Below are 72089 nucleotides of genomic sequence, written 5' to 3'. Positions count from 1 at the left end.
CAAAAAAATATGAAACAAAAAAAAATAAAAGGCTCTTTTCAGAGCCACATTTCACAGTTTCAAAATAGAAGTGACAAATAAATAGTGCAGGGCCTTTTTTTAGAAGTCCGCGAACAGTCCGCAGACATTTATTTTTTGGGGGTGCTTCCCTATCAGAACCATTGCACTTTTCTATGGGAGGAAGTGGTGGCTCTGAAAAGAGCCTTTTTGTGGGTTCTTTTGTGTTTCAAAAACTTCAAATGGTCAACACCTACTGCAAAATGGATTGCTGTAATTTCAAAAAAGGTTGCAATGCATTTTGTATATTTCACAGAAAAATCTGATTACCGGCAAAAGTAAGATGTACTCCATCTCCATGAAAAATGTGTGTGCTAAAACACATAGGGGCTGATTCATAGAATTTGTGCCCCTAAAAACGGGGATTTGTGTGCCATTCTGCCCGCGAATCCCCATTTGTTAAACAGGGATTTGCGGGCATAATGGCGCACAAATCCTCATTTTTCGGTGCACAAATTCCATGAATCAGCCCCACAATGTTTTCATTCTGAAATGAGCACATACCAACATCTCTCAAAAAGGCACAAACAGCCTTTTTAACATTGCACCTTGCTTTCTCCATTTGTGGACCAAATGAAAAAGAACCAACCACATTTGTATCTGCGCAATACGGGAAAAAATGACTGTGGAGTTTGCATACATGTCCATGATTTTCCCAAGTCCTTCTTTCATTGCAAATTGCAAAGATATTCCAGACACATGTCCTAAACTGTTCCCTCCACAATAAATAATAATAATGTCTGGATGACGCTGTGTCACCAAAGAAGCACACCCACTTCATTCCATGCACTCCATGCCAGTGTACTTCCACATGAGAGAATCCAAGATGTGCAGCCACTCCACAGCGATGTGCATGCACCGCCAACCAATTTATCCACAAATCTCCCAAAATCCAAACAATCTGCTTTCTGAAACACCCAGTCATAGCTATCTGCTCTTCTCTCAGGAAAAATACCTACTGACAATCTCTCTCCATACACAGCACACCCAGTAAACCTTATTGACCAATCCCTTGTTCTGCTCTGTCTCATTTTCATGCCTCTGAACCCCAAATTCCCTGTATGTAATATGCACTGTCCCCAGACAACTGTGCTGTTTGCGGACAAATCAAAAAATCTGAGCATGGGGAATGAAAATGTAAAGATGCTTCAGAAACACCTTTTATTTTGTATTTTGGGGGGGTTCTTATTTTCCTCTAAAAATCTTCAAATTAGCTTCTCCAAAGCAACCCTTGTGTTCCAAAACAGCATGGCATTTCCCATAAAAGATAAAGAAATGCCATCTTCTGTAAAATAAACAACATTACCAGAATCAATGTTATCATTATTACAAAAGAACATACCAGCCCTAAGCATGAAAGCAAACATGCCTCGGTTGATTGCACGCCTAGCAATATTTTGCTGAGGAGAAAAAACAGACCTATTGTCCCATAGTACTCTAGGTAACAAAGCAGAAACAATAACCTTGCCATTTGGAAGGACTTTCATGATTGCCTGTACCAAGTTTTGCAGATCTTGCAGTAAAGTAGGACCACTGACATAGCCCAAATGCACAGGACCAGAGTGCAGGACAACTACATGTGGACAATGAAACCTAGCCATGTCCTGATAAACTACTAGAATTGGCTGCAAATTCAAATCAGGCACAGTGCTCCACACTACAGCCACTCCTTTTGTGTCAAAATGGTTAGCCACATTCCTAGATTTAGCATACTGCTCCAGGCCATTCACAAACATATCTCCAACCACCAACACCCTGACTTTCTGCACCTCTGCCATCTTCACTCCACACAGCCTCTCTCAATATGAAGCAGAACCTCACCACCTGATTGGCTAATCCTCAAAATACACTCCCATTTCATGCTCGGAAACCCCGGATGTGGCATGTCCTGTCTGCGAACAGCCGCCCCACGCGGAGCGTGTAAGTAACACTGAGGCATCCTTTCTACCCTTTCCACTGCACTCTCTGCACCATTTCCTCATTGGCTACTGTTAAGCAGTCACACAATCATCCACCAATCACATCCAAGAACACTACATCTAACTCTGTCATCTCAGATCAGCACTTTAGATGTACTATTGATCACTCTCAGTACAATTCGGCTGTGACTGCCAACAACCTACAGCAACAACTACTATAAAACTCCCCAAGATTTCAGATTCATGCACATCCACATGCATGAACACAGACTACAGGTATGAATATTTTCTACACAGTACATGTACACCTCTTCTACGAATACTATACATCCTAGGAGCATAACTCAGCGGCAACGTGCGCAATTGGAAGCAAGACAACATGAAGCAACACAGGTTCGATCCCCGGGTCCGCACTTAAAACCTCTGGGTGTTTATGCACGTTATAAATACGCAACTAAGACAAAATAATTACACAACTAAAAAACAAACAATTCCTGTAACAGTGCCTTGATGCCAGCAGGCTGTGTAAGTGCTTTAAAAATAAAAATAAGAATGGAGTAACTGCACGTACCCTGTATAAACTGTAAAATGAACTTACTTAATTTCTCCCATCTGCTATGATGAAGTGTAAATTGCAAACCTTTCAGCTCTCCAAATTTTTGTTTACACACACACCTATCTAAAAAAATATTGTTTCATATTATAAGATGGGAGAAATAACAGTAGAATTATGAAAATTGCTATAAACACACATATTCACTAACTTCTTTCTTTTACAATTGCATTGAAGACAACTCTCCTGAACAACAGCAGCGTCTGAAGTACGAACAAGGACTTAGAAGAAAACAAACAAAGGGGGGTCTGGGAATCTCTCTACCAGCACGAACACAGCCCAATGACCTGTTCTTGGGTGAATAACCCCTGGGAGAGACTCTACCAAGTCTTTAGCTCACTGTCCTTTTCACAGAGAAGAAATTTCCCCGCATATCAGCCTTTGTCCTGCCCAGGGGCAGTCCAGCGCCGAAATGCTAGGCAATTCTCCTCTGAACAAGAGTACCATCAGTAACCCCATACACGTGTTTCAGCCTTGTTGGGCATCATCAGTGAGGTGAAATGGTTGCCTCTCTAAGAACAGTGAGCAAGGGGTCCACGTCTGGATTGCCCTGTTAAGTTAGGGTGACACCCAAAGTTAATGTATGCAAACAATTGGGGGTCTGGGATTCTCTCTACCAGCACAAACACAGCCCAATGACCTGCTCTTGGGTGAATAACCCCTGGGAGAGACTCTACCAAGTCTTTAGCTCACTGTCCTTTTCACAGAGAAGAAATGTCCCCGCATATCAGCCTTTGTCCTGCCCAGGGGCTGTCCAGCACCGAAATGCTAGGCAATTCTCCTCTGAACAAGAGTACCATCAGTAACCCCATACACGTGTTTCAGCCTTGTTGGGCATCATCAGTGAGGTGAAACTGTTGTCTCTCTAAGAACAGTGAGCAAGGGGTCCACGTCTGGATCGCCCTGTTAACTTAGGGTGAAACCCAAAGTTAATGTATGCAAACAAAGGGGGGTCTGGGAATCTCTCTACCAGCACGAACACAGCCCAATGACCTGTTCTTGGGTGAATAACCCCTGGGAGCGACTCTACCAAGTCTTTAGCTCACTGTCCTTTTCACAGAGAAGAAATTTCCCCGCATATCAGCCTTTGTCCTGCCCAGGGGCAGTCCAGCGCCGAAATGCTAGGCAATTCTCCTCTGAACAAGAGTACCATCAGTAACCCCATACACGTGTTTCAGCCTTGTTGGGCATCATCAGTGAGGTGAAATGGTTGCCTCTCTAAGAACAGTGAGCAAGGGGTCCACGTCTGGATTGCCCTGTTAAGTTAGGGTGACACCCAAAGTTAATGTATGCAAACAATTGGGGGTCTGGGAATCTCTCTACCAGCACAAACACAGCCCAATGACCTGCTCTTGGGTGAATAACCCCTGGGAGAGACTCTACCAAGTCTTTAGCTCACTGTCCTTTTCACAGAGAAGAAATGTCCCCGCATATCAGCCTTTGTCCTGCCCAGGGGCTGTCCAGCACCGAAATGCTAGGCAATTCTCCTCTGAACAAGAGTACCATCAGTAACCCCATACACGTGTTTCAGCCTTGTTGGGCATCATCAGTGAGGTGAAACTGTTGTCTCTCTAAGAACAGTGAGCAAGGGGTCCACGTCTGGATCGCCCTGTTAACTTAGGGTGAAACCCAAAGTTAATGTATGCAAACAAAGGGGGGTCTGGGAATCTCTCTACCAGCACGAACACAGCCCAATGACCTGTTCTTGGGTGAATAACCCCTGGGAGCGACTCTACCAAGTCTTTAGCTCACTGTCCTTTTCACAGAGAAGAAATTTCCCCGCATATCAGCCTTTGTCCTGCCCAGGGGCAGTCCAGCGCCGAAATGCTAGGCAATTCTCCTCTGAACAAGAGTACCATCAGTCCCCCCTCTGTTTTGCATACTAAGTAACTTTGGGTCTCACCCTAAGTTACCAGAGGAATCCAGACGTGGACCCCTTGCTCACTGTTCTTAGAGGGGCGCAGCTTCACCTCACTGATGATGCCCAACAAGGTTGAATCACGTGTATGGGGTTGCTGTGGTACTCTTGTTCAGAGGAGAATTGCCTAGCATTTCGGTGCTGGACTGCCCCTGGGCAGGACAAAGACTGATATGTGGGGAAATTTCTTTTCTGTGAAAAGAACAGTGAGCTAAAGACTTGGTTGAGACTCTCCCAGGGGCCATCCACCCAGGAACAAGTCAATGGGGTGTGTTTGTGCTGGTAGAGAGTTTCCCAGACCCCCCTCTGTTTTGCATACTAAGTAACTTTGGGTCTCACCCTAAGTTACCAGGGGAATCCAGACGTGGACCCCTTGCTCACTGTTCTTAGAGGGGCGCAGCTTCACCTCACTGATGATGCCCAACAAGGTTGAAACACGTGTATGGGGTTGCTGTGGTACTCTTGTTCAGAGGAGAATTGCCTAGCTTTTCGGTGCTGGACTGCCCCTGGGCAGGACAAAGACTGATATGTGGGGAAATTTCTTTTCTGTGAAAAGAACAGTGAGCTAAAGACTTGGTTGAGACTCTCCCAGGGGCCATCCACCCAAGAACAAGTCAATGGGCTGTGTTTGTGCTGGTAGAGAGTTTCCCAGACCCCCCTCTGTTTTGCATACTAAGTAACTTTGGGTCTCACCCTAAGTTACCAGGGGAATCCAGACGTGGAACCCTTGCTCACTGCTCTTAGAGGGGCGCACCTTCACCTCACTGATGATGCCCAACTAGGTTGAAACACGTGTATGGGGTTGCTGTGGTACTCTTGTTCAGAGGAGAATTGCCTAGCATTTCGGTGCTGGACTGCCCCTGGGTAGGACAAAGACTGATATGTGGGGAAATGTCTTTTCTGTGAAAAGAACAGTGAGCTAAAGGCTTGGTTGAGACTCTCCCAGGGGCCATCCACCCAAGAACAAGTCAATGGGCTGTGTTTGTGCTGGCAGAGAGTTTCCCAGACCCCCCTCTGTTTTGCATACTAAGTAACTTTGGGTCTCACCTTAAATTACCAGGGGAATCCAGACGTGGACCCCTTGCTCACTGTTCTTAGAGGGGCGCAGCTTCACCTCACTGATGATGCCCAACAAGGTTGAAACACCTGTATGGGGTTGCTGTGGTACTCTTGTTCAGAGGAGAATTGCCTAGCATTTCGGTGCTGGACTGCCCCTGGGCAGGACAAAGACTGATATGTGGGGAAATTTCTTTTCTGTGAAAAGAACAGTGAGCTAAAGACTTGGTTGAGACTCTCCCAGGGGCCATCCACCCAAGAACAAGTCAATGGGCTGTGGTTGTGCTGGTAGAGAGTTTCCCAGACCCCCCTCTGTTTTGCTTAGAAGAAACCAACTCTTTCCATACAAAAAAGTTAGTACAAAACTAGCATAATGTTCTATCTGTTACTCAAACACAGTAGCATTTTAGTTTTGTGGAAGAAACAAGTATATTAACCCTTTAACATTAGATGTAGTGTTAGTGCTTCCCCTTACCAGTCGCATACTTTATATTCTCATCTGAAGCCCAGTATAGTAACACACAAATACAAGAATAGCCTTCCCAACTTGATGTAGCTGCCCATTGCACAATCACACACCTCCACAATCATACTTAACATCATAGTCAGACACTCATGCACAAAGCACGCATACACAGCACAACAGCCCAACCCACACTTTCTTTTTTTCTCCAAAAGACCCCAAAAAATGCCTACCAAAAAGCAACTCTGTAGAAAGCAACGCAGAAGTAGAGCAACTCAAAATAAAAGTGTCCAAAATAACCATCCATCTCTAGCAGATTTTGTAGAAAATGTTCAAACAAAACAGCTAATACAGTCATTAAGCGAAACATAACAAGCTTCCATTACAGAAACTTTCCCTCCTCTATCAAAATGTAAAACGAAACAGAAAGTGATTAACAAGACTTCAGCTACCACTACTGCTAACGCTGCAACTATAAATCTTGATGTAGTGGCAAGTAAGCATTCCAAAAAATATATTTTACAAAAAGTTTTCCGCCCCAGAGTCCTTCAGAACCTAGAACCTCTCATAGACAGTGCAATCCTTCTCAAAAGGAAGTTATTTATTTTAGTTTTAAACACGATGAAACCACTAACAAAACTAACTACTAAACTACAAAAAAGACTTCTCAATAAACTGAATATCAACAAAAATAGCTTCTTAACCATCTGTGGAGGTGAATGGTGTCACACCACGACCACAGAACCATATTGTAATGAAGAAGCATACAAACAAAAAGCAAACAAACCCAATTGCCATACATAGCAGTGGGTGAGGGTATGAACATCTTAATAACACCATTATGGACCAAGAAACTCTGCTCACAAAAATATACAGAAAACTCAGTATCACCTCCCCATTCTACTGAACCAAAACGTCCAGCCTATAAATGGCTGTGCACATCAATGTGTAACATTGCCAAAAAATCTTTGAAATCTTTACGCCAGTTCCTCAATCAGTATGTAAAAAGCAAAGACAAATTCAAAATGAAACTACTAGAAAATATGGATGCCTGTCCAGTGCGCAAATACACAGGACTACAAGGACATTCATTATCCTGCATTTCAGGACCTATTTGCAAAAGCACCTTCCATCATATCAAAATGATATCAACACATCATTCAACTACAAGAAATCTGGTCCAAAAACTCTACTATGCTAAAAGTCCTGCTTTAGCACTAGCCAATTTAAATAACAATCTTCTACATGGTACAGCCAAAAAACTACGCGAAGAAATACAGCATATTCAGCGATTTTTTTTTTTTATTGAAAGCTACTTACAAAATGCAATAGATGTACAACAAACTAACAACTACTGTACAAATAGCAATCTTCTATGAAACACATACAAAAAAGAAATACTAAAGTTTAAAAGTACCTCTGCTGAAGTACCAAACCATGTGTGTTATCAATATATCATTCAATATGTTTAAACAGTGGAAATGACAAGGAAAGAAATTCCAGCGCGCACTCACCAGCAGAGTAGAGGACTAGGACCCACTTGAGACCGGAAAGCAGGAATTACGAAGCTGGTGTGGATTCCACTGATCCCTCCCTCCCCCCCGTGGTGAAGCCCCAGGACGGAGAGAGAGTCCAGGGAAATCCTCGGGGGGAAGAAAACCCTGCGTGTCAGTCGATCGTCTGCTTCTGATTTCTTGTAGAAGTGGAGTTTCCAGGTAAGTTTAACCTGTACCGTCGGCTACAAGGAAAGTAGACAGAACACAATAAGTAATGGTGACTGGTAGTGTGGGATCAAGCAAGATGAGGAGATATGAGTAAACACCTTGTTGCGGACCGGCAGGTAGAGGTACGTGACACCGGAGTCTCTGTCTCTGGAAAACCTTGGAAGACAGCACTGAGGAAGAGGGTTAGTTATGGCCGAGAAGGAGAAATGGAGAAAGGGAGAGCATAAACAAGGAGTACATGTGATAAGACTTGTCTCACCACTAAACGGTGATTTAAACAGAAGTTCCGTGGTTTGACTGGAGTGTAAGATTGTTTGCTAAAGAGGGAGAAACGAAGTCAGGATAGTATCTAAAGTGGAATGGAGATAAGGAAAAGTCAGCCCCGCCTTCGTATCTCACATGAGGTCGAAGAATGACCGTGATTGAAATTCCGAGGCAATCTGGATGTTTCCCTTGGGAGAGAAGGGGTACGAACTGCGAGCGAAGCGTCACGGTAAGCGCACTGCAGATAGTGTTTCTTCTGGAGAGTAACGGGAGCTGGTACTGAAGGAGACAGGAAAGTTATTTAGAAACACAGAATGTAGCAAGGACAGGTAAGAATAAACCCTAGATCCGAAGTCACGTAGCGTTGGTTGTTAGGAGTAGCAACACGTCTGTTTGTTGTGAATCGAGGTTGATATGCTGTGCTCGACCGAGAGGGTGGAGCCGAGTCGCCGTGTGGCAGCCAGGCAGCTAGACTGCAGCTGATAGTGGCAGCCGCCATCTTGTGTGCGAAAATGACCACCGTATGTCTCCGGACCCAACGGTGCCATAAAGACCAGCGCTTTCTGAGAGGCGTGACAATGTGTGTGTATGTTGCCATAGGACTTCTTATATAAGTAAAACAAAAACTATAGACGTAACGTACAAAATAGAAGACAATGAAGATTCAGATGGTTCCAATTCGCTCTCTACCTTATAGCAGAAAACAAATAAGACATTACTGACCCCTTAATACTTTGCAATTACCGCACTGCAAAACTTGACAACAACCAAACACCTTCACGTGCTATCACAAATAACTTGGAATTATTCCCACGACCAAAACCCCTGCAACAACCAAATTTATATGAGAGCATCATAATTGAAACAGTGTACCCATTTCAAGCAATAATATGCATCCAACCAAAAACAGCAAAATTACCTCCCACTGAATTAGTGAAAGGCATTTGTGGCAAAGTAGTTTATTTACCATTAGATCTCAAAGAAAATGTACACACTCTAGGAGTGTGAACACCAAAACAAATGAGACTATTACAAACTTTCCGCAGAGGCTGCAATAGAACTAGGCAGAGTTTTCAAACAAATGAAAATGCTGCTAATAGATGAGGTGAGCATGGTATCCAACCTAATGTAGGATTTGATTCACCTCAGATTACAAGAGGTCATCAAAACAGACTACAAACAGCTCTTTGGAGGAAAACACATTATTGTTTTCGGAGATCTTCAATTGACACCAGTGAAACCTGAACCTATTTTTAAAACCTTAGGGCACAAACTGTGCCGTAAAACTCTTGGCAGCATAGGAAATGTCAACCTTTGGCAACATTTCCAATACAGAGAATTAACAGAAAACATGTGCCAGTCTGCAGACCTCACATACGCCAACATTTTTAAAAGTATTAGAGTTGGTGTACTATCTCAAGAAGCACAAGCAATATTAAAAAGCAGGCACATTCATGCACATCCATGCACTCTATGGCCATAACTCATGTGCTACTGATGTCATGGAACAATTAGCACACACAAATGTCAACTGTATTTCCTTGATGCCAACTTTTGCAAGCTGTTCAAAATTCAATGAAACAATGTTGAAAAAAGAAATGCAACCAATAATTGAAAGTTTCTTCACAGATAAACTGGACATAAATGATATGACACTACCCATGTGTCAACAAGCCACAACAAGACTAAATACCCTTGAAAACTCTATCTCTAACACAGTTGGTTTGGAGAAAATATAAAAATTATCTTTAAACTGTAGAGTAATTCGTAACCTTGACGTGGAGCAAGGACTAGTTAATGGAGCACTTGGTACAGTTGTTGGCTTTCAAACATATCATGTGACAACAGTCAATTTGTCAATATTCTCTTTGACAAACTATCAGAAGTTAAAAGCATAGGATGCTCAACAGCCCACTTCCTTCTTTTCAAAGACATGTATGTATGCAGAAAACCATTTTCACTAACTCTAGCATACTCAGTTACCATTTATAAATCACAAGGTCATACCCTAGATAAAGCATTAATAGGTATTGGTAGCACAATCTTTAAAGAAGGCATAATCTATGTAGCACTATCACGCTTATGTACACTTGACGGGCTGTTTCTAATCAACTTTGATGCAAGTAAAGTAAATGCAGATATTCCTAGCATTCTAGAATACAATAGGCTGTGTTTACTCCACACCCCCATCTAAAAACCTATCCTGTTCCACAAAAAGCAAAACGTTGTAAATGAAAACTACTTCAAACTAAAACGATACAGGATACCACTACAATTCTTCCAAAGAAAAACAAAGAAACTAATACTTCATCAAGTTCCATAACCAAACTGGTCAAAGTAACTCAAAATCTTCTTCAAAGAAGCAACACACACTCCGACCAAATGACTTTGACACAGAACTGTCAGGTCCATTCAAATTTTCAAATATAACTGCTGTAAATTGCTATGCAAATGTAGCAATAACTATTCTATTCCAATTGCCACCAATTATTGAGAACATTTACTTACACAGTACAGACCAATTGTGTTTGCAAATGTTAGTCCTTCATAGAAATGCAACCAACAATCCTGGCAACACTTACAGTGTTCATGGAATAAGACAAGAATTGGACTACTGTGCTGGAATTGTCAAATTCACTATAAACTCGTAAGAAGATCCACAAGAGTGTCTAATGTACTTACTACAAGTACTAGAAAACAAAAACATACCTATAAATGAATTCTTTCAGATTTCATACATGTGGAAACATACATGCACCCTCTGCATCCATGTGGCACAGGAAGACCTATTGTCCGATAGTACTCTAGGTAAGGCCCCTAATGTACGCTTTGTGTATGTATCCATACCTAACTGTGAATCCATTCCATTTCAGCAACTTGTACATAATGAAAACCATGGCAGATTATGTACTACCTGCAATTCAGATAAACGCTCCACCGTACAAATACAGACACATAGTAAATTGGTAAAAGTAATGCTTTTATGTTACAATGCAGATGGTACCAAAAACAACTGTAAGCTGACTGGTTTCACACATGGTCAAGTATCACTTGGTAAGAAAACCTTCACAACAATAGGTATAATCTACAATGCAGGAGCCACAACCAATGCAGGTCACTACACTGCATATATAAAAAAGAATTGTGGATGGTTCGAATATAATGGTAGTACCATTACTCTAAAGAAGAGATTGCCAGCAAATCTTGTAAACGCTTACTTAATATTCTTAAAACCAAAATTGAATACGTAATCTGTATATGAACCTAAGCAAAACTTCAACTTCACAACTTTGCACAGTTAGAGTACGCCAACAGGTATCTAACTGCCCCAAGATTCTGCAACAAGCGAACAGATAAATAAATACCACTAAAATCAAACAAGGAATATACAGTTAGAATACGCCAACAGGTATCTAACTGCCCCAGAAAATCTGCAACAAGCAAACAGATAAACAAATACTACTAAAATCAAACAAGAAATATACAGTTAGAATACGCCAACAGGTATCTAACTTCCCCAAAAATCTGAAACAAGCCAACAGATAGAAAATTAGCAAGAAACAAGAAATAAACAGTAAAACAATTAAAGAAATATATTGTACCACAACATAGAAGGTTTTGTTTTAATCAAGCATGGATTTTATTTTCCCACAGACCCAATGATTTAGAAAACAAACAAAGAAACTGAGCAAATTGCACAGTACACTGGTTTAAACCATAGGTCTTCTAAAGTACTAAATATGAGGGTAAAACATATACAGAAATGTCTATTATGCAATGCAATAACTCATTATGAAAAACCTGCTCTAACATATGATATTTTCGATTATCACAGAGATTGAAAAAGTTTGTCTGGTTCAGTTACCCATGTCATGAAAAAACTGCATACAACCACAAAAACTCAACTAGTAAGTATACAATAAATAGACTGAGAATCACTGCAGTCCTTGTTACAAACTCTACAATCTTAACTGCATAGCCTAGCCAAAACTTCACATACAAACTCTACAAATGAAACAGTACACAAACTTTTGGGTTCTGGATATTTGATGGGTCTTTGATTCTATGGTTGTGTTATGCTGTGGTGGTTGTGGCCAGGGCCTAGACTCTTGGGTGCATGGCCTAAGGCCTACGGCCTTCGGCCATGCACCCAAGAGTCTAGGCCCTGGCCACATCCACCACAGCATAACACACCTATGCTACCAAACATTTTGACTGTGGTATGTGGGCTGCTTATAGGGGATATTAATTACAAGCAATCTTCTACTAACAACCCAAAACCACCATCATACTAAAGTAAAATAGCCAGTAGTGCATTGACTATATCCGTGGACAGCCGCTACGACCGCGGACATAGCGAACACATCAGGGCACCTGCCACCTAAACAAATACAGTATTTGACCCATCTCTTACTCCCCAACCCTCCCCAAACACTTCTGCACACCTACACACTCCCCAAAATTGCATTTTGCCTCTGTTCGCCGCTATGCTATGACGGATCCAAGATGGCGAGCGCATCGAAACAATGTGATGCACCTCACGCCTCACCCCAACCAATCTGAAAACACATAGCTTGTCCACGGACATGACGCAAGCCGACTAGCCAATCAGTGTCCTATCCACGGAGCGAACAGGGAACTGTGTCCACGGAGCAGACATAGGCCCTCATTACGACCTTGGCGGAGAACCATGGTGCAATTTGCACCATGGTCCATGGCGCTAAGCTGCCAACTCCGCCATGGTGGTTGGCGGACTTACCGCCCCATTCCGACCTTGGCGGGGCGGTAAGTCCCCAATCCCCATTTACCCTTCCCCATTCCCATTTTTGCCCCATAGGGTATAATGGGAGTGGGGAAGGCGTTAATTACGCCACCGTAAATTACGGTGGCGTAATTAACAACAAGGTCCCTTAGCGCCATGGATTTTTCCGCCTGCAAAAAGCAGGCGTAAAAATCACCATGGCGCTACGGGAACTCGTACTCAGGCGGAAAGGGGCGCCATGGTTTACGCCGGCGTAAACCCCTTTCCGCCAGGGTCGTAATGAGGGCCATAGATATTACAAATCTTTTCGTCTTATGTTTTGGTCATTTAAAAAAATATGGGATGGATTTACACCAAATTAACAAAAGCACGCTTTCGGGACTAAGCCGCCACTCCTGCCACAAATTTGGTGGAAATCTGTCAAGCGGTTTGAGCTGTAAGCGTGTGCAAAGTTTTTTTACCATTATGTCTATGGGAAAAAATACATTTTGGCACCCCCCTATAACTTTGCCCCCCTGAACCAAACTTCACAAAAATGTGCAAAACAAATTCAGAGTACAGATATACTTTTTTTGCAAAGTTTGGTGAGGATTATTCAAGGGCGAGTGAAGTTATAAGCCGCCCAAAAAGTGTTCCTCCTATGGGATTAGCAATTTAACCATAACTGCACAGCCACTACTGTGGCTGTGTAATATACATATATATATATATATATATTCAGTAAAAAAACTTTGTTAAAGGGACATTATGGTTAAGTTGCGTTACTAAAAACCTATGAAATTCAGTAAAAAACATTGTTAAAGGGACGTTATGGTTGGAAGTAAAACCGAAAAACCCCTGAAATTCGCCAGTTATACTAAGCTAAGAAACCATAACTCGTGCCACCACTGTCTACTGCTAAAACTAACACCCAGGACATCAAAGATGACATCACAAATGTCATTGATGAATACAATTTACCAAAACTAGTAAATACATTTCATGTTTCTTATATATTTCTAAACTTTTTGTATTAGAAACACTAAAATTAATATATGTTTGTTTTTCACACAGAGATGTGCAGTACTTTGCAATGGCTTGAGGAAAATTTTCCACGTGAGGAAATGTCTGAAGACAGTGATACTAATGGTACACACTTCTCTATATAAGCAAATTAATAATCATTACTTTATGTGTACTTAACATATATATATATATATATATATATATATATATATATATATATATATATTTTTTTTTTTTTTTTTGTTTTTTTAACAGACCATACAAACATTGAAAATAATACACCAAAAGACACATTGGAAAAGACTCTGCATGCATGGAACAGAAAATGCACATGCTCAAGGAAAATGTCAATGTTTTGAAACAGTTTGTGGAGGACCACAAAAAAGAAAACAAATAAATACCATTGTACCACATGTACCTGTTCCCCCTCTCCATGTCCCAGTCAACTATCCCCAAACCCTCAACACCAAGAAAAATGTTTTGATGAGACTTCCACCCCTTCATCCCCTCCCATCCATCCTCTCCAAACTCCTAATTCCCCTATATTTGTATCAGTTTCTGCTTCCCCCTCTCTTTCATAAATTGTGTATATGTATATAATTAATATTGGATTTGCTAGAAAACCCTGGATGTGGCACGCCCTATACGGGAACAGCCGCGGCGTCCGCGCAGCGCATAACTCTTCTACTCTTTCCACATCACACTCGGTGCCATTCCCTCATTGGATACAGCTAAGCAGTCACACAACCATCCACCAATCGCATCCAAGACCTCTACATCTAACTCCATCATCAGAGTCGCACACTTCAAATGTACTGTTGATCACTCTGAGTACAAGTCTCATATCATTGGAAAGCACCTACTACAAAAACTACTCTACAACTCTCCAAGATTTCTACTTACAGCTGCATTCATATCCAAATGCATGAATACAAACTACAGGTATGCATATTTTATTCACAGTACATGTACAGCTCTTATAAATCCATATAAACAGAGTAATGCATAACCTATACATACATGCCAACCCTCCAGATTTAGGCACGAGACTCACGATTTTTCATTTTTCACAGTGCGGAAGTGAAAGCCACTTACAAAATGCAATAGCTTTACAACAGACTAGCAACAATTCGGCACATGGCAACCTTCCACTACACACATACAAAAAAGAAATACTAAAATTCAAAAGTACATCCGCTGAAGTACCAAACCATATGTGTTTGTGTCGCCGCAGAACTTTTTATAAAAGTAACACAAAAACTGTAGACATAACATACGGAATAGAAGACAATGAAGATTCCAAATGGTTTGAATTAGCTCTCTACCTTATAGCAGAAAGCAAATACAAAATAACTGACCCCTTAATATGTTGCAGTTACTGCACTACAAAACTTGACAACAACCAAACTCCTTCACGTGCTATCACAAATAACTTGGAATTATTCCCACTACCAAAACTCCTGCAACACCTCAATTTATATGAGAGCATTATAATTCAAACAGTGCACCCATTTCAAGCAATAATACGCCTTCAACCAAAAACAGCAAAATTACCTCCCTCTGAATTGGTGAAAGGCATTTGTGGCAAAGTAGTTTATTTACCATTAGATCTGAAAGAAAATGTGCACACTCTGGGAGTGCAACGTCCAATAGAGCAATCTTTAATTGTCTTAGTAAATGGTGTACCAAAAAAAGACACAAAAGTGTCAACAACTCATAGACTTACATAAAGTTAAACAAGGCTTGCAACATCTAAAAGTCAATAATGAATACTACAAAGAAATAAATATTGAAGAAAACTTAAGGGAAACAACTGAAATAATTCTAGAGTCACCAGAAACTGGTCAATTTGAACTTCTAGATCCTGCTACAGTATCCAATATTTTAGACCATTATACAATTCATCCATTACACTCTAATGACACCATAGGTGATGCACTCCTAATGTACTAAATGTGACAAACCAAAGTATGACCAATCAGCATATGGGAAAAAAGTAAAGAAGCACATGCTTTTCCTCTACTCTTTCCTACTGGCAAAGGAGGAAGGTACGATGATAGACCCACTCAGATAACAGCATCAGAATACCGCTTCTTACGAATGTATTCTGAAGATCCCAGATTTAGACACAATGTGTAATACATATTCCGCCTACTCTTTGAATGTGAACTAGCAACTCTATGTTACAGAGTTGCGCACATATTGAAATCAGGAACCCACTTTCAAAATATGTCAGCTACGCAAATAATACAAAAAGTGCAAGAAAAAGATGAAGTTTTACAATCAAGCATTACGAATCTGTTAGCAAACATGTGTGGTACGAAAGAGTACTGGTTCCGACATCACAGAGATGTACATTGTATGATAAGAAACCTTGTCCCACCCACTTGGTTTGTTACATTAAGTTGTGGAGAATATGCATGGGAAGATTTACAAGATTTCCTACGCATATCAAACAAAAATAAAACAAATATAGATATACTAACACCTGGAGAACTTTGCTCTCTAGATCCTATTAATGTTTCAAAATATTTCCATCATCGTTTCATTGTTATTCTACACTTTATTTGTAATACAAATGTTCCTCCCCTTGGAGAAGTGCAACACTTCTTTTGGAGAAAAGAATACCAAGCCAGAGGAGCACCATATATCCACATGCATTTATTGGTTAAAGATGCTCCTAAATTTGGTCAATACAGTATTGCCACTGTTTTACAGTTTATCAAAAAATATCTCACTTGTGAAATTCCATCCGAAATAACAAATAGTGATCTTCATGCACAAATTGTACAATTTCAAAGACACAAATGTAGCAAATATTGTCGTCGCAAATACAAAAACAAAGGGACATACTACACCAAATGCTGCTTTGGTTTCCCTAGACCAGTTACAGAAACAGGTGAAGTGAACAACTTCATGTCTTCAGTTAGACATAGTGTTAAAGGTACATCACCTAAGAACACATATTACATAAAAAGAACAGAAGAATTAAAATATATCAATGATTACAATGCAATCATCGCCCTCTTATGGAATGCAAACATAGATGTGCAGTACATTGCAGACAATTCCACTGCAGTTCCACGATATGTTACACCCTACGTAACAAAAGCAGAAAAAACAGAGCTTCAAGACCTCTGGAATGACCTATCATCGGACAAAACACTATCTCAGAAATTGTACAGCCTAGGCATAAAAATGTTCTCTTATAGAGAATGTGGCTCCTATGAAGCTGCAGATCATTTAACCGGTACTGCTTTGTATAGAAAATCTGAAAATATAGTATGGCTAAGTCTTGGTCCTACTAAATCTAGAAAAAGAGTTCTCAAATCATACGTCCAAATAGAAACAATAGCCAAAAATTATTCCAACAGCCAAGACATTTTGAAAAACAATTTACTGGCCACATACTTCCCGAACAGGAGTACCACTTTGGAAACCATGTGTCTATACCAAATACCCCAAAACTTCACATACAAAAATAATATAAAACCAGATGAAAGAAAAGGTAAATATAGTGTGACAGATTGTGAAGGCAGTTTAGTGAAACTCCTCAACATAAAGAACTTTATTACATGTCCCTGCTACAACTTTTTAAACCATGGAGAAAAGAAGAAAAGATACTAGAAAACTATGACTCCTATGAAGACGCTTTCAAAGCAAATGAAAGCACTATCGCCAATATAATCCTTACGCAGTACAAAACAATGTTGCACAATGAACAGCAACTCGAAGAAGAACTACAGGCCCAACTAGATAAGGACACTCCCGACAGTAGTCAACCTTCTGTAACAGGAAGTCAAGAACCACTGGGACAGCCACTAATCGCAAATGAGGCAGAATTAGCTATTACAGAAGTAGAGAACACCATGTGTCACTATGAAGAAGATACAGAAGACTTAACTGTACTACAATAGAAACTGAACAAAGAGCAGCGTACCATTTTTCAAGAAGTAACAAAAGAAATTGCACATGGTGTACAACATGAAAATAAAGAATGTACCTGCCAAAATTACAAACCTATACTACTATACGTCAGTGGTGAAGATGATTCAGGCAAAACATTCTTAATCAAAATCATCAGCAAGTTCCTTCAACAATTGACAAACAACAAACGGTCAGCTGTTGTAACTGCCCCCACAGTTTTTGCTGCCTACAACATAGGCAGTGTCACTTTACACCGATTACTACTCCTTCTAGTAGAACACTAAAACAAATTAGAATATTACACATTTTCTACAGAAGCTGCAATGGAACTACGCAACCTAATATTAGCTTTGATTCACCCCAGTTTGCAAGAAGTACTTAAAACAAACTACGAAGAGCTCTTTGGAGGAAAACACATTATTGTTTTCGAAGATCTTCTTCAATTGACACCAGTGAAAGGTGAACCTATTTTTAAAATCTTAGGACACAAACTCTGCCGTAAAACTGTTGGCAGCATAGGAAATGTCAACCTTTGGCAACATTTCCAATACAGAGAATTAACAGAAAACATACGCCAATCTGCAGACCTCACTTAAGCCAACATTTAAAAAAGTTTTAGAGTTGGTGTACTCAAGAAGCACAAGCAATATTAAAAACCCGCCACATCCATGGACTTTATGGCCATCATTTATGAGCTACTGATGTCATGATACAATTAGCACACAAAAATGTCAATTGTATGTCCTTAATGCCAACTCTTGCAGGCTGTTCCAAATTCAATGAAACAATGTTGAAAAAAGAAATGCAACTAATAATTGAAATTTGCTCCACAGACAAACTAGACGTACATGGTATGCCACTACCCATGTGTCAACAAGCTACAACAAGATTAAATACCGTAGACAATTCTATCTCCAACGCAGCTGGTTTGGAGAAAATATTAAAATTATCCTTAAACGTAAATTTGACGTGGAGCAAGGACTAGTTAATGGAGCACTGGATAGGATACAGTTGTTGGCTTTCAAACATACCCACTGTCAACAACATTCAGTTTGTCAATATTCTCTTTGACAAATTTTCAGAAGTAAAAAGGATAGGGCGCTCAACAGCTCGATTCCGTCTCTTCAAAGACATGTTTGTACGCAGAGAACAATTTTCTCTAACTCTAGCATACGCAGTCAACATTCACAAATCACAAGGTCTTACCCTAAACAAAAATGGAAATGGTTACCCTTTAGAGGTGCTACAGCGCCCATTGATAAGAAATCCTTCGAATGGAAAAAAAAAAATCACATGACCACAGTTGGAAATTGATATTGCTCAGTTTATCTTGAGAACGTTGCCCTTTGGTGATAACACGTGTTTCGACGTATCCAACGTCTTTTTCAAATCAGGGCTACAAAATTCATAAATGATAAATTGATTTACAAGTCAAATAATTTGATAAACAAGAATATGCAAATTAAATGATCAACAAATTGAAATGAATTGGCCATTGATGTAAAACACAACAATTACAAGTCATTGTAAATTCAGTCATAGTGCAAACAACAAAATAGAAAAATAAATTTATAAATAAATGGCCATGTTCAGGAGGGGGAGAGGGGTAGGAGGTTTGTGGGAATTAGAGAAAAAACACAAAGAAGAAAAAACATGTTTATAAAGAGGTAAGTATGGTTCATGTGTCAATCGGGTATAAGTAACTCTAAACATATACAAGTAATGATTCAATATCTTACCTATTGTTAACCATAAATGTGCATGTAGTGGTCAGCTTACTTGTGCGGTCATGGGATAATCCCTGCTCCCTAGGGGAAAATACCCATCTACAGTCAATTCAATGAACATTTCTTAAATATATCTTGAAAAGGTTATAATGCAGAAACTCTTTAATGTCGTCTCTGAAAATTCCAATGTTTGCTCCCATGCCAATTTTGTCAATGGGTGCTAATACAATTAACGTAGGGTGGGGTGTCACCATCTTTAATTCAAAACACGGGAAACGACGCTAATCTTTATATTGTTCTACAATTAGTTAACCGTGATCCCATATTAAAGTTCACTCGCCTTCCTGTTCGTGTGCGTGGAATGGCGGTTCAAGTATAAATCATACCGTAATTTACAACAATACTGTTTCGTCAAATGCAGAAGGTTTGTGTGGCAAGGGCAAAGACCACGAGGGTCCGCATGTTTACATTACAAATCATGTGCTTGAGGGGGCTGCTCTTGCTGTCAGACTCACCTAAGTTATTCTGTTGTTTCTTTCCGTCCGCGTTCCGGCGTGTCCGCCCTGACCATGTGTGTTGTATAAAATGGTTTCTAGGCAACCTCAGTCCTACTACTGTTTCTAGCTTTGGATGCCATCTTTTGGGCTAACTTCCTAGTTTCCCAATGTTACTTACGTGCTCTCGTTCTTTCTGATGCCGATTGTCAGTGTTTCCTATTTACACGCCATCTTGCGGGCTGGATTGGCTGTGTACTAATATCCCTAGGAAGAAGTCAGCTTCATCACAACATTCTGCAAAAACAATGGGATTTTGAGGAGTATCCTCAGAAAACATTGGCATCTCCTACATTTGGATCCACATGTTAGGAACTATATTAAAAATGACCCATTGATTATTTACAAACGGGCGAGAACCATCAAGAATATACTGAGCCCATCTCTACTTCCAGAACTAAGACCAGAGGGCACCACCGCTTGGTTACCGAAACAAACAAAGGGATTTAGGAAATGTGGGACCTGCACGATGTGCAAACATGCGATGGATAATTTGACAAGCTTTGAAGACCAACATGGCACCAACCTTAACATTGTTGAACATATCAATTGCCGAACCAAATATGTTGTTTACACCATCATTTGTGAATGCAATAAGATCTACATAGGGAGCACCATTAGAGAACTAAGAACCAGGATCAGAGAACATTTTTCATCCATTGGAAATCCAAATACAAATTCACCGTTGGCCCAACATTGGCAAAAGGAACACCAATGTGACACCAAAAAAACTTTAAAATTTGCCGGACTCAAGAGAGTGGCCTTGGGACCAAGAGGAGGGAACCAAGAGCTGAAACTGCGACAAGAGGAAGACAAATTGATCTGTAAATTTCGTACAGTTGAAAGAGGTCTGAATTCAGACAATGAAATGTACTCTTTTTTATAACTATTAATATCGCCCGAACCCGGGACACAGGGTTCCAGGAGAGTCAGTATACAACAACATTAGGACATTTTCACTTACTCATAATAAACAGGATATTCACAAGGTTAAGGGACGCCATGGTTTATTAACATTAGTGGAAGTCAGATTTACAATTGCTCGATAGCACTGCATGTGAATATGAATACATAAGAAGTCTCATTTTTATTTTTATTTATTTTTATTTTTATTTTTATTAACCATTGATTAATGTATCATATTTCTCGCATACCGACGAATAGGTTTAATAAGCCAGGTCGACGACCATATGAGTACGTGTTTTTCACATGATATAATATATTGTATATTTTTTACTAAAAAGGCTCTTTAAATCCGGAGCATTTCCATTTCCATACTTCGTTTTGGCATTTTAGATCAATCGACAGGAATAGGGAACATTTTTCAGTAAGGGATATTAGTACACAGCCAATCCAGCCCGCAAGATGGCGTGTAAATAGGAAACACTGACAATCGGCATCAGAAAGAACGAGAGCACGTAAGTAACATTGGGAAACTAGGAAGTTAGCCCAAAAGATGGCACCCAAAGCTAGAAACAGTAGTAGGACTGAGGTTGCCTAGAAACCGTTTTATACAACACACATGGTCAGGGCGGACACGCCGGAACGCGGACGGAAAGAAACAACAGAATAACTTAGGTGAGTCTGACAGCAAGAGCAGCCCCCTCAAGCACATGATTTGTAATGTAAACATGCGGACCCTCGTGGTCTTTGCCCTTGCCACACAAACCTTCTGCATTTGATGAAACAGTATTGTTGTAAATTACGGTATGATTTATACTTGAACCGCCATTCCACGCACACGAACAGGAAGGCGAGTGAACTTTAATATGGGATCACGGTTAACTAATTGTAGAACAATATAAAGATTAGCGTCGTTTCCCGTGTTTTGAATTAAAGATGGTGACACCCCCACCCTACGTTAATTGTATTAGCACCCATTGACAAAATTGGCATGGGAGCAAACATTGGAATTTTCAGAGACGACATTAAAGAGTTTCTGCATTATAACCTTTTCAAGATATATTTAAGAAATGTTCATTGAATTGACTGTAGATGGGTATTTTCCCCTAGGGAGCAGGGATTATCCCATGACCGCACAAGTAAGCTGACCACTACATGCACATTTATGGTTAACAATAGGTAAGATATTGAATCATTACTTGTATATGTTTAGAGTTACTTATACCCGATTGACACATGAACCATACTTACCTCTTTATAAACATGTTTTTTCTTCTTTGTGTTTTTTCTCTAATTCCCACAAACCTCCTACCCCTCTCCCCCTCCTGAACATGGCCATTTATTTATAAATTTATTTTTCTATTTTGTTGTTTGCACTATGACTGAATTTACAATGACTTGTAATTGTTGTGTTTTACATCAATGGCCAATTCATTTCAATTTGTTGATCATTTAATTTGCATATTCTTGTTTATCAAATTATTTGACTTGTAAATCAATTTATCATTTATGAATTTTGTAGCCCTGATTTGAAAAAGACGTTGGATACGTCGAAACACGTGTTATCACCAAAGGGCAACGTTCTCAAGATAAACTGAGCAATATCAATTTCCAACTGTGGTCATGTGATTTTTTTTTTTTTCCATTCGAAGGATTTCTTATCAATGGGCGCTGTAGCACCTCTAAAGGGTAACCATTTCCATTTTTGCTTTTTACCTATGGAGTAGAGGAATCCAAGACTCCTGGGTTACCCTAGCTCCATGCGACCTCTCAAATTGAAGCACCACATAACAGGGCGCAGAGTTCTAAGTGAGAAGCACCTCAAACAGATTCCTCACACCATTTTTACCCTAAACAAAGCATTGATAGATATTGGGAACACAGTTTTTAAAGAAGGCATAAGCTACGTTGCACTATCACGCTTACGTACACTTGACGGTTTATTTCTAATCAACTTTGATGCAATTAAAGTAAACGCTGATATGCCTTGCATTTTAGAATACAATAGACTGCGTTCACTATACACCCCATCTAAAAACACATCCTGTTCCACAAAAAGGAAAACGTTGTAAAAGAAAACTAATTCAAACAGAAATACAACAGGATCTCACTACAAATCCTCCAAAGAGAGTAAAAGAAGCTAATACTTCATCAATTACCACAAAAAAAGAAGAACCTATTACTCAAAATAAGTCAGGGACTTCTTCAAAGAAACAACACAGACCCCTAAAAAATGACTTGGACACAGAACTATCTGGTCCATTCAAATTTTCAAATATAACTGGTGTAAATTGAAACGCAAATGTAGCAATTAATATTCTATTTCAATTGCCACCAATTGTTGACAGCATTTACTTACACAGTACAGACCAATTGTGTTTGCAAATGTTAGTCCTTCATAGAAATGCAACAAAGAATCCTGACAACACGTATAGTGTTCATGGAATAAGACAAGTATTGGACTACTGTGCTGGAATGGTGAAATTCACTATAAACTCACAAGAAGATCCACAAGAATTTCTAATGTACTTAATGCAAGTACTGGAAAACAAAACCATATCTATAAATGAAATCTTCCAGATTTCATACATGTGGAAACATGCATGCACTCTCTGCAACAATGTTGCACAGGAACAAATCCCTAATGAGCGTTTCGTGTATGAATTCATACCTAATTGTGAATCTGTTCCATTTCAGCAACTTGTACAAAATGCAAACCATGGTAGATTATGTACTACCTGCAATTCAGATAATCGCTCCACCTTACTAATACAAACAAATAGTAAATATGCAATACTAATGCTTCTACGTTACAATGCAGATGGTAACAAAAACAACTGCAAACTGATTGGATTCACACATGGTCAAGTATCACTTGGTAAGAAAACCTTCACAACAATAGGTATAATCTACCACGCAGGAGTCACAACCAATGCAGGTCACTACACTGCATATATAAAAAAGAAATGTGGATGGTTCGAATGTAATGATAGTACCATTACTGTAAAGCAGAGATTACCAGAAAATCTTACAAACGCTTATCGAATCTTCTTAAAACCAAAATGTAATAAATTATCTGTACTTAAACATTAACAAACCTTCAATTAAAAAACTACAACCAGTTAGAATACGCCAACAGGTATCTAACTGCCCCAAGATTTTACAACAACCAAACAGATAAATCAATACCACTAAATTATAACAAAAAATAGACAGAATACGCCAACAGGTATCTAACTGCTCCAAGAATCTGCAACAAGCCACCAGATAGAACATTAGCCAGAAACAACAAGTGAACACTGAAAACAAACAAACAAATAGACTGTAGCATAACAATAAAAGTTTTTTTTTAATCCGACATGGATTTTTTTTCCACAGACCCAATGATTTGAAAAACAAACACAGAAACTGAGCAAATTGCACAGTACACTGGTTTGTAAACTATTAAATATTAGGGTCGAAAAAAAACTGGAAATGTCTATTATGCAGTGTAATAAGTCGTTATAAAATACATACACTAACATGTTCTTTACTTTTATCACAGAAATTGAAAAAGAATATGTACTCCAGTTACCCAACTCATGAAAAAAATATATCCATTCTCAAAAAATCAAACAGTAAGTATATTCTAATACAACGCATAAATACTGCTGTGTAACAGAACCATTGAAGCAAACATCTAACCATACACCACAATACAAAAAGTTTACTTCCATGGATATGTTATACTGCAGTGCTTGTTACCAAACTCTACAATTCTAATGACATGATGTAGCCAAAACTTTGCATACAAACTATACAAATCAAACAGTACACCAACTGTAGATTTGCAAATATTTGATAGATATTTGATTCTATGGGTGTGATCTATGGGTGTGATATGCTGTGGTTGTTGTGGCCAGGGCCTAGAGTCTTTGGTCTATGGCCTACGGCCTATGGCCTGCGGCCATGCAACCACCGCAGCATATCACACCCATAGATCACACCCATAGAATCAAACATTTTAACTGTCTATATAGGCCCACCCATATCACACTTGTTGCAAAGATTGGTGAAAATTCATCCAGGGAGAGACTGCGGCCATGCACCCAAGACTCTAGGCCCTGGCCACAACCACTCCAGCATGTCACACCCATGGTGGCTTATAACTTCAGTGCTTACAACTTCGGTCTTGGGTGCATGGCCTTTGGCCATGCACCCAAGAATCTAGACCCTGGCCACAACCACCGCAGCATATCACACACATGGTGACTTATAACTTCAGTGCTTATAACTCTAGGTCAAGACTCTAGGCCCTGGCCACAACCACCGCAGCATATCACACCTATAGAATCAAACATTTTAACTGTGGCATATGGGCAATTTTTATGTCCGCGTACACCGCACGTGTCCTTAGAACAGTTTCAACTTGCCTGCGGGCAGCACGGACGGGAATACTGTCCCTAGGAAACCCCTCATGTTCACTAATTACGGACATCCCGGACAGTTCGGGCATGGCGAATACATCAGTAGCACCTGCCACCTAAACAAATACAGTATTTGACCCATCTCTTACTCCCCAAACCTCCCCAAGCACTCTTGCACACCAAAACACTCCCCAAAACTACATTTTGCCTCTGTTCGCCGCCGCGCTGTCGGTGGATCCAAGATGGCGGGCGCATCGGAACAATCTGACGCACTTCACGCTCTTCACCATCCAATCAGCGAATGCGTCACTTGTCCGCGGACATGACGCGAGCTGAATAGCCAATCAGTGTCCTGCCCGCGGAGCGAACAGGGAAGTGTGTCCGCGGAGCAGACATCGATATCACTAATTATTTTAGATCTACTTTTTGATCATTTTAAAAAAACGACTCGACGGATTTTCACCAAATTTACAAAAGCACGCTTTCGGGACCAAGCCGCTGCTCCTGCCGCAAATCTGGTGAAAATTCGTCCAGCGGTTTGTGCTGTAGATGTGCACAAAGTTTTTTCCCTATTCAGTCTATGGGAAAAAAAGAAATTTTAAGACCCCCCTTATAACTTTGCCCCCCCTTGACCAAACCTTACCAAACTTTGCAATTCAGAGTGGGCCATATACTTTTTCTGCATAGTTTGGTGAGGATTCGTCCAGGGAGAGCGAAGTTATAAGCCACCCAAAAAGTGCTCTTCCTATGGGATTAGCAACTTAACCATAACTACACAGCCACTACCGTGGCTGTGTAATATATATATTTCCTCTGGTTACACTATGAATGCAAATACATATTTTCTTCCATTCATTGTCAACACACACAACAGACTGCTCTTTTGCTCTTTTCTGTATATAAAGTTTAACTCACAGCTGCACAGCTGTTTTGACTTCAAAGGCTATCTTTTTTCCAAATTCCACCAACTGCTTGGAATTTCTACAACCATAAATGTTTACCCTAACTCTGCCAACTTGTTATCTTTCAACCTTGAACGGGCATCGTAGCTGCTTCCAGCAGCATTGTCAAACACACAAATCTCCATTGTGTCCTGTCAACACAGGCTTTTATTCGCTGTATAGCGCATCTAAAAGTGGTCATTTCTCTTGGAAAATATGTAACATATGTGAACATATGTAATATATGGCAGTGCCTTTATCTTTGGCTGGAGGGAGGGATTTTGATGTCGGATTTGTGTTTCAATAAATATTTTCTTACCGTGTAGCTGTCTGTCTGAGGCAAGATTACATTCTCTCACATCTCAAATCTTCTGTATTCTTCGTTTATATCAAAGGCTGTGCAAATTTGTATTGTATAAAGCTTTTTGGCTGGCTAAGAATGTCAACTATGCAGGTATGTAAAAATGAACCCTCTATCTCCCAGCGCCTTCTCGCTGCAGGGATGCGAAGCAGCCACCGTTTTTACTATTTTCATTATTTTGTTTGTTTTTTTTCCTTTCTATTACATTTTAAATCATGCACATGGGTACTCTCATCATCGTTTTCACTAATCCGTGCCTATTTTTGGATTGGTGCAAATTATCTTCGTTAAATAAATGTGATTTCTTGATGTGTCTCCATTTCTATACACTTCATTGTTGCTACTTAACTCTTTTAATTTCAAGACAGACACAGACAGACAAACAGACAATGTCAACTTTTTACACATTCACGTCTTGACACCTCTTTTCAACTAGCCCCTAAAATACCCTGGTAAGTGTTTAGCTTGTCTCCTCATGTCGACCTGTCCTACACGCAGACTAGGTTGACTCCGCTTGGAGTGTGAGACAACCTCTTCTGGCCCCCTTGGGTTCAGGACTCCAGGCTTCTAGACGCTCCTTGTCGCATATCATTGAACACTTCTATATTTATTCTAAACAGCCCCCATTACTCTTATACCTTTATCTTAAAATACCACATTACTTTTTAAACCACTGATTACTTTTGAATTACTCTTGGATTGCTTTTATTATCCCTAGATTATTTTCAAATTACTTTTGGATTACTTTTAAATTATTCCTAGATTACTTTTTTAAAGACCCCTGATTACTCTTGGATTACTTTTTAAAGACCCCTGATTACTCTTCTACAATACCACAAACCCCTTAATAATACATGTCTTTATTGTACCCCTCTTTATCCCAGTCCCCCATAATGCATACCCCAAATCATGGGTGTCAAAAGCGTGCCATTTATCACATGCTGACAGTCATAGGAGACTGCCTTCTGGCAAGATGAGGGCACACTGCAGATTCACTTACCCCTTCAATCTTCCTGGGCACATCTACTTTCCCTGGCAGGATGGATGGATTCTTTGTTCCTGGAAAAATATTTCAGGGTCCGTTCGCTGGTCACTAAGTGAATAGGAGGAACTTGCATCTGCCATAACCCTGGACAGCTGTGGACTGAGGCAGTGGAAACAGGACACTGAACAAGGAGGGAGGCGAACACCTGGGCTGTTTTCAAAATCATCTTTAATGCACTTTACAGGACACCGGAGACAGCAGCAATGAGCTCTCAAAATCATTGCTGTTTATACATTTTTACAGCTGGTGCAACATCTACTGTTTCACAATACATACTAATTGGCCCTTCAACCAGAAATGAACCTCTGCTTTGTCTGTGGTTGGCTGGCGTAACTGCCACTCACCAAGCCCACATGACTTCACCATGGCAAAGTTGGTTTGACTGACACATAATGTGATAGCTTGCATGAGACCCAACCGGAACTAATTATAAATCGTTAGATGTCTGTAAAGGAGCAGCCCTTATCTGATAGCCAAGACCTGCGAACTTCACTTGACAGGCTACACCGTGCTTTTCCTGCCAAGAAATTCTAAATATACACACTAGACATTCATATTTTCAGTGAACTGCCACTGAACTGCTGGCATGAGTCAGCTCTCACAACACCTGGATCTAAAGCCATTTTGTCTCAGCATCCGTTTTAGAATCTACCCTGTCTGAATACTTGGCAATTCTACCAAATGTCTGACCAATCTATTTCTGTACACAACTCTTTTTCTATCCACATCCCACACTAGATGTTTGATATTCATGATGTATGTGTACTACCTGAGATACCCTCCACCCCCTAGGTCATTCTTACCCTAAAAATATATTGCCCTATTATGCATTCTTTGTCATAAACGAACTATAATTCTGATTTTTACAATACTGAAACCATTAGTCAGACCTGCATTCAGTTTGGGGGGGTGGGGTCTAGGGCATCCTCTACATTGCTGTCCCAGGCACAGACACATTCAAGAATACATAATCTAGACATGAGTCCATATGTGTGTATGTATGAGATTTGCACACCATACATGTGGTGCCACCACCCCTGAAACAGTTGCACGTGAGAGGATGATACAGATGAAGATACCACTCTAGACAATGACCTCAACATGAGTCTGATACTTCGTCTGTGGTCATAAGAGAAGGCCTGCCACTGCTGCTTCTGAATTTGCCTATAGCCTTTGACATAACTGTCTAGCAAGTGCTGCTTATCCAGGTTCCTCTCTAAAAAATCACCTGCGATATAAAAGAGCAAAAATCTGCACGTGGTGCCATAGCTGTCTCCCCATTTTCAACATGGTTATTTAATATACATATGTGTATGTTGCCTGCTGATTAATCAGTCAAGTGCCTGTCATGGCTCAACTAAATGTGAATGTCTAAGGCTGAGATTTGACTGTTATCCCCCTTTACTTTGCCTAGAAAACTTCACCTACACTTACTTTGTCTACATTCATGTTACTAAACATTTACTTCTTCAAGCATTAATGTAGTGCTTTTACTTTGTCTGCATCTTCACATTGTTAAGGTGACAATGGATGTGGCTAAGCTTAACTGTTAGATTAGAGTTGGGGTCAAGCACGATACAATGGGGTAGAAAGCAGATCTTGAAGTTACCTTTGACTCAGCTCTTACGTTCACAAATCACATAAGCAACTGAAGACCATTTAATATAATTGCAATGCTGAGGAGTTATGGCTGTAAAGGTTTGAATTAAATCTATACCATCAGCATTGCTTTGGGCAAATCTAGATGGTTGTTTTTCAGCCTTTACGTAAGGGAAAATAAGAAATGCAAATCAGACTTGCTCTTGCACCACAAAATGGTCAGTCCACCGAAAACTGTTAGGTTGCATCCCTCATGCACATTATCAGATGAAACCCCAGACATTTTCCTTTTTTATTAAAAGCAATCATAAAAATGGGAAACCTAGAACATAAAATATGGCATTTTCAGACATTCTCCACCTAAGAAAACAAAGTAAACCACCAATATCATGTTTCAAAAGAACATTTAAAATACTTGAAAGCCACCTTGAAAGATGATTAAAAGATATACACTTTGTGGTATCATGTTTAAAAAAAATAAACAAAGTAACAATGTAACTAACCAAGCTTTTGTACCATTATTTAAATGAAAATGTCATAAAATCAAACCTCGAAACCAACATAAAAGATTTCTAAAAGTAATAAAACGACTCTTATTTGTTCCCAAAATATAACATCTTAAAAACATCTTCACTCAAAAACTGTTTATTGAATGTGCACTAAAAAGTAGCCGACAGACTCCACATATTCCTTCACCTTTATATTCTGTCTGTCCATTATTGTTCTTCAACTTCACCTCATGTGAAAAACATAACAATGCAACATTTATCCTTATAAAACAAGTCCAGCAAAAAAAGCCTATACATTTCAGAGCAAAAAGTGCAATCTGTATGAAAGTAGGCTTACTTACTTATCAGCTTTATTTCGGTGTTAAGAACCATGAAAGCAGCATCGTACATAGATTAGCAAACAAGAGCAAGTAAACAATTGATATGAATAAGCACTGAATACATACATGGTTACTAACTATTACATAACATTTAAGACAGTGACAATTCCTAAAATCCAATAACTATTATATATAAAATGAATTCAGCCCCTGTATGTAATAGTCAATCTTTGTACTAAAAACATTAAAAATAACAAATAGCAATATTAGTTAATAATAGAAATGTGTCGATCAACAAAATGCTAAAATACAATAACTAAAATTCTGGACATAAGACCATAGCAGCAGTATAAAAATAATCCATATAGCTATTACAGAAGTTGCCCATGTTCAACACAACCCTCCCTCTAAGCCATGCTCTATGAATATACTTAGCAATGTGGTGTAACCTGTTGGGGTCATCACATCTTCTGCAATCTTCCAAAGCCTCTGACACCCTCCTCAGTCCTTTCTGTCTGCATAATAGCAATATGTACTTAGCCCTAACATCGTTATACCTGGGGCAAACCCACATGAAATGGAGAACCGTTTCATACTGAGCATCACAACACCAGCAAACAGAACTGCTTGCGGTATTAACATTTATGTTTATGTTTATGTTTATGGAATTTATATAGCGCTTCAAGCCAAAGTGCTTTACAATATAACAACATAAAGTACAAAAGTGAGAGAAGCATATTTACAAACATGAAACAGGTCATTGGAACAATATCTAGAACAATTTACAAGGGGTGGTATTGGGGGGATGGTAGAGGAGGTGGTAGGTGAAGGGAGTTATGGTGTCGGATTTGAGGTCGGGAAGAGGGAGGGAGGAGGGGGAGGGGAAGGGAAGTGGGAGTGATCTGGTGTCCTCAATGCCCCTAGGTGGTATAAGTTACCAATTTAAGGTCAGTGGGGAAGCGGAGAGGATGGAGGGGAAGGAGGGGGGGCAAGGGTAGAAGAGGAGAGGGTTGAGGCCACCCGCAAAGTTCCTGCTCTCAAATCAATCAACAATGAACATGCCATGCATGGACTGATGTGATTCAAGTATCTTTCAGACCCAAAGGTGCCCTTTACCTGCAGATAAAGCTGGCTACTGGAAAGTCTTGCACAGGAAGACACCAATACCTGCCTATAATAATCTCTGCAGGCGCCTTTGATTACTTCCTTGCTGCCAGATCTGATCTGATACATGCCTGGTGTTCCCAGTATTGTTTGAGACCCAGGGTTCTGAATGTATCTGGACATGCCTACGGCTCTCTTCTAAGGCCAAAACGTTGACCAATAACGCCTTAAATATTTGCAACCCTGGTGTCGACCATATATGTGACCATAAAAAGAAGGGTTTAAATGCCACTACAGGCTCAATAGGGCATGCATTGCATTCTAAATGCAATCTGGCATTAAGAGTGCTGCTCGGTTGTGACATTGTAGAATTTAAGAATTTATTTTGTGCAACCCCCAAACTTGTGGACCTTTCACTTACCCACATTTCTGCTCCATATAATTCTGCAGATAAAGCCTTACACTGATAGAACTCTAAAACTGGTCTGAGGGCTCCTTTGCCATGGATACAATAGGACCTCTTGATTCCACTGCTATATTTAATCAAGGTGGGAGAGGCTTTGGAACCTTGGTCTCTCCATGTGGAATTCTCTGCAAAACACAGACCCAGGTAGTTGTACATTGCAACCTGCTCTAATACCACCTCTTATATTTCTACGCGCAATTTCGTTTGTCTGACCATTCTGCCTCTAAAAACCATTTCCTTCATCTTGATCTTGTTTATTTCCAGGCCAAGATTGACACAGGTTTTTTTGACTATTAATGCAGATTGCCTAATGCCCAAAGGTGTGTTTGAAAGCAGAACTGCATCATCCACGGAAAAAAGGCATGGAAAACTAAGAGTAGCAACGCTAGGTGGATCCATACCACTAGTTACCAACACCTCTATTAAACTGTCTACATAGATGCAGAAGAGAAGTGGAGTGAGCACACAGACCTGCCTGACCCCAAATGTCCCTGTATTCTCCCCACTCCTCCCCCACCTAACAGAAGCACTCTTACCATATAATGATTGAATGATAGACAATAAGAGAGAAGGAATGTTATACGCTGGTCAAGTGGCACAGCGAGTTGAGCACTCGCTTTGACATCTGTGCAGAGCTTGCTAACGCAGGTTCGAATCCTGGCGGGGCCAAACTTAGCCTTTCATCCTTCCGATGTCGATAAATGAGCACCACACACCGTGGGTAATAATAAGCAGCGGTCAGATACCTGAGGGTTTGTAGCGCTATATAAATACCTAATTATTATTATTTATACCCTTGTAGAACCAACCATAATTTATCACTAGGGATAGAGTTGACGGCTGTTTCTAGATCGACAAAGACTGCATATAACTTCCAATTGTTCATACATGTGTATTTCTTTACGAGGAGGTCAAGTCACAGGCACGGTTCTATTGTACAAACTCCTTTCTGGAAACCCACTTGCAGTGGATCTATTATTCCGGACGAGTCTACCCATTCTTGAAGATGTCCCAAGATTACCTTGGCATATAGTTTCCCCATCTAACAATGAAATTGGACTGTAATTCTCTGGTCGTTCTTTGCACACCTTTTTGTAAATTGGTACAATTATGACTTCCCGCCACGTGCTAGGCACTAAACCAGTTGAAATTACAGCATTACAAACTCTTGTCATCACTGAGCCCCATATTTCGACCTTGTTCTTGAAAGATCTACTGGTATACAATCAGGGCCAGATGACTTTACAGCCCCTAAAGATGTGATGGCCTCAGCTACCGGTTCTGCGCTCACTACAATATCTGAGCCTTGTGTGAGCAAAGCCTCCTCTGGTGCACCCAACTCTAATACACCACTTGGCTTAGGAATTTTATACAGGCTTGCAAAATGAGCCATCCAAGCCTTCAAGGTAATGCTATAGTGCACGCTGTGATGTTCATCTAAGGACATGCCTCCCACCAACCTCCAAAAACCATGTGTATCATTTGTGGTGCTTGCCTCTAACAGTGCTTCCTATCTTGCTATGAAAAACATCTTTTTCTTGATCGTGAATATTGGTTTATATTTTGCCCGTATGTTTCTTAACTTAGGTGCATCTACTACAGGTCTCCTTTTCGGGCAGTCCAAAATATCTCCTTTTCTGGGTCGCCATTCAGCGTTGTACCATCCCAGGGCCACCTGAATCGGTCTCTTGGGGTTAGAAGCTGGACTTGTGAATACTGGTGGTAGTGCGGCGATCAGGTCATCGTAGTGGGCTAATATATCCTGTGGGCCTCTATTTGGGGCACAGATAACCTCAATGTGCCCTGAAATTCTTGAGTATTTATCAGGCAGACAGTTCTTATTCACCACATCTACCCACTTGATGACCCTACTCAAAGGCTTGATGTTATCAGATGCTGAGGCAGCCCTCGAGTGATTCTTGGGAACCATTCCAAAACTACACATGATGGGTCTATGGTCACTGTCATTTCGATCGAGTACTTCAAATGACTTGACCAACCCCCAATCCCTGGTGCCTACCATTACATACTCTATCCAACTACTGCCATTACGGGTAATAAAGGTAGTATTAGTCGATTGATCTGCAGCACAATGTCCGTTTTAGGCCCTGAGGTTACAGAGTTTAAGAGGCGGACACATCCAGTGCTAAAAGGTGTGTTTTCCTAGGGTAGTCTTCCACCAGAGATGGAATCTCCCATGCCTCCTCTTGTTCCTGCCAAATATCCTCTGTGAGATCTGGTGGCTCGATTTGGAGATTCAAATCGACCACAACTAGAGTTACAGTGGGGGCACCAAAATCGTTTGCATTGGACTCTGTGAGGTCTTGCACCCTGAGTAGTGTCCCCATTGGAGTTGCACTCATCGACTGATTGCAGATGTTATATAAATGTACCCTAGTATCTACTGTTGGTTTAAGGACAAGGTATTGGAGGTCATTCAGACCCGTTGTCATTTCGATCACTTTCCAGTTTAGCAAAGCACTAAGCCAGATCATCATGCCCCCACTTGGGCGACCTCTTGTCCCCTTGATCCCTGGTATTATATGTGATGAATAACCTTGCACATCTATTTTCTCCAGGGCCAATGACTCCTGGAGACATATCAGGTCATACCCTGAGATGAAGTTCCTCCACTCAGGATCTGCTACATGTTTCACTAGCCCTGCAGCATTCCAAGATATGAGTCTAACCACTTTAGGGGCCGTGCCTAGCAAACGGTCTTGGCGCTGGCTGAGTCAGTCGACTTCTTATAGGCCTGAGTTCATTGGGGCACTTGCCTGTTGGCCACCGGGTTGAGCCAAGACTCCCCCTTCAATAAAATGTTCAGGAGGTGACAGCCACAAGGTAATGTTAGTGCAGCTGGCCGGGTAGGTACCGGCCTCAATGTCCAAGAGCCCATTGACCATAAATAAATTCCTTAGCATTAGTTTGATGTAATCAACACTTCTTGGGATGTGTGTTTAGTACTGCATGCTAGGATGTCTCCTCTAATTAGTGACACACATCCTGTGGGTTTCCTTATCCAATGGGTTACCTTGTTACTGAGCGATTCATCATCTTCAAATTGTCCCTCACACAGCTTCTGGACATTGATTGTGTAAACCTGGTGTCCTTCCTTGACATAGTTACCGCTGGCTGATTTTAGTTCTGGTCTACTCTGGCGTGCCTCGAGATCTGAGGGGCATACGTTGGTTTGGACTGGTATTGGAGGTCATTCAGACCCGTTGCCATTTGGATCACTTTCCAGTTTAGCAAAGCACTAAGCCAGATCATCATGCCCCCACTTGGGCGACCTCTTGTCCCCTTGATCCCTGTTATTATATGAGCTGAATAACCTTGCACATCTATTTTCTCTAGGGCCAATGTCTCCTGGAGACATATCAGGTCATACCCTGAGATGAAGTTCCTCCACTCAGGATCTGCTACATGTTTCACTAGCCCTGCAGCATTCCAAAGTAGGAGTCTAACCACTCGAGGGGATGTGCCTAGCAAACGGTCTTGGCGCTGGCTGAGTCAGTCGATTTCTTCTAGGCCTGAGTTAGTTGGGGCACTTGCCTGTTGGCCGCCGGGTTGAGCAAAGACTCCCCCTTCAATACAATGTTCAGGGGTGACAGCCACAAGGTAATGTTAGTGCATTTGGCCGGGTAGGTACTGGCCTCAATGTCCAAGAGCCCATTGACCATAAATTAATTCCTTAGCATTAGTTTGATATAATCAAGACTTCTCGGGACGTGTGTTTCGTACTGCATGCTAGGATGTCTCCTCTAATTACTGACACACATCCTGTGGGTTTCCTTATCCAATGGGTTACCTTGTTACTGAGCGATTCATCATCTTCAAATTGTCCCTCAAACAATTCTGGACATTGATCGTGTAAACCCGGTGTCCTTCCTTGACATAGTTACCGCTGGCTGATTTGAGTTCTGGTCTACTTTGGCATGCCTCGAGATCTGAGGGCCATGCGTTGGTTTTGACTGGGTATTATTGAGTGGTTTTAACTGCGGGGGCCACCTGCATGGGTTATCTTACACATATTTATCTATGACTGTGGAGATACCTGCAGCAAACCTGTCACTCCATAATCCTAGTGCTGTTTGTGCTTGACTATTCAGACAATTGGAGCTTGCTACAAGGAGTTTTCCTCCTCCGTTGAATGGGTCGGCCACCATAGAGAGAGTATTTGGAGGCACATCAATCCTCTCGAGTGGATTTAATGTCAAGTTACCATCCTTGGTACTTCCTCTAAGCCTTCCCGGCCTTGACTTTTCAGCGACAAATCCACCCTTTAATTCGCTTTTAGAATGACTTTAAGTTTTCGGCTTGAGGTTGGCACTTGATTTCAGGTTTTACAACACCCTATGGGTGTTCCCTTATCAGTTAAATCTCGTTTTGAGTCTCTCTCTCTAGATGTTGAGCACTGTTGATGCCAAAGAGTCAATTCTCTCTGCCAATTTCATGGTTCGGGACTTGATTTCATCAGTTGACTGTAGCTGGAGAGATCATGGCCTCAATGGCTCTTTCCCCTTCTTCGCTATTGAAGAACATTCTCATTGTCACTACATTATTACTGTTGATCTCGGTCAAGGGCGTATTGGTCATGCCCACTCGATCTCCCTCGACAGGCACTTCCATCAGGGGGACATATCTATTAGAAAAGGCAAAAAACGCTACTCCTTCCACAAATCTGGCTTTTGTTTTTCCTCTACCTGGTACTTTAGACATGTTAGATGTGTTGATATTGGTGGTTTCCTCCAGTAGTGCAGCCGGAATACCAACCACTTGCTCACACTCAGTACTCAGCCTTCGATCTCCCAGATTTATGTGTTAATGTTGCCCATCACTCTTTCTGAATGTTTCAGGAGTTTCAGCAGGTTCCCTGCCTATTGCGTTCTGCACTGACTGCTCAGTCGTTTTTCATCTGTTTTTTTTAGATGACTCCAGGCAACAGGTTAAGGGGTTGCATAGAATTACAAAGGGAATGTCATCCTGCTTCTGTTTGGACCCCTGATTCTGCACTAAGTAGTGATGTCACCAGAACAACTAGAGCTCTCCTTCCTTCAGTAGCACCAAAGCCATGTGGCCTGTTTACTCCCACTGGAATGCAGTAGCTTTTATCTTCCATCTGGCCAGACCTTTTGCCTATCCCGCAACCTTCTAGAGGTTTGGCTCTCTTACCAGCCTTAGCAGTCAGTCTAGCTTTCGTTGATCCCATGACATTCTGTGATGGAACAATCATATCCAGCCCTTCATTATTCATAATGCAGTTGGCTATAGCTCTGGCCCTCCTGGGCCCTCCTCTCTCCTACTTGCCATCAATATTGTTAAGTACATTTTCTATCTCATTTACTAATATATTTACTTCCATTGACTTCGTTGAGATACTTAAAGGGGAAGTTTGCTAAAACAATTTATTTTCCCAAACGTTCGGGCATGTATTTATAAGCATACTGTAACCGATCTTAAAACATTTTCCTATTCATCTCACCTTAGTTTTCCTCACTTTTACACATGCGGAAACAACCGGTTTGGTGCAGCCTTCTTGTGCTAATGTTATCCGTTGATGCATCGCTCTATGTACAAGTGCGCTTGCGGCAAGAATACAGATCGCCCGTCCCTCCAATTGATATCACTAGACGCTAACGCCCTTTTCAAAATGCCAATGCAATTCTCTTGTCAACGTTCTCTGTGCACAAGCTATTAACTTGTCTCCATGGAAATGCCAGGACACCTCTTTCCTCAACAAGTATAAACAGACAATTTCTGATAAGAAAACATTGGAGTTGCTTTTTCAATCGTTTCACTGTATTTGTTTCTACTCTGTTCAGCTATCTTCTTAGTACAAAGCCCCTTCGGACAGTTACTTACACTAGCAGAACTGATTTAACTTGTTACTTGTATTTTATTTAAATATTTGTTGTATAATGGCAACAATACAGCCCTCTCAAATCTCATTAGGGCACAGCCCACTCAGGGCTATTGAACCTTCTTACTCATGTGGGAAGTCAATTATTGTGTCAAGCTAAAAGAAGGTCTCAAACCATGTTAAGATACCTGTCTGGTGTCACTGTTAGATGTTAAAACAGTGACACCACACAGGTATCTTCATGAAAATCACACGGAAAAGAATAGTGGCATTCATCGCAAGCCACTCTAAAGATTAGTGGAAGACAATACTAGTCACTTCAAGATATACATACGTAGTCCCTGATGAATGTCCGGCATACAACAGCCTCTATGGACAGAAACTTATAAGTAGGGCAGTAACCATGGTGTGAGATTCAGGGTCAGAGGACCAACACTATGGATAATCATGTGATAGAGACTTGATTGTCTACACGGTGGGCCTCATTACGACTGTGGCGGCCACGGTATGAACGGTGTCGGTAAGGGACCGACACCGTTCATACTGGGCTGCCTCATTACGAGTTTGCTTGCGGGTGGCGGTATGCATGTCTGGTCTTGCCAGACATGCATACCGGCACCCATGAGCAGACCAGGATGATAACAACGGACCTGTCATTAATGTGTCCGTTTTAGCATCCTCCCCATTCCCATTGAATCCTATGGGGGCTCAAATGGGAATGGGGACGTACCAGTCCGGGTCCCGTGAAAGGGATTTACCGGTCCCTCCAAGGTCGGAATGGCTCGGTAAATCCCCTTTTTCGGGACCCGGACCCGAGTTTGGGGGTAGCCATGCTGCAAAAAACGGCATGGCTACCTCCAAACTCGTAATGAGGCCCAGTGTATCATACTTTATTAATTGGGTTATTTTCAAAATGTAATAAATGAATTTTGCATGTGCAATTTTGTATGTTAAACGTTGTTTTGATGTAAATTGGTTGTTTGTACATTTTTCATTTGTGTATTGTATGTAATCGTCCTGTCAAAAGACCTGGTTTTAGGGTTTTCGTATACCTGTCTATTTTTTACCACAGTTTTTTAAGATAATGATGTCTTTTTATATAATAAAAATAATTTTCTAATGAGTCAATTTAGATGTGTGACACCACTCTTTTTCGTCAAATATCAATTTGTTCTGTTTTCCTGTATGTATTATAAAACTTTGTCACGTAGTCCCCAGACTGTGGAGACAGAAGGGTTGTGCAACAGACCCTTATGTGGGGACGTTCTTCATTGTTCTGACCTCATATGTGCTACTAATGTCATGTTTTGTACCATCTGAATGCGAATACTGATGTAAATATATTTTTAGATATGTGTTTATGAATTAGTATAGGGATCGTATTGCATAATTGCAACATAAATGATTGATGTTTTAAACAAGACCAGTGGGAGCGTGTACGGAACAGGGGCGGCCCGCCCTATCAGACATTTTGCTCCCGGCAGAATGCAATTTGGACTTGAGATGGTCTAGGGCCAGATTTACAAGCGACCATGGGGCCTTTTTGGAATATAACATTATTTGTGTGATTAATTAACTTGAAATACCATAGTACCATAGATGACGTTCTTTATTGCTTCAGTTGATTGCTGCAGCACAGCGGATGCGATGCAGCAGCCATTCATCAAAGAAAGTTAATACTTACTAAGTGTTATACAATAGCTGAGGCCGTGCTGGGCAGTGTGTGTCCCCAGCCATCTGCTGGCATGGCGCAAGGAGGCAGCCGCACTTTGATTAAACAACAGATTGTAACAAATTGCCCCGGCGGTTGGGAGGTAGTGAACTGAGAGCGTGACGCCTGCTGTGCGTGGTTCCTATCCTGTGCTTTGTGCATGTTTCTTTTGGGGGAGGGTGGCGAGCGGGGTAGCCTGCCAAGAATAGAGTCCTCCTCACTCTGAGCCTCGGAGCAGGGACCAGGCAACTTCCAGGGGACTGAGTGTTGCCATGTGGCTTGGGCTGGCATGGCTTCCAATTATGTCAGCGGGCTGCATTTGCATTGTGTGTTGTGTTGCTGGGTCTGGGTGCAGTCGGTCACTCACAATGACACCCACCCCACACATTTGGGAAGAAATGAAGGTACTGTTGAAATGGAGCAGCAGCCTGCAGGCCTCTGGGTCTCTGGCTGTGGCAAAGCATGTGCAACTTGCAAGTGTAACAATGACAAGGCCTCTATTCGGAGCTCCAGCAGGCTGACATATTAGTTGTGCAGGCACGTCGGCCAGCGTGATCACACAAAGTAAGTAAAGATAAAAACGTAAAATGAAGGGCCTGGGGCCCGCCAGGTCATCTACCGTTTATAGCGTTTTTATCTCTGGAGGATTGGACTGGGCTTATAGAACATCTGCAAACCCAGTCCTCGAGGAACATCCACTGCATATAGAGACCACTACTGTAAAGCGACTTAAATTAACTAGTGATTGCCCTGAAGCCGCTGCCATCTGAAACCTCTTTAAAACGAATAGAAATGACCCAGCTACTCCTTGAAACAAACATGTGTGCCGAGGGTCAAAGGGAGAAAGAAAGCATAGCACGCAACCATGCCCTAGACCCGTTGTAGCATTGCGCCTTTATTAAGTTAACTGAACAAGAAAAAAATCCCAGCACCTGATAGCAGAGTGTGTATGACTGAAATGACATATCCAGCAGGCAAATTGCCCAATGTACACACACTTCAATGGAACATGACATTATGAAAACAGCCTTTTTAACAGAGTTGAATGTCCCAGTAGCAATCTACATACCTTGAAAAAATATGCGCCTTCAGACAGCATTTCTATATCTTTTGCAACATTTCTAACAGTGAATACACTAAAGTGTACGAATGGCAGCGTTCAATTATTCGTTTGATCTAATTCATCTAGTACACTGTCTTTTCCATTCTGTATAGTTCAAGAAATCATGCTCTGAGTCTAGTTTCTTTTTCAAAACAATTAAGTTGCATGGTGCTGCTGGCGCTGCCCATTTCTGTAACTCTCCCTCCGTACGGTTTTGCAGTACTTGTGTAAACGGACTACACACCTCCACTTTATGTTCATTTAAATCAGCCAAGACCAGGTCTCCGACCGCTGAGATGTTTAGGAGGGACTCACCTCTGGCCTGTGCTGAGATCAATTTGTTACGCGCACACACACACACACTGCATATGCATACAAACTTTTTTTAATTTCTAAACTTCCCTTTTACATGAAGTGATCTTCTTTATGGTTGGTGCTGGTCAGCAACACAGCACGCACCATGATTACTGATATCTTGACATGTGCACAAAAAATAGTTGCTTTATTTCACTAAACACATTTTTTCAACATCACCTTCATGGACAACGAGTAGATGAGGCATTTCAGCAATTATTAATCTGCGGATGCATCAGGTCCAGTTCTCTGGAGAGAATACCTTGTGGTTTCCCTCGGGTAGGTAGGCAGATTGGAGAATGGTGATTCAATGTGTCTGCTTCTGATGAAAAGATAAGTTGAATTAGTTCATGTGTGCCGGAGGATCTGAGAATTGATGGCAATGTGAACTTTGCAGGCAGAGAGTCCCTGTCTATCGCCTTTCAGCATGTGGGTAAGCTTTACACGGAAATGCCCCAGAAACTGCAGGTACATGCAGTTCACTGCAGATTTTGTTAAATCCTGTGAGCAAGACTGTAAATATGGAGCCAGAAAGTGCATTTATTTATTGTCCTAATTATGTGCATTTTTTAAGTGGTCTCCTTTAACAGAGCAATGGTCTGAAGCATCATTGAGAAAACAACATGTACATATTTAATCTGCTGCTCTTATGATGCAGCTGTATGTGTGCCAGCAACAGAGCTTAACCAACCAAAAGCACCTGTTTAAAAAAAAAAAAACGCTCTTCAAGGTTCATGTATTTCCACTTGAATTCCTTTATGCGCTACGGAGAGACATGACCGATTGATGGATGGATGAATGGATGGATGGACGGCATAGCTTGGTGTATATATTAATGTATCCATACATGGATGGATGGGCAGATGGGAGTTGGGCGCGCTGGAGGTTTGTGACAAAGAATCTCCATACCAGAGTTTATTACACAACTTATTTTGTTGCATGTCTTAAATCACTGAAAGTACAGTGTGTTTCGATAGAATTTCCAGGTTGGCATTATCTTGCATTCTGGGACTTATAGTTTACTATTCAAGATGTACAAATTAAGGCCACAATGATATTCTTTTGGCATAACATGTTGCTATAAGGATTTTACATGGTGGCATGTGGCTTGATTCTGCCATTTCTGTTTTTTGTAAGTAAACTCTATAAAACATCATTACTGAGGCCTTGTAATCCAAACTATTTGTACCCAGTAAAGCTTGGAAGGTATGTGATCAAATTTGAAGAGTTGCGCTTTGATGTTCATCGAAAGTTTGTGATCCTCCTAGTCCATTCCCCCAACCGCTCCACCAGCTGTTTAGCCATCCCACTCCCTCCTTTTTGGATGAAGCCAGAGTACAACTAGTTTCTTTTTCCCACTTCCACCACTGCACACATCACAGTCCCCAGAATTGTAGAACACATGCATTAACCCACTCCTTTAATGCATAGCCTGTTATTACAGGAGTGTGTTGTTAGATTGCCTTGGGTACCTTTGGTTGGTTCATAACTGCTCTGAGAGTACAGAATATTCATAATTCAAAGAGTCTTTCTTATTTTGCTCTCCTGAATGCCCACTGGATTTGGTCTAGAAAGTAGCTGTGAAATGTGGATATTATAACTTCCCTGCTTTTGTAATCCTTAGGTTTTTTCCTAAGAAACTGTTGTTCCTTGAATCCTGAGTTCCTTATTACACTAATTGCCTCTGTGACAGACACCCCTTCAAGTGTTCCTTGCGAGAGCACAATGCCCCAGTGTTAGTACACAAGATAAATGCCACTGCGCATGCGCTGTATGTCCAGTGAATAACTATTCCGTACGCATGAATGCCCAGATGAAGTGAATCGGAATGAAGTAAGCCGCGTCCTTGCGTAACAGCGTCTGTCCAACTACACGCGCTAACGTTCCACCGAGAAAGTCTTTCCCGCAGCTAGTTGGACAAGTCTAGTCACTTTCCTGTTCATACGCGAGCAGCCAAAAATCCCTTTCATTAACAATTGCGCAGTTAATGAGAGAAACTACTTTCCCGTGCACCGCGTTTGTACGGAAACCGGGCCACACCAATAAATATGAGGTCTCATTAAAAGAGATAACGGTGGTGGCCAGCATGAGCGAAGCAAGATTTTCCAAGCTCGATGAACTATTACTTTGGATTAACTAGTGTCATTGTATTTAAACAACGGGGCAGCTTGGCACAGCGCTGAACTCAGAGTCCAACTGATCCCTTATGAATCTTTTGCTTAGGCCACAGTTTATAACTAACACCCTTTTTCACACGCTGCTGGAGGATGCATAAAGTAACTTTTAAAACGTAAATATTTAGAAATAATAATTAACTTAAGTCTTCACTCAGCTTTCTTTCCTGGTTTCAGTTCTGGATAGTATCTTCAGTCTCCTGTCCCACTCCTGAATCTCCTGTTGTCCTACTCAGACTGTAAGGCCCGGCCTAGGTCCTCTAAGGCCTATTTTACTGTATCTCTTGAAAAATGGACCTCCCTACTGGGCTGCTGACAATGAAAGGCAGTTTAGAAAGTTCATGAACTGCCCTTCTATCTTCTTTGGCCAATTAGAAAGCTGGCTTGCAACCTCCATCTTGACTTGGAATGTCTTCAGTGCTCTGCATAGACAAGTTAAGGCCCAAACCAACGACATATGGAAAACACTCACACTTTTCAAAACAAAGGGAAACAGAACCTGATACCCAGGGGCACCAATAGAGAGGGGTAGATTCAGGCAGCATGGGCCAGCCCAGGTACTCACATCAAGAACATGGGGTGCATCTGTGATTCTTCTGTAACGGCAGGTGATGCCTCTGCGACACACAACCTTATTTGTCAGATGTATGCAGCAGGTGTGTTCACCAACTGGATTATCATACTGGTGCATGGAGCTATGCCCTGCAAGTTCAGAGAGTTGTGGGATCGACAGAGGTATCAGGTGGCACCAACAAAGTGGGGTAGATGTTGGAAGTTTATGCCAGGTAGTCAAGTCCAGCTTGCAGAATATGAGATGCCTCTGTACGGCAGATCACACCTGATACGATAACATGCCTCCACAGATTTCTCCAGCAGGTGTTGTCGCCATTTGGTTACCTTACCGGTGCTTACAAAGTCCTGAATTGACGCAATTCACGGATGCTGGTTTGAGGGCCCTTATTTTCAAGGCGAGGAACGGGCCACTTCTTTTTAGGTACCCAGGTCTATTCCTTGTCCCAGTCCAATCCTGGTAAGGAGACCTGCTAGATTATCCATTTACTGATATGGTAAACTGTCGTAACATGGTATGAGACCTTCTTTTTGCTTGATACAACAATACAGCCCTACTAGTACGAGCTTGAGTATTCCGAGGAGGATCTAATGGAAAAATAAAGAGAAAGAAGCAGAAACAATGGGGAATCGGACGGTAGTTGGGATGATGAATCACTGGAGCATGAGCCTGAGCCTAGTCACATGGAAGAAGTTTCCACCAGGAGGACCTGCAATTGTTGCAAGGTCATGCCAAACAAGGTAGACAACTGTTGCTGCCAAGAAAACTCTGGATGCTCGGCCTACATAGCCGAAGAACACACAACACCTCTATGCGTTACCGAGCTGCATGACTTCAGGGCAGCCTGCCTCACAAGGTCGGTGTTGAGGATTATGATGGTGCTTATGCATGAACTGTGCACAACAGTTAGCCCTCGCAATCCAAGTAACGAGTAAGTATACGAGTAAGTGATGTCATTTTGACCACTGAGATGACTAACATTTCATGTTTTTCTCCTACATTGTCGTAACTTTAATCGATCATTGACGAATAAATTTATTCTGTAAATGTAATACATTTCTCTCGCTTATTGGAAATCAGAGTGTTTATCGCATATCTGTCTTTCACTTTCAACTAAAAAACAATATTTCTGTATGTTTCAAACCATTCTTGCTTAAATGGGTGTTCACTTTTGTAATGTGTCGAAACTACAAAGCCTGAGTACATTTTTCCAGAAAGTTACTTTTCTAAGGGCAACAATGCCATAGAATTTAGGGTGCATTTTCAAGTAAGGTGGTACACTTATCAGGTTCATTCAATTAGAATATGTATGTTTCTCTTTCACAGGTGGTACAGGCTGGTGGCCTACTGTTCGTTTACATGGTGGCTTTATGGGAGGCTTGGATTCCGCTTTCGACAAGTAATACCTGCATGTGTCGCTTGAGCCATTCGTGCCAAATTCCCCAGTGACATCAGACAGTACAGGGGATTTTCACACACTGGGCCTCATTACACGGACGGCGGTGGAGCACCTTGGTCCATGCCGGTAAAATACCGGCACCACCTTGGTGGAAAGGGGAATTACCGCCCTATTCCAAGGTTGGTGGGGCGGTAATTCCCCCTTCCCCCATTGCCCTTCCCCATTCCCATTTTTGCCCCATAGGGCATAATGGGAATGGGGAAGGTGCTAATTACGGCACCGCAAAATGCGGTACCGTAATTAGCTCCCTGGTCCCTTTGCGGGTTGGTTTTTACCGCCTGCAAAAAGCAGGCGTTAAATTCTCCAACCCGCAAAGGGACCTCGTAGTAAGGCGGTAAGGGTTAACAGTCACCAGTACCATTAACGGTGACCGTTAACCCTTACCGCTGTCCGTGTAATGAGGCCCACTGTCCTGCAACCTCAAGTATACAATTTGTAGTTTGTTTGTGCCATCAACATCACCAAATTAAATAAAATACAAATGAGCATATACGAATAGTTGTTTGAATGTGTCACTAAGTCAAGAACGCACTCAATCGTCTATGAGGGTCATGAAAGAATGGTTGGTGCCCTTTTACGCTCACCTCATCCCCATCCATCCCCCCTCTAGCATCCCCTCTCCAGTATTGGGTGGGTGGGAATGACCAACGTGCCAAACAACATGTACAACTCAAAGGGATCCTCCAGATTCCCCTCTTCAAGTCCCCGCCCCAGCAATCAACATAGGTTTGCGTCCATTCAGCAGTGTTCCGGGCCTTTTGTGCTCGCCTCATGCCCAGCCAGCCCCCCTCCAGTATCATTGGCAGTTTGCACCTATGACCGTGCACTCCCAAAGGGGCTGGGTGGGCAGCAACATTCAAGTTGTCAAACACCATGAACACTTCAAAGGGATCTTCAACACAGGAACCATTGTTCACATAACCTCACCCAAACCCGGTGTCTGCAGACTCCCCTCTTCAAGACCCCACCCCAGCAATCAACATAAGATTGCGTTCCTTCAGCAGTGTTCCAGGCCTTTTGCACTCGCCTCATGCCCATCCATCCCCCTCCAGTATCAATGGCAGTTCACACCTATGATCATGCGCTCTCAAGGAGGCTGGGTGGGTGGCAGCACTCAAGTTGCCAAACACCATGTACACCTCAAAAGTATCTTCTGCATAGTGACCATTGTTCACATGGCCACCTCAGACCAGTGACGCCAGATTCCCCTCTTCAAGACCCCAGCCCTGTAATCAACATAAGTGTGTGTCCCGTCAGCACTTTTGGGGCCTTTTGCACTCGCCCCATGCCCATCCACCCCCCCTCCATTATCAATGGCAATTCACACCTATGACTGTGCTCTCCCAAGGGGGCTGGGTGGGTGGGAACACTCAAGTTTTCAAACACCATGTACACCTCAAAGGGATCTTCCACACAGTGGCCCTCATTACAAGTCAGGTGGTGGAACATGGTGCTATTAGCACCATGGTCCATGCCGGATTCCGCCATGGTGGATGGCGGAATTACCGCCCCATTCCAAGGTGAGTGGGGCGGTAATTCCCCATTCACCATTTGCCCTTCCCCATTCCCATTTTTGCCCCATAGGGCATAATGGGAATGGGGAAAGGCGCTAAGTACGGTGCCGCAAATTGCGGCACCGTACTTAGCACCAAGGTCCCTTTGCGGCATGGGTTTTAACGCCTGCAAAAAGCAGGCGTTAAAACAAGGTACCTCTTAATCAGGCGTTAAGGGTTTAACGGCGCCAACGGCGCCGTTAAACCCTTAACGCCTGACTTGTAATGAGGGCCAGTGACCATTGTTCACATGGCCACCCCAGACCCAGTGTCTCCATACTTCCCTCTTAAAGACCACGCCCCTGCAATAAACATACGTTTTTGTCCTGTCAGCAGTGTTCAGGGCCTTGTGCGCGCCTCATGCCCATCTATCCCCCTCCAGTATCAATGGCAGTTCACACCTATGATCATGCGCTCCCAAGGAGGCTGGGTGGGTGGCAACATTCAAGTTGCAAAACACCATGTACACCTCAAAGGGATCTTTCACACAGTGATCATTGTTCACATGGCCACCCCAGACCCAGTGTCTCCAGACTTCCCTCTTCAAGACCACGCCCCTGCAATAAACATAAGTTTGTGTCCCATCAGCAGTGTTCAGGGCCTTGTGCGTTCACCTCATGCCCATCTATCCGCCCTCCAGTATCAATGGCAGTTCACACCTTTGACCGTGAGCTCCCAAGGGGGCTGGGTGGGTTATTGTAATTGTAATTGGTTATTTATAACGTGTCTTGCTTCAAATATGAGCACATCGCACCTGAGCTATCCTCCCGAGCGGGTGGGAACACTCAAGTTGCCTAACATCATGTACACCTCAAAGGGATCTTCCACACAGTGACCATTGTTCACATGGCCACCCCGCACCAAGTGCCTCCAGACTCCCCTCTTCATTACTACGCATACCCCTCCTGACCTCGCCAGTATCAATGGCAGTTCGCACCTAAGACCATGCGCTCGCAAGGCAGCTGGGTGGGTGTGGACGCTCAAGGTGCTACAAGCTGTAGAATCGCTAGCCTCTGTGTAGCATTTAAAATTACACATCATACATAATTATGCAGACTCTTTGCTTTTAGGTTGACAATAAAAGACTGTGGCTTTTATTAAACATAACAATAATAAACCAGACAAGATTACTGTGTTTATGTCACAAATCAACAGGTGTGCAGCGTTATCATGATTCTGAACTTTTTGGGCACTTGGACCGTGAAACAGGAACTGTCCCTCCTTGGCTCACCAACTGCCCCCATTGTGCCCTTTCAGGTCAGTGTGTTGGGGACCTACATCTTGTCTGGTGAGCACTCTTGCAGTTGCTGGCAGCTTCCTTCCAGGCCCATGAAACCCCACCTGAGTGGGTCCACTGCCACTCGGGTTCACCCAAAAGACCCTTGTTCTCCTAAAGCTCTATTCCGACACCCTTATTGCTAGTATGTTTCAAATCACTGTATCGAATAATTCCATCCCATTTACTGATAGATGTGTTCCATTTTTGTGGACACGCTGTGGGTCAGAATAGACTGCTCCCACCAGGATGTGATCGTGTTTTTAAATGGTAGCTTGCTTCTTGACTCTTCAGTCCACTTTCCTGTCCTACCCACAAAGGAATGCCACATGATACATGGTGATTTGTAGGGTTTCTCTTAGGTGATTTGTAGATATTCCTTATGTTAGCTCTGGTCTTATACATCGTGTGAAACAATGTGATTTCCAACCTCCTATCTTGTTGACTACTTGTGTCCCCATGCCTCCACGCCATGCTGATCTGGCTGTGACTATCCTCAAAGAATGAATCCCATATTCTGTGAAATCCGTTGTCCACATGGCCAGGCCAGACACAGTGGGCCTCATACCGACATTGGCTATTAGCGCCATGGCTACCCCCTTACCGCATTCCGGGTCCGTGTTCCCAGAATAGAGACTTACCGGGTCATTCTGACCTTGGAGGACCCGGTAAGTCCCCATTCCTGGAACCATTCCCCATTCCCATTTGAGCCCCCATAGGGCTCAATAGGAATGGGGAAGTAGCTAATAACGGTACTGCAATTTGCGGTACCGTTATTAGCTCTGAAGTCCCTTAGCGGGTCCCGTCCTTAACACCAGGTCAGACCTGGCGTTAAGGAAGGGACCCGCTAAGGGACCTCACAGTATGGCGGTAAGGGATTACCGGCACCAGTGCCCTTAGCGGTGCCGGTAATCCCTTACCGCCTACCGTGTAATGAGGCCCATTGTCATCAAGCTACCTGTTCCTTGGATACCTGTTCCACTGCTACTTGTTCCCCTGCTTGCTGAATCAGCTCATTTGTTTGTCCACGTAAGGGTAGGTCACCTATTTGCTTCTCTATGTTCAACAATCACTGCTCTGAAATTTTCTATCGATTTCCACCTAATGTACCCAGTGTTCTAATGTTCATTTATCTCAAAGACTTCACCATTATTGAATGTTTGATGTATTTTGATCTCTGTAAATAGCACATTGCATCACTGTGAATTGTAATAGAATGAAATGTTTCCTGGTCCATGTTTTCAAACGCATGTTTTCGTTTGATGCTTGAAATTTCATTCAATAGACGATTAACACGTTACGATTTGCGGTATAAAAATCAATGCTGTACGAAAGTTATCGCTGTGTTCATTCGACTATGTTACACAGGTTTTCTTTAATTATTTAAAACAAACTTTACAGACAAAGCTGTTATAATTCCTTTATTCACATTCATACAGTATTATTTGTAATAATTAATTATATTTTATATCCTATAGACTTTTCAAGAATGCCTTCATGTATCTTTATTGGCTGCCCTTCTGTGAGCCATGGCAAAACTCAGGGCACAGTCCTGTAGACATTCCTGAAGGATATTGATTTAATAAGAAGATGGATTACAAATTGTGGTTTTCCAGTGGACGAGATTGAAAGTAGAGCCCAGGCTGCCTTTGCGAGACGTGAGGGGCAATCGATTCCACCTCTGCAGCTTGCACTTTACCAATAACAATGAACAATCAAAGTACACAAAAAAGCATCGACCCAGAATTCTTGGTAAATTGCTTCCAAATGCAATTCCGACTCAATTTCGGCACACGCAGGCTCAGGTGAGCAGTGGACGATGAATTTGTTCTGGTTGTTGGTATGCAGGATGATGGACTCTATAAATAAGAATTCTCCATGATCTTGCGATTTATTTAAAGTAGTGTATTGAAAAGGTAACTTCATGAACGGTTATGAGATTTCAGTGTTTATTTACATCTAAGAGGTATTACTCAAGCTTCCATAGTTACTACATTCACCAGAATGTAATTTATTTTCACTTTAGTATACTTTTGCTATCCCCGCTTTTGGGAATGAATCAGTGAAATGTGACCCTCAGTTAAAACTCCCAAAGGGTCCTTTAAAAGTTGCATAATGTTTTTGAAATGTGTTGGTTGACATGTCCTTCTTTACCTAGAGCACACTGATGGAAGCACACACCCTCACCAGTGATGAAACCACTGACATGTTTAGTATCCCAATGGTGGGCCCTACCCACTTGCATAAAGTGATATTTTAGAACGTTGGCTCTGGGCACATTTCTAATACTTACCTTTACCATTGTACTATTTTCTGCCAATGTACTGAAATTGAAGGAGCAAGATTCTGCATCAATTACTTTTCGGGAGTCAACCTCAACTCACTCACCTCTCAAGTAATTATATTGTACAAGTCCTTTATATGCGAATGAACTACGTGCATGTGTTATGCTTGGAATTTCAACATATTGAACATTATTATGTATAGTATTGGTTATTTACACAAAGTGGCATGCATGGGTGTCTCTCTGTATGTACCATAGTCTGCATCTCATTTTTTAGTTTCATTTTGCATTTTCATCCGTATTAAAACAAGTACTATGTTATAGGGGGATTCTGGAACTTCGACTACAGTCACTTCTTCCTTTGCAACAGGTTCAGAGTATGAGGTATGTGTACTTACAGTTCCCTTGCTAGAATGAAAGTAAATCCTACAAAGGATATACTTTGAGACTGAAATGCATGTAACCTTGCACTGTTTCAATGTTTTCCTATTTTGGTTCTAACGTTTCACTTCCTCCCTAATGCAGAATAAATCACAAAGGAAACATTGCAAAGCAAACTACTTTTGAAGGTAACATTATATTCACTATGTTTTACAGGGTGATCTCAGATCAAGTCCATGGGCCTCATTATGACTTTGGAGGTGGGCATGGCTGCCTCCAATACCGTATCCGGGTTCCCTGAATGGGGAATTACCGGGCCATTCCGAGTTTGGATGGCCCGGTAATTCCTCCCTCAGGGAACCCGGGCCCGCACCTTCCCCATTCCCATTGGAACCCCCATAGGGCTCAATGGGAATGGGCGCGGGAGCTAACAGTGGGCCGATTACGACCGCCCATTGTTAGCTCCCTGGTCCCCTCACAGGATCCGGTAAGGATGTCTGGCAAAACCAGACGTCCACATCGGGTCCCGCGAGGGAACCTCGTAATATTGCGGAATGGGTTTAACGGGTCTGCCACCATTAGCGGCACCCATTAACCAATTCTGCAATAGTTATAATGAGGCCCCATGTGTCCTCTCGGAAGGTTCTCAGGTGAAATCTGAAATGTATATTATGACCAAATCACGTACACTGTTTTTGAGGGTATGTTCATACGAATGTTCTATTTGTTTTGCAACAACAAACCATAGAGTAAATGATTATTCTATTCAAGGAATGTACTCAAGATATGGAATTAGAAGAGGTACATGGACCAGAGGTATGATATGATATGATAGGTTATTTATAACTTGCCTAATACCCAGAGCTTTCTAAGCGCATACCCGGGAATCACATGTGTGTTGCTCCGTGTCATCTTGCTTCCAAGGTGAGCATGTTGCCCCTGAGCTATCCTCCCAAGACTCCCGAGGTATACATTACCTAATATGAAATACAATTGGGCATCACATTGCATTAGGAATATAATTTTATAATGTTGTAATGTTTTCAAGTCTGTCAAGTTGGTTCTGTTTGTAGATACGCACTTATGTTTGTTTGAGCGGAAATGAAATTTGCTTGATTTAAACCATATAAAAATGTTCTTTTTTCCAGCTTGATGTTGCGGTCAGCAAAGAGAAGTCTGCGGTTTCGAAGAAAATAAGAAAACAAGGGTAAAGTACGAACCAGTTTGTTTTGGAGAAGTTTTTAAGTGGATGCTTTCGTCATATTATGTTTTTAGTTGGAAAATGTGTGCTATACATTGAGCATGTTTTTCTATAAATCTGTTAGCAGCCCAGATAGAAGTGTAGTATAAAGACTTAGACAGCAACTGAAACCAAATATTTTGCCTGTGAAACAGATTTCACAATGGAGTAATCACTATCTGAGGCACAGCGTGGTACAGTCAATATTCAGACTTGTGATGCATATGTCTGGTGGCCGGAAAATGAATGTAATCTTACCTGCAAACCGTACAAAGTTACATGGTCCAATCCTTTCTTGATAACAGGAGTATGCGAGTCTTCTCCACTTCAGCATCAGCAGAACCAATCCTAACATCATGTGGAGTCCCTCAGGCCACATGTGTGTCTAGCTACCATGTATAATATCTTTACTAAGGCTCTATTTGACAAATTGGATAGACTAGGTGTCCCTTACACAAATTACGCGGATGACACTCAGATCCTCATTCCCCTTTCGGGCAATTTCGCTTCAGATACAGCCTTAGTAAACAAAATATACACCCTCATTCAGGCATGGATGGCCAACCCTGGCCTCTGCCTGAATGACAATAAAACAGAGATCCTGATTCTTGGCTGTGCCAATAACTTAAAAAAACTCAATACCAACTACAGTGCCTTCAACATTGATGGCAACATAATCAGAGTTGCCAAAGAAGTGAAGACACTTGGCTTCAATCTGGACTCCATGTTGACTCTAAAAAAACAAGTAAACTCCCTGGCCTCATCTACCGCTTACACTGGCAAACTCATTAGAGCATGTAGATGGTTCCTCTCACTAAGTAGCTGTATTATCCTAGCCAATGCCCTCATCCTCTCAAAATTGGACTACTGTAATGCACTGTACCTAGGAGCCAACCAACATATCATTAACAAATTACAGACACTGCAAAATAACACGCTCAGAATGGCCCTAAACCTCCCCACTAGAGAGCATATCTCCAACGCCAGAAGAAACCACCATTGGCTGAAAATCAGTAACAGGATAATCCTTAAAACTGTGTCATTAACTTAAAAATGCCTAAACAACGCAGCCCCGATCTACTTGAAGGAAAGAATAACGAGAAAAACTTCTGTACGACCCTCTAGGACACCCAACTCCTATTGCCTCCAAATGCCTAGATTTGGATTAAAAAAAACAGGAGGCAACAGTTTCCCAGTAAAAGCAGCCAACAATGGAATGCACTCCTAGTTGAGCTCAGAAGGGATCAGTTGTACTTCAGTTTCAGGCGCAACACCCACACCTGGCTACGTAACAATGATATTAGGTCCAATGAATTGCAACTGAATGCCCTACATGTTTACCCTACCGTACCTCACCTCCTAACACTTAATCCCTGTGATTTTGACTGTAACTGTACCTGCATATATATCTGGATCTGTAACTAAGCTGTAAGTATTCTTATGACGTTGTGCGCCCAGCTACTTAAGGGTTAACTTAACAAACAAACATTGCTACTTTGTGCAAACATGCCGCGATGAAACTGAAGACAATGAAGATGCATTGCAATCTCTCGCAGATCCTTTGACACAATCTACACCCTCTAAAAATGTTCCACCCAACAAACATTCAATGTTACCTGTTTCTCCAAATCATGGGGAAAGATCACAGCCTGAACTAACAGAGGCTGAAGCTTCAACGCAATTGACAGATGAATTTGCTCAAGATCTCGACTTCAGTTTGCCTAGTTTGGGGGAATTTTCCACCACTGTTGAGTCGCAAAAGACAGTACTGCAGGACGATTGGCTATTAAAGGAGCAAAAATATATTGTATTCGACAGCTGCCTGCTAGAGATTGTACAAATGCTGAAATGTGATCATAAATTAAGAGGGAACATATGCAGGGAGCCATTGGTAAATGTTTCTCATGCATTACAAGGTACCAACCTGAAAATCCAGGCCAGCTGTGTCCACCTCCAAAATACATTTTCATGGTCTGCTCGACCGATGGTCGGCAAAGTGCCTCCTGAAAATGTATGTTGTTCAGCAGCTTTACTGTTCAGCAGATCGACTTTCAGTAGGATTTACAGTTTCTGTCCATTTGTGAGACTTGTGTTCCTTGCTAAAACCCAGTGCTACAAATATCAGAGGGAATTATTATTCCCCGCTATTAGTCATCCCTGGAAACTCAAACAGATGTCAATGCACAGAATATTCTCTGGCAAGTGTTTCAGGCTAGCTGGTGATGGACAGTGTGACAGTCCAGGATTTTCCACTAAGTACTGCACATACCACTTTCAAGACATGGAAAGTAGAGAAATTGTGAATTTGGTCATCGTGCAGGTGCAATTCTACTTGAAAAATGGCATTCATTGATGTACCATTGTTCCAACGTACACTCATGGATAGAAAACCAACATTTCCACGAAAGTGCACATATACCTTTATTGAAGGAGCAGGAACAGACAAAGAAGTGGTTGGTGCCATGTTCCCCTCCACACAAAGCACTTGAGAAGATTGTGTACGGTAAACGCTTTCAAGAGACCTGAAGAGACTCACAGAAATCTGTGATACTGGAGATTCGGAAGTGTTCCATAATATGTGCCTTAAGTACAGGCCCAAAAGGTTGTCTTTCGGCATAGACGGTATGGAGGCCAGAACAAGACTAGCTGTACTTGCGCAAAAAATGAGTACATTGGGAGGGAACAAACGAAAACTGCAGGAACATTCAGGAGGCTTCGTTAGCCAACATACCAGGAAATGGATTTTGAATTTGTGAAAGATCTGACATTGACTGTGTTGGCCATGCATACTCATGGAATGAATCCTGATTTTGTTCCCAGGACAAATACAATGCCACAAAACATTGCAAACAAGCCTTGTCCTCCAAAATCTCAACGTGTTGAAAGGTTGACTTCCAGATTTAAATGATTTGTAGTTGTCTTCAAAATCTGATCACAATAACATTTTAGATATGTTCCACAATGTTTGCACATTGTACACAAACAATCAAATGCTATTACACTTGCAATTTCACTGCTAGATAATGTATTACAAAGTATTTATTTACACCGATATAATCGGGTTTATGGTGCATTCATGTATATCTTTTACCTTTCCTTCATTTATATTACTTATCCTCTGTCTAGAAGACACGTGTCTGTGGTTGCTATTGGTTCTATTGTTCCGAAGAGATTTTACCTAGCACATCGGTGCTGCACTGCATATTTGGGTGGGAGAAAGACTGATATGCAAATGGTTATTTACCATCTGTGAAAGGTACACTGAGGCTTGGTGTCTGCATAGCTCTTGGGCTCTTCATAGCTCTCCATAGTGTCCATAGTGTATTTTCAAATGTATCCTCTTTGACAACTTTTTGGCAATCAGTGCCTGTTGTTGCTATGTTGCCCTAGGTGTTCCACTTTTAACTTTCTCTGGCTAACCTTGAGAGAACTACAGATCTTTGTATCCCTTTCACATGTTATTAAATGAGACCAGCACCCACAACCTTAAGTGGAGTTCTGGGGTGAAACTGGGTATCCCCTATCTCATTATAAATAAATGTAACATTTGTGTTACACGGACAAACTTACCATTAATGGCTGATGGCAGTAATTTGTTGAACACTTTAACTTATTTGAAAGGCTTACCTAGACTTCATTAGAGGATTTAAACTGTCTTCACATTATAATGAATTATGTTCTCACCTTTCTGCAAAGTATATAAAAGGTTAGTTTACCTACCTTAGAAATGTTCTGCCATTCTGGAAAGTACATATAAGGTTATTTTGCTCACCTGTGAATTGGTAGTGTTTCTTCCACAAAGGTAATGCTCTCGGTTTCACTTTATTATTCCTGTAAGGATAATTGTATAAGTGTCCCCCAACTGGATTTTGCTTCTCCTGACTGTTGTTAGCCGGTCCAGAAAAGTCTGCATTAGATTTACACTACATAGAATAACTTTGGGTCATTCATACTGTGTGACACTGGTTTTTGCCATCCCTGGTCTGTTTTAGACAGACGCCAAAAGAGTCTTAGGTTACACCTGCTTTTCAGTTGCTTACAGTATCGGTTTTACTTACCTTGAGTGTAACTGTGTTATCCTGAATCAGAGTTATAGGTTTATGTTGTGCCTAGTATAAGAGTATCACTAGATCAGAAATAAAATGTGTCCCGTTCATTAGACTATGTGATTTCTTGCTGAGCGTCATGGTACAACTGATAGGGTCTACTACCCTGGTATTACTGAGATAATCTAAAAGTAACTATTGGTTTTGACTTCCCAAGAACTCCTGTTAGGTATTTCAAATAAGGTTATATGCTTTGGTCTCTGTACCTTCAAGCATAGTGGTGTGTTTTTATAAATGTGGTTATATATAATGTGATAGTACTTATTTCCCACAAGATTTATCTGGGCCTACTTGTTTTTAAATAAACCATCTATTTTTACAATACATAGTTTTTCTGTGTTTCTTTGGACTGTTTGAATTACAATTTAATTTGTACTGATTCTACAGCCCTCTCTCTATCCTAAGACAAGCTTGGCTGCTCTGTCTATGCTACCCTGAACTCAGGAGGTACATCATTATACTAAGATTGAAATATTTGACTGCCTCAAGTGAATGTTTTCCTCAGAAAAACTGTCCTAACAGCCTCCCAGTAGCAGACGCAATAAGTCATTACAATAAGGTATGTGTTTTATATATGTACGAGGTGAAGGTGCGTCCCGTCGACAATAAGTTTGATGAAATGGTATTTGAAAGGGGTAAAAAGCTTATCACCACAGAAATAAAATCTATCCCATGGCTCCAGATGTCTACATGGATCAATACCTTGCATCACTTGATGGTTTCGTACCAGCACAACCGATACCTTTTACGCACGGGTATTCGATTTTGGCTAGGATAGCCTGCGCTCCCCATCTATTCTTACCTTTTGGAAACTGATCTGCTGCCAAGGGCACATCCTACTCGAATAGTCGAAACCAATTCTTCAATACCTCAGGCCCCTTCCTGATTTGCTACAGCCTTCGCAAGCAGAAGCGCGTTTTGCTTCACCAGCGCGATTGTGTGCTTTCACGCACTACTGCAATGTTGAGCACAAGGTTACCCACCTCTCAGGGCTGGACTAGAAAGTTAGGGAACAACTCCAAAAAATTGTCTAATGCTTCTAGCATGTTAAGCAACCCTTCGCTTTACAGGTTGTGGCTGTGTTTTCCTCATTCTTGTATAGATATCTTTCATATACACTTGTCTAAGAGTTATTGGTGGTACGTTGCTGTGTGTGTTTATTGTGGGCTTCTGATCACTATCACCCCTCCGTAGACTTAGGGCCTGATCACGACTTTGGCGGTAACGCCGGCGGTACTACCGCCGAACTCCCAGGCGCTAATAGCGCTGGATCACGAGTTCGGCGGTAATGTTAATCCCCGTTTCTTTGGACTGTTTGAATTACAATTTAATTTGTACTGATTCTACAGCCCTCTCTCTATCCTAAGACAAGCTTGGCTGCTCTGTCTATGCTACCCTGAACTCAGGAGGTACATCATTATACTAAGATTGAAATATTTGACTGCCTCAAGTGAATGTTTTCCTCAGAAAAACTGTCCTAACAGCCTCCCAGTAGCAGACGCAATAAGTCATTACAATAAGGTATGTGTTTTATATATGTACGAGGTGAAGGTGCGTCCCGTCGACAATAAGTTTGATGAAATGGTATTTGAAAGGGGTAAAAAGCTTATCACCACAGAAATAAAATCTATCCCATGGCTCCAGATGTCTACATGGATCAATACCTTGCATCACTTGATGGTTTCGTACCAGCACAACCGATACCTTTTACGCACGGGTATTCGATTTTGGCTAGGATAGCCTGCGCTCCCCATCTATTCTTACCTTTTGGAAACTGATCTGCTGCCAAGGGCACATCCTACTCGAATAGTCGAAACCAATTCTTCAATACCTCAGGCCCCTTCCTGATTTGCTACAGCCTTCGCAAGCAGAAGCGCGTTTTGCTTCACCAGCGCGATTGTGTGCTTTCACGCACTACTGCAATGTTGAGCACAAGGTTACCCACCTCTCAGGGCTGGACTAGAAAGTTAGGGAACAACTCCAAAAAATTGTCTAATGCTTCTAGCATGTTAAGCAACCCTTCGCTTTACAGGTTGTGGCTGTGTTTTCCTCATTCTTGTATAGATATCTTTCATATACACTTGTCTAAGAGTTATTGGTGGTACGTTGCTGTGTGTGTTTATTGTGGGCTTCTGATCACTATCACCCCTCCGTAGACTTAGGGCCTGATCACGACTTTGGCGGTAACGCCGGCGGTACTACCGCCGAACTCCCAGGCGCTAATAGCGCTGGATCACGAGTTCGGCGGTAATGTTAATCCCCATTCCCCATTGAGCCCATTTGGGAATGCCCCATTTCCCATTGGGCTCAATGGGGAATTTTCGCGCTCTTACCGCCGGCGGATTTCCCGCCGGCGGTAATAGCGCACATTTTCAGAGGATTTCCCCCCAGTTCAGAGCTGGGGTGAAATCCGCCAAAGTCCTGATTTGGCGGACCCTTAAATCCGGCAGTAATAGTGCTACCGCCGGATTTAAGGGTTACCGCCAAAGTCGTGATCAGGCCCTTGGTCTTGACCGACTGCCAAGCTACCTAGATTGGTCTGGCTTGACCAGAAACTTCCCGTTTTACCAAACTGAGGGTGGCCTCCTAAACTTTGGCACATCAGGTAAGAGTTTAGAAATGCATCTTAACACCCTTCTCCAGCACTTGTACACCCATAGGTCCTCCTTCTTTACCCTATGCACTAACAGGGCCGATTGGCACAAGGCCTAGTTGAAGCATGAATGTAACTTAAGTGGGGGCATGCAATGTCACCTGTCCCACATGAAAGTAGAAAGGGATGGCTGAGGTGCGGAAGGGAGTATGTAACGGACATGCATAAATTATAGTAAGCACTGTGCAAATGAAGGATGTCCCCTGTTACGCTCACACCAGAATGAATACAACCTTTTAGGAAAAGAAGCCAAGGGATAGCTTGCTAGCATAACAAGGTTTAATTGTACAGAATACAAAAAATATCAGCCAAGGACTCTGATGCTAGAGAACGTTGGGACTGCAGAATGAATGTTGGTGCCTTTTGAGAGGCTACAGCATCAGTAATGAAATCACATATAGGGTCTGAACCCGCACAGTTGATTGGTAAAACAGTATACATGATCCTGCTCCTTAGGGGATGCCAGACTACAATTGGTTTGCTTCTCAGTCGTCTGTCAATATGCACATGGGTCAGCTGGGCTCTTCTCTCCATGGAGTGAAGTTTAGGTCTCTCATAAGTTACATTGTGAAAAGAAAGATAATATGCTAAGCCTACTACTACATCACTATGGAATGCACCTGGGAGATTCGTGGGCTGGTGCCAGGAGAAAACGAGGAAGAGATACAGTCACACTGACCCACACATTCTGTGCTTTGTTCTATGAAACAGTGCTGGACGAGGGAGAGGTGGGATTTCAATAGAATTTTCTTACAAATATGATATGTACCCAGAGGTAGCAGCAACCCATACCATTATGGATTGTTCCTAGGTTCGTACGTTCCTGTTGCAATACATATTTTACATAGCTGTTTGTAACTGTCCTTGGTTTTCTGAACCACTTGCGCAAAGCAGCGTCTTGTCCAGTTTTCTTTTTTGTGGCATTCTTTCACAAAATCTAAACCAACCCGTCTCTGGCTTCAGTCACTGAAAACAGGCTGCTATCGTTATCTGCCTTGAGCAAAAGTCAGCAACTGTTCCAAGGACACAATGGGCCTCATTACGGGTTTGGAGGTGGCCATGCCTTTTTAGGAGCATGGCTACCCCCAAACCGGGTACCGGGTCCAGTTTCCAGGAATAGGGAATTACCGGGCCATGCCAACCTTGCCGGGCCCGGTAATTCCCATTCTCGGGACCCGGACCCGGTACATCCCCATTCCCATGGGAATGGGATGGATGCTAACAGCGGGCCCGTTAATGATGGGCCTGTTGTTAGAATCCTAGTCTGCTAGAGGGTCCTGCGAAGGACGTCTGACCAGGCCAGACGTCCTTAGCGGGACCCACTGCAGATCTCGTAATGTCGCGCTGGAATGAACGGTGCTGGTCTCTTACCTGCACCATTTATTCCATGACCGCCACACTTGTAATGAGGCCCAATGTGTCAAATACCCACAAAAAATGATAACATTTACTATATTGAAAGTGGACATATGAAAATTTAGTTTTCATTTCCGCGATCTGTTGTTCGGAGCCATTACTCAGCATGACAACAAGAGAATGTAACTTTCCTTAAATTATGTAAGCTCAACTACACATATTATTTGTGCGATTAAAAACAGCATGTGTACAGTATGCGTAATGACTAATTCAACGGCGTGCGAATGTGCGGTTTGACTAAAAGAATTGACACAGTACATAATGGTATGTTGAATTATATTTAAAATGCGCACTATAAAAAACCAAGTGCACAACTAGCGGTTTATTTATCTGTCTCGTAATGTTTGTTATTTGTCTATAGTTGAAAGAGAAGTGAATAGAGATTGAATTTTTTGAACGTATTGCTTACTGGCCTTGTTCTGGGTTGTTAGCTGCAGTATATTATGACGATTATTCATCGACGACCCGCAACCACAACCTGTATGCAGGCTTATGATATCTAAACCGGTTTGTCCCGTGGAATATCCAAGTTTGCTGTCACTGTTGTATCCTTGTGCACTATAAAGTGGGGGTTGGGGGAGGGGCAGTGGCTGAACCTTTTCCATGGGCACTTGGTCCCTTTTTCGATCACTAATCTTACCAGTTACGTTATAATGCCATCTGTCTCTGGTTCAACATAAACATTACTACCTCTGTCCTTATTTTCTGGTAGGACCAGCTATGTTAATCAGGTGTATCTGGATCGCCATTCCATTGGGAGCTATATCTACTTCACAGCACTAAACTTTCATGCACATTGGGGTCTCAAATATTCCCCCATGTTGTCATGTGTGTGTTCATTATGTTTGGTTTGTGTTTATGATTAGGTTTCCTCCAGTTCAGAATTATACGGTAACTTGTTATATTCGATTACAGAATGGCTACTAAAATATATTCTTTTATTCTGTTATCTATACAGATTGTACCATTCTGCTTATGCCATAGTTTCCTGCTACCGTCGGATGGATTCTTCAATCAACATTGTCAGATAACCATAAACGGTGCTTATTGTATAACCATTATGTGTGATGACCGACAGGGACCAATCTGCCCGTTGGCGGTACCAGCAATAAGGAGCAACCTGTCAGTGTTCACGGTGTAACAAACGTGCTGAAGAAGAAGCATTGCACTTGAAAGTGCAAAGTATCCATATCTTCTCATGAACAGAACACCATGTGCATCATTAGAAAGGTTTGCTGGTGTAACATAAGGACACCCAAGAATTGGAGTACAGGGATTAATTGATTGTTGATAACAATCGGTGTATCATGAGGAAGTTATAAACAACATTGGAGGCATGTGATGTTCACTAGCTATGCCTTGTATGGCAAAAAAGATATCATTCATTTTGTGGACCTAATATTCTCTTGTGAGTGTTCTTTGATAAATAAGACCACTTTTTACATTGCAGACTATTGATGTTTTCTTTAAAAATAATGTTTTAATATCCTATTTTGGACAAGAAAGAAAAATTACACGCTGTGAGTGGATGTTTGTGTTTATCTTCCTGGTTCTGCGTTAAGTAACGTTATGGTGTGGGCAATGACTGGGCACGTTTGTCTATGCTGACCACGAATGCCATGAAAATAGGTGGAGCATATCATTTGGACTAGTGATGTCACCTTCAGGGGTGGGTGATATGATTTAGTGCTACGAGTCCACTTTAACTTAGGGCGATCCATCAACGGATAAGATTAGTACAAGATGGCGCAAGATGGCTGCACCCAACTCGTTGTTTTTGCATGTGTAAAAGTGAGGAAAACTAAGCTAAGATGCATAGGAAAACATTTTAAGATCGATTACAGTATGCTTAAAAATACATGCCCGAACGATCAGGAAAATAACATTTTTAAGCAAACTTCCCCTTTAAAGATTTTGTAGATCTTTATCTTTGCCATCTTATCTAAGACTCGTAGGGTAAGGGTAAACATTAGGTACTCAATGGGCCCAGTGGAAAAGGTCTTTTAGGGGGATAAGCCCATATCATTTTATTTTGCCTCTTTCACAGGCGCCTCGCTTTCTTGAAGCTGCCTGGATGTTAGCTGCTAAAGGTCCAACTTGCACAATACTTAACCACCTGGATGTTAGCTGCTAAAGGTCCAACTTGCACAATACTTAACCACATGTTATTCCTGGGCGCTTTCCCAATACTGGGCTCTCTCTGCGCTTTCTCTCTGTGTGTCCTCAAATGCCAAATAACTCACTCCCAGCTCTCACTGATAAAAGAAAGACAAACATGCAGCAGCAGCATGGGGTGCAGGTTGCACGCACATGCTCTCACCACGCACCACGATGTGAGCTGACAAATAGGCATTTGATACTGAAACCGTGTGATTGCTTGCTCAATTTGCTTGGTTTGCTGATTACCCACCATACGAGGGCAAACCCGCCAGCCCACTCACAAGGCTCAAACAGCAAATTCAGGTCTAAATTGAATTCCATGGGCTCAGACACAGGATCAGACAGTGGCAGCGCAGCACAGCACAAGACTTCTCTGTCGGTCTGACACCATATTACTGCACAACGTTCAACGCTCCAGAAAGACTCCAGCAAGGCTCACTTCTGGTATGATGCTTGATCCAGGTTAGAGGTTAGAGGAAAGCCCCTAGGGACATGCCGAGGAATGTGTCAAGCCACACTGCCCTCTCACACAGCTGCTTCCAACACATCGAGGGCAGAATTCACTTACCACTTCAGTAGGCACTTTAACAACTGGATGCTTGAAAGATAAAACATAGACTAAAACAAGAATAAAGAATAGTGGAAGATCTTCATCAACCGCTAGCCAGAACAGGTCCTGCTAAGTATTCAAAAGACATGAGTGGGAAACCATTCTCCAGACATCTAGTGCTTCATCTGGAAGCAAATTCCTCACCCGTCCAACATCGGATCTGAGCAAATGAATCAAGAACAAATTATAAAATCAGCTCAAAATGTTGATATGTCTTGCTTGCAGAGATCGATATCAATTAATATTTTGAATAATGTTGAATAATATTGAATATCTACAGGGTTCTTTAAAACACACTGTCAAATATTTTGTTTCTTTCATACATCTCCTTTCATACATCTCCTAATACTTAACAGAAACAAATAGCCTTATTTAAAAAAAAATGTTTTACCTCCTAAAAATTCTCTGAAAAGGAATGCTTTATTTCTAGCAATAACATCGTAATATTTCAATGGTGTTAAATTTGACTGGTGCCTTGCTATACTTTTTTTATTTTAGTGACCCTAAAAAGTTCTCCTTTTTGAATGGGCACACCAAACTGTTTTGCTGCTAGCTCCATAGATAAAATATTGCTACAGAGACATAATTTTTCACACACTTTCCTGTCATCGATTATTTTGATATCATATCTGTAGAGTTCCTGCTAGTATATCTCCCATGGGCTGACAATCTTAGCCTTGAATGGCAGTCTTTTAATGATCTGTTCCCCTCCCATTGGAAGTGGCATGAGAACAATGGTTGCACCTGTGCTATAAAGGTGGGTTTGTTTCCTAACTAGACCTTGTGGCATTGTCATGTGGTGTGTAGGAGGGTCAGACTAAAGATTTATTAGGCTTGGCAGCCATTTTGGTTTCCGATTTGGCTGTTTGTCAGGGACACTGGCATGAGGCTATACATACATGGGAGAGGGTTTGGAGTTGTTTTTATTATTTTAATTAGTTTATTTAGCATTTTAAGCTATGCTGGTGATTTTCAGGTTCACAGTCTTCTGCAGTGAGTTTGCTGACATTTTTCACGGGTCCGCATACATGAAGTCGGCAAATTTGGAGTCCAGATCCTCATGGGTCCAAGTGGATCCATGAATCCCTGAAACACCTAAGAATTGGTGTTTTTGGTGTTTAGGAGCTTGGGGTCCAGAAAGAGAGAGTTGGGGAGTGCAATGTGGTGGTCCCATGATGACAGGACTGGGATCTTGCCACACAAACATGTCCTAAATATCCTGGGTAATCAAACCTATTTAAGAATCTGTATGATCAAATATGTGTACCTCTTTTAGCCTATTCATCACTTTTTGAGAATCAAACATTTTCTTGAAAATAATAACCTTGTGCATAGTTCATTTAACAATCAAGCAATGTCTTATAAAAACACATTAAAGACTGCCATCCATCATATTCCTCTTTAATTAACACTTGTACTTTTCTTTCTTATTTTAGCAACGTATTAAGTTTCCCTAGTCCTTTCTCGTGAGTAGATGTTTGCCCCACCAACTACAGTGAAAACTGAATAATGATCTCTCAAAGATTTGGGATGCTAAATCACATTTAATACATTCTAAATCAGTGGAAAATAATACACAATCAATTATAGATTTTCAAGATCCATCTACCAAACACCAGGTATAACCAGTGGCGCTTGGATTGTACTTCCTAGAACAGTCTTTTAACTAACAATCTCATTTCCTGTAGACAAAATAAATCAAAGAAAATACTTTTTTAGATCGCTTAATACTAAATCACCTCGCAGAGGACTCATTATTTTCCTTGCATTTAAAGTCAAAATGCGCAGTGATCAAAATGTAACCTGCTCTTAAAAACCTCTTATATATTATGTTGATCAATAATAACTTTCATTTGTACTGTAGGTTCAAAACCAGCTTCATCTGTGTCGGATAAAAATGGACCAGTTTCAGCATATAGATGTTGTAAAGCTGCATAATTGCTTGGGGCTAAAGATAGCAACTTGGCCACCATTATGCTACTGGCAGTCAAGGACTATAAGGTGATCACCTGCTCAATCCATTCACACGGTAGGCCCAACCATGGTGATCAATCAAGGAAGACCTACCAGGCTCAAGCAGATGATTATGACTCTTCCCTAGACCACAGCTCCAGCCAGCATACTCCGGGAAATCACCATTTGACTTACCTACAAAGCCAATAAGTGATGAAGCTATCACTTACCCAATTCTGCTTGGTTGGAAATCATCAGTGAGGTGTAGCTTGGGTCTTTAGGCACTGCAAGCTTGGGACTCAAGTCTGACCATACACTTCAAAGTTAGGTTAACATTTGCAATACTGAAGACTGACATGCTATTTATTTATTTATTTAGGATGTATAAAGCGCAAACTATGGCCAGAAGGCTTGAAAGGTTAAACCTAAACCAAAGGCATTGTACTAGGCATGCCTCCAAACCATTCTTTTTAATCTGAAATGCCATTAGTGGAGTGGGAAGACTATATGCCTTTAAGGCTTGGTCCCATTTTAAAGGGGGTGATCCAGCCCTAACTACTTCATCACATCCATTATGATGGGATCACAAGCAACCACAGACATGTTTTTGCCTCATTGGCCATCATGAGGTGTAGCTTGGGTCTTGGCACAGAACGTTTGGGCACACCCAATACAATTGGGATGACATTTGAAACACTTAAGAGTGATGGCCGGAAGGCATTGAATGAATCTAAACCACTGGCATTTCTCTGGGCTACACACCAGACTATAGGTTTTCAGTACGCCATTAAATAAGAGGACAGCCCATTTGCACACAAGGCTTTAAAGACCAGCCTGAACTGCAGAGTCACATCTGAGTCCATAAGCAACCATAGGCATGTTGTGTGCCAGCAGCAAGCTTTAGCTTGGTTTCAAGGCACAACTCGCTCAAGACCCATATCTTTCCATGCACATTACAATCAGGGAGAAGTTTGAAAACCTGCAGCTGGGTATGTCTGGGAGGTTTTGGCAGACTCTAAAACGTACACATTGCTCTTGGCAATATTCCATCGTGCCATCGAAGCTGGTAGTCAGATAAAAAACAAGGACATTTATCCCAGCAGCCCTTTGGACATTCAACACGTCTGCTTGTTGAAGATAGGATACGACTCATGGTCACCTCCCGCATACATAAATGTTTGCACTGGTTAGCTCTTTTATACTTAAGTCAAGGTTTCTTTAGTTTAACTACATAAGATTTTTAAGCCTTTTGCAAGAAAAAGAAAAATGCTCACAGAATATGTCAAAGTGCTAAAAACCAATAGATGAAGGTAGTATTGGAACCCAATGCAGCATGCTCTTATCATGCAATGAAAGCACAAATTATAGCGTGTGAGCAAAACGTAATTACTTTACTTTACTTTGTTTCTTATAATGCGTCAACATACCCGAAGGCCTCAAGATGTACACAAAAAGAAAACAAGACAGACAGGATACACATACAGCAGACAAATCATAGTCAAGGAAGTATCTCATTGGACTAATCTGCTCCAACATTAAAGGTCAATGTTTTGATTGCTTTCCTAAAGGGAACCAGGCACAGGATAACTCTAAGAGAAAGAAGGAGCTCATTCCATATATGTGGGGCACGGAAGTCAAAGTATATTCCACTATATTTCTTCAAATTCTACCGGGGAACAGCCAAGTAGTTAAGTACATTAGACTGAAGAGTCCGTCTAATCGGAGCGACCTTCAGAAACTCAGAAAGATATGGGGGTGCCAGTCTGTGTATGTATTTATATGTTAGGGTGCAGGACTGATAGAGTCTCTGTTTCACAGGAAGCCAGTGTAAATTATGCCATGCTGCAGTGATATGCAGCTGTTTCCCAATGCCTGCAAGATCCCTAACTGCCTCATTCTGGATAGTGTGCAATTTTGTTATGCTAGTAGCAGCGGTGCCATCCAGCAAGATATTACAGTAATCAGGTTTAGTGTTGGTTAAAGCTGATGCGATGATCGCTCTGTTCTCCATAGAACGATGACAGCATATTTGCATTAGCAGGTTATATAGGTATGCACATGATGAGCGTAGATAATTTATATGCTTATTAAATGACAGTTTAGAATCAAAGTAAACTCCCAATGTCTTTACATGGGAAGATACTTTGACAAGGCACCCAGCTATAGAGAAAAAAACATATTGAGGGTAATGTTTCCCAAGCCTGTGAGATGATCCTATGATCAATAGGTCAGTTTTACCATTATTAAGAGCAAGAGAATTCCTAGCCATCCAAGAATGAAAAGCAGAATACATATTATTGATGGCAATAGAGTTCTGCTGTAGTCAACACACATTTCCAACAATTCCTGGGTGTCATCTGCATGGTTAGTATAGGTGACCCCCATGCCATCAAGCAGATCAAACAATGGTTTGGTATAGATATTAAAATACATGGGGGAAATGCAGGAGCCTTGAGGGATGCCACAGGTAAGTTTGAACGAAGCAGCCTGAAAATCGCCAACTGCTTCTCTAGCGTTCCGAGTACCCAGGAAGGAGTGTATCCAATCTGCATAAGGTTTGGAGTATCTGCCTATTTCTAAAAGTATCTCATAAGCAGGGATTGGTCTACCAAATCAAATAGTTGAGACATGTGCAACGGCATCAATAATATAGTGTGACCCTGGTCAATGATATTTATGACGTTAGATTTCAAATCAAGAAGAGCAGTTTTTGTCCCATAGCCAGCTCCAAAACCAGATTGACATGCTCCCATCAAATTGTGAAATTCCATAAAGTTTTGAGGTTGAGAAAATGCTACCCTGTCCAATATTTTCAACAAAAAGGAACATGAGAAATTGGATGGTAGTTCCCTACTATCAAAGGGTCCAATTTATCTTTTATTAAACATGGCTTAATCCACGTCTCCTTAACACAAGAAGGGACCAAGTATTCGGCAAAATAAGAATCTATGAGTCCTTGATAATACTTCATCTTTGGTCACTTGATTAAAGGCAAACAAAACTTGCCCTAAGAAGGGCAATGGCACAGTAGTCAGATTGAGGAATGCTTGGCGGGATGTAGTATTTTGCTGATGAACAGAACATTTTCTAACAAACTCATTTGGAATTTCCTGACACCAACTCTATTGGTGTGTAGAGCTCCCTTTTTGGTCTAAGAGATGTAAACATGTTCTAATATTATATAGTGTAAGAGATAATGTAAAACACGCTCTCTTTTTAAGGACAGTGACTCTATGGGGTGAGCATACATATTCCAACCAGGTCTCTAGACTTCACCTGGTCCACAGACATTGTTTTAAATATGACTCCTTGGTAAACTTAATCTTCTCAATGTTTTACTAAAATGTAAATATAATAAAAATAGAATATAAAATATATAACATATAATAAAAGCAATAAAAACAATATGGTCCCATTGTTACCCATCCCTCAACATCACTTCCTGCGGCTATCTTGGATCAACCCCATCTCCAGTCGCAGGCCAGAAGAGGCTCCTCTGAGAATACCAATCAGGAAGAAATCGCCTCATCCCAGCAACACCATGGACAATTTAAGAGAGACCAACCGCTGACGAGTGGGTGATCAGGTGAAAAGAGCTTGTGTCATACCTTCTGAATTTCCTAGGGGTGTCCAGTCAGGGGCATCCCAGTGAAGGGCAAAATAGGAAAGAGTGAAGTCCAGCCATTGACCAGCCTCTTTGCCTCTTTGCCTCTTTGCCTATGAGTCTTTGCTTTTGCCTTTCTCCCTGTTGCCCTGTGAGTACCCAAAGAGTCCTAATTTCTGTGCTTTCACTCCACACTGTTCTACTCACCTATAATACATTCACTGTTGCTCCTTCTACTAATTCTCCTATTCACATCTACCTACGCGTTCTCCAATCACACTGCAATGTCCTCCTTTCCTATCCCTATTATAAAACTCACAACTAAAAACTCCCACACCCCCATCTCTCTTCCATCTCCTTCCAACAAACAAAGCCGACCAACTAACTATGCCTCCTCTAACACCTATCCACCTTACCTCTATCCCTCTGAGACTCAACTTCTCGACTCTTCCTTACCTCATCAACTGAACATTGCACTCTGGAATATTCAGTCTTTGTGCAACAAAACGTCCTTTATTACTGACTACATTCACTCCATCTATTCTCCCCTATACCATCTTGCTATCACTGAAACCTTGTTTTCTCCATCTGCCACTGCCATTATGGCGACCCTAAATGACTCCAAACTACCCTTCATTCACTCTCCTTGACTGGCTGGCAGAGGTGGAAGCTGTTAATGACAAATGACTTTGCAGACTCTAAACAGGTGCTATGAAATGAGGTAGCTGGCCGTTTGGACTGTGTGCAATTATGAGGAGTAAAAGGAGGAGCTTGAGTGGGTATGTGGTTGAATGCAGGAAAACGGTGCTCAGAAAGCTCAGAATACTGCCCCTGCTTGTCCCGGGCTCATCTTGGCCTAACCCCTCTTTGGTCTAGCCTTTCCCCTCTGGTCACCTCTATTAATACTTACCTCCTGTACTCCTGCACATTTGTTTGTGCTCTTCGCTGGCCCCTTTCTCCATTTTGACCCCATTTGTGATTGTTTGGAGTGATGTGGTGGATTAATCACTACCACATATTGTTACAAGTTTGCATGGAAGAACTATGGTACCGAATGCACAGCTGTTAGTTACTTCCTTTGAGGTTAAGCATTGAAGCATGCTTGGTAAAATATCCCAGAGGCTGTGCTTTGGGAGTCATGAAGTGCAGAGAGTCAAAAAGGATGTTGATCACTATATCTCTACAACTGCTCAGTGACAAGTAGTGAATTGGGCAATGTTTCTCACAGACTGTGAATAAGTGAGTTCGGCACCATTCACTTGAAACTGCAGGTTGGAGGGGAGTGGGCAGGTGAACCACAGGGAGACACCAGCATCCCTGCCAGAGAGGAAAACCAGGATGCGCTGTAGCTGCTCCCTTTCATAGTCCTGTTGTTTAGATTGTTCGGAAAGAAGAAACTTCAAGAACAGCTTGTCTATTCTCAGATTTCCATGCTTGCCTCTAATTCTTGTATGCTCCCCAAATTTCAGTCTGGCTTCCGCCCTTTTCACTCTACTGAAACTGCTCTTCTTTCGGTGTTGAACTCCCTTCTTTCGGTGCGATATTCTAAGCATGCCTCCTTTTTCATTCTTCTCGATCTATCAGCGGCCTTCGACACAGTTGATCACTATTGACTCTTAGCTCACTTTCGTCTTTTGATCTTTCAGGCTCTGTTTTGTCTTGGTGCTACTCTTATCTTTCTAATAGAACATTCTCGGTTACTTGTATGGGCAAGTCCTCAGAATCGTTCTTGCTTGCCCACAGTGTGCCTCAAAGGTTTCTGGGCACTTTTTTATTCTCGCTCTGCACATCTAATCTTGTGGCTGTTATTTCTTCCTTTAGGCTGTCACACCACTTCTATGTGGATGACAACCAACTATTTCTTTACTTCTCCTCTTTTTCTCCTGAAATTCATTGCAATCTTTCTGCTTGCTTGGTTGCAATTAAATCCTGGATGTTCTCCGACTATCTCACCCTCAATGCTGTGAAGACAGATGTATTGTTTTTTCCTGCTAACAATATTTCTCCTCATTTTACACTCTTTTTTATATCTTTTCTGCCATTCATGCTTCCAATCTCTTCCACAGATTGTAATCTTGGTCTTTACTTTGACACAAATCTCTCCTTTTCTCACCAAATCTCATTAACTGCCCGTTCCTGTCACTTTCATCTCTACAATATTCACAAGGTACATTCATTTCTTACTTTTCAGATATCTAAACTTCTAATTTCCTCTTTAATTTTCTCTTGACTTTTTTACTGCTTGTTTGCCCTGCTTGGGCTGCCTAACTCTCATCTTGCCCCTCTTAAGTCACATTCAACTCCATTATTTGTCTTTAGTGTCTTCTCTCATCGTGGGACTCTATTACTGCTTCTCTTGTAACACTTGGCTGGTTACCCTTTCATTCTCAAAAACTTAAATTCAACTTTCTTTGTCTTGTATTTAAATCTCTGTATGGTCTTGCTCCCAGCTATCTTGCGGCACTAATATCCTTCTATATACCGGCACTCTCTCTTCGTTCATCTTCTCAATTCTTACTTTTGGCTCCCCTTCCCCCGTGTGCGCAGTCTTGTTTTTGTTCATTTGAGCTTCTTGCTCCTCTTCATTGGAAAGTTGTTACACTTTCTCTTCACGCTATTCCCAATTATTCTCTGTTTCGTGGTTCTCTGAAATCTCATCTTCTTCAACACCACTTTTTTCAGGATTTTATTGTTTGTACAGTTATTTTTTAACCATTCTCTGACCTGGTCCCGGGAGGATAGCTTAACGGCAACGTGCGCGCCTTGGAAGCAAGACGACACGAAGAAACACAGGTTCGATCCCCGGGTCCGCGCTTAGAAACCTCTGGGTGTTTAAGCACGTTATAAATACGCAACTAAGACAACAAAAAAAAAAACAATTACGCAACTGAAAAAACAAACAATTCCTGTAACAGTGCCTCCATGCCCGCAGGCTGTGTGAGCGCTTTAAAACTGCAAAATAAATAAATAAATAAATAACCTATGTACAGCGCTTTGGTTTAAGGTGCTTGATAAAATACAAATACAATATAAAATACAAGAATATCATGTTTAGTTGCAGAGAAATCAGTAAGACCTAAATACATTTATCCCATCAATCATTTTGAGTAAAATAAAGTATGTTTGAAACATGTATCACTTGCTCTCTTTTCTGTTGGTTCACCACCTCTGACAAATCCTAGAATCCCTGCTGACTACATGTGTATCAGAACATGAGCCATGGCTCCATTGCAATATTTAATGCCTAGCAGCATTACCTCCCCTGCCCCGCAACATACAGCAGCCTCCTACCAGGTGCTGCAAGCCATCACATTTCTTGGCTGGGATTGATGGTTTCTGGTTACTTCGCACAGTGATCCTTTTCCATACGTCCCAGGCTTTTGACATGCTTCAAATATTCAGCAAGCACTGGGTGCTTTCCAGGAATAGGGAATTTCTCAATACTTGCTGACTGAGCACTGGCTACTCACTGATGCTGGCAGGTTACCTGCTGCTGTACAGCACACCTGCATGGACAGTAACATAGGGACATATCTGTGTATTTGTGCACATGAGAGTGTACAAGCTTGAACATGTACGATTGCATAAAAACAAACCTACATTTGATCTGCCCCAAGCGCATCAGTCTCCCCCTTTCTGGGTATTTTCTGTACATTGTACCTAGTTTAATTCTGCAATACAACTAGGGTATACATACAGTTGATTGGGCTTTCTGCACTATAGGTAGGATTTTGCCACTTCACTAGTTCCTCACATTATGTTCACTTTGAAATAGTAAACACTGTAGTGGTCTTTCGCCTCATTCTCCTTTCCCACACATGTACTGAGGTTCGGTGCAATGAATATGTTGAATTAATCAATGCAGGCATCACAGCAGCTTGCACCCCTACTGTTTGTAGCACATTATACAGAAGGAAATACAAACACACACATTTGAAAAAAAGATGTGCTCTGTAGTCATCCATTCGGTTGTCAG

The sequence above is a fragment of the Ambystoma mexicanum genome, chromosome 3p, assembly GCF_040938575.1.
Source record: "Ambystoma mexicanum isolate Mex_15411 chromosome 3p, UKY_AmexF1_1, whole genome shotgun sequence".
Taxonomy (NCBI): Eukaryota; Metazoa; Chordata; class Amphibia; order Caudata; family Ambystomatidae; genus Ambystoma; species Ambystoma mexicanum.
This window is presented reverse-complemented; position numbering follows the sequence as displayed.